At 37.4% G+C, this 72,089-nt stretch overlaps 3 protein-coding genes and 1 long non-coding RNA gene across 4 annotated transcripts; 3 read left to right on the top strand and 1 right to left on the bottom strand.

Moving 5' to 3' along the window:
• The first annotated feature begins 36,787 nt into the window (after nucleotides 1-36,787).
• On the top strand, nucleotides 36,788-41,633 carry LOC126582919 (proline-rich receptor-like protein kinase PERK1). Its single transcript, XM_050247146.1, has 8 exons — nucleotides 36,788-37,229; nucleotides 38,216-38,698; nucleotides 38,773-38,859; nucleotides 38,965-39,035; nucleotides 39,536-39,612; nucleotides 39,771-39,918; nucleotides 40,184-40,345; nucleotides 40,882-41,633. Exons 1-8 carry the CDS (start codon nucleotides 36,935-36,937, stop codon nucleotides 41,173-41,175), a joined length of 1,617 nt encoding a protein of 538 aa, XP_050103103.1. The 5' UTR covers nucleotides 36,788-36,934; the 3' UTR covers nucleotides 41,176-41,633.
• A 4,502-nt stretch (nucleotides 41,634-46,135) lies between these two features.
• LOC126583805 (ras-related protein Rab7-like) lies at nucleotides 46,136-49,827 on the top strand. The gene is made up of 7 exons (XM_050248328.1): nucleotides 46,136-46,327; nucleotides 46,604-46,630; nucleotides 46,755-46,854; nucleotides 47,698-47,844; nucleotides 47,930-48,010; nucleotides 48,125-48,270; nucleotides 49,496-49,827. Exons 1-7 carry the CDS (start codon nucleotides 46,275-46,277, stop codon nucleotides 49,563-49,565), a joined length of 624 nt encoding a protein of 207 aa, XP_050104285.1. The 5' UTR covers nucleotides 46,136-46,274; the 3' UTR covers nucleotides 49,566-49,827.
• A 2,178-nt stretch (nucleotides 49,828-52,005) lies between these two features.
• Nucleotides 52,006-53,148, bottom strand: LOC126634014 (uncharacterized). The gene is made up of 2 exons (XR_007627158.1): nucleotides 53,065-53,148; nucleotides 52,006-52,211 (listed from the first exon to the last, which is right to left on the bottom strand). It is a non-coding gene; the product is annotated as an uncharacterized LOC126634014 (long non-coding RNA).
• An 11,819-nt stretch (nucleotides 53,149-64,967) lies between these two features.
• On the top strand, nucleotides 64,968-65,694 carry LOC126634111 (uncharacterized). The gene has a single exon (XM_050304598.1). It carries the CDS (start codon nucleotides 65,094-65,096, stop codon nucleotides 65,544-65,546), a length of 453 nt encoding a protein of 150 aa, XP_050160555.1. The 5' UTR covers nucleotides 64,968-65,093; the 3' UTR covers nucleotides 65,547-65,694.
• Nucleotides 65,695-72,089: the final 6,395 nt, after the last annotated feature.

The raw sequence follows: 72,089 nt of genomic DNA, 5'->3' as shown, positions 1-72,089 counted from the left end.
GAATGAGCGACTTGTTTCTTTTTCGACTTGTGATAGCTACATATTCGAATGCCTTTATCGTTTGATTATGATTAAAATATCTTTGTTCAACCCCTACTTCTTGATTCAACAGATTAAAAAGACCAAATTAAAAAAAAAACTATAATCCTTAATTCAAACTAAGCATACGAGTATTCTTGTTTGATCTCTAATCCTTGTTTCCATTTGTTTTTACTTGATTTTTTGTACTTCTATTTATTCAGTACGATTGGTGGTTGTGATCTTTTAGGCATGGAATTAATACACAGAAGGCAAGTCCATTGAAATGCTCCAGACATCAGTAGGAGACTCCAGTAATCCACATGAAGTTTTGCGGTCAATCCATGTGGGTCTTTTATGCGTGTGCGTGCAGCGAAATCCGGCAGATAGGCCAAGCATGCCAGCTGCAGTTCTGATGTTGAGTGGTGAAAGTGGATTGCTTGAACCTGAAAAACCTGGTTTTTACAGTGAAAGGGATCTAGATGACAACAAAGTCGATCCTTGTGTAAACAAGGTTACAGCTTTTTCAGCTAATGAAAACACTTTTACCCTACTCGAGACTCGATAGTTGATATTTCATGTTGCTGTTTATTTCATCATAACTTAATCTGATGTCTACTGAAGTGAGTCAAGTCAATCAAATATTTCTTGAGTAACCTGCTTATACATTTTCTTGCTTTACATATACTTTGATATCAGCGGTGACTCGATTGAAGAGGAATTCAATTTGATTAGATGATACATTTGAATTTCTGTGATTTGGATTCAACAGATTGTTCACTGTATTTTCTAATATTTGCTGCAGTATGGGATGTACTAATGGCTTTTTTCTTTTCGGTACAACTTAATTAAACACGGTTCAAAAAAACACCAACATGAAAGGTAATAAGGCAAACGACAAAGCAAACAAAGTTGCAAAACACAACCAAAAAAAGTAAACAAAGCTTTAACTTTAATCTACAACTTTAAACGAAAGGTGAATAATTAAGAAAAGCATTCTGAACCCTATCAATTGTTGAGAGAATACTTTTTTAAATTGATGTTTGGAACAATGCTACTCTTGAATCATGTATATTTCTTTCGTTGGCAAAAAAATTTGGTTTTTGTATTTTTATTGAGTCTCACTCTCATCCAATATTATTAATTTAAATAATATCTTTAATAAAAAAAAGCAATTAAAATAGAACAATAATGTAGTCGTAGTCTGAGCAAACACCAAACTAGTGAACATTATTGTTTTCTTTATCTTGATTCTTAGTCCGACACTGCACCAAACGCTTCACTAAACTAGTCCAGCTTAGTCTAGTCTAAGCCAGTCCAGCTTAGTCCCTGCAGCTAGTCCAGTCCGAGACAGTCCGGTGCAACAAACGCACCCTTAATGCAGTCTGTGAGTTGTTATGTTTGTGAGGCTTGATACATGAATAGTTGTGTCCTTATGATTAAATTTTAAGCCCTTCTGATTAAATAATAGTTTAAGATGATTTTTAGTTAAATTAAAGTTAGTTGAACACCTTTTCAATCCCTTAAAAAAAGTATTTGTTAATCGTACTTTTAGTGAGATTACTCTTTCATAATGTAAGGTTAAATCTAAAATTTTATGTTTTGACCATTGGAGCAATAAGTATTGTATTGGTGACCTCAAATTATTGGTATTAGACTTTATGGAAGGAAAATAACTCAGGAATAATATTTTAAGAGTACAAATGCCATGACAACTTATCAATAATAATAAATAATTCAACAAATTAGTCTAAGGTTTGTTTAAATTAATTAAATTTACTTTTCAATCCCTAATCTTTTTTGTCTGGTTGTTAATCTCCTCTTCCAAGCTTTGATCAGTTTCCTTTGGTTTCATCACTCGTACAATATTTTATGGGATAAGGATTCTCCTTTTTCCTAATTTCTCTTTTTTTCTGTTATTTATTATTTAAACAGTTATGATTAAGCCACATCAAAATCTTATATTGAATTTCTTATAGAGACAAAAAGATAAAAAGCAAAGTATGAGAGTAAGATAGGGAAGGGAATGGGAATAGGAGGGGAGAAAATCCTACTCCTATTTCATGATATTCTCTTCAACTCTACGGAGGATTAAGCAATTATGCTTCCATATATATGCTTTGAAAGTTTTGGTTCCAAATTCCAATGAAAATATCAAGAGTTTTGGGTATTTAATTTACATAAGAGGAATGCTAAAGAGACTCTCAAAAGTGGGACTCTTCGTGGATTCTCTGTCATCTCATGTTTTGACGCAATATTTTATAATGTTGATATAGAAATTGATGTTAAACTATGAGGTGAAAAAGAATCCATGAAGAATCCCAGTTTGAGATAGTCTTTTTAGAATTTTCTTTACAAAAGTATTAGTAAGAATCACTTCCAAATCAGATAAATGGAGATTCTTCAATGATTAAAAATAGAAAAGAAATGAGAACGGCTACACAACATTTGCTTATTTTGCGATTCATAATATTTAAATTACCATAGTATATCAAAATACAAAACTTTTTGGTGTAGTTTCCGGGTAGTTCAGCTATCCGTTTGAAATAAATTTCCAATCTCCACCTTTTTGTTTTTGGTATAACAATTTCCAACATATTATACAAGGAAGAATTCTAGTTACCTTCTCCATTTAACTTCATTTTTGTGTCTTCCCAACCATCATTTGACATGTGACTTTCATTTGCACATTAAACTAAACAATGAACGTTCTCAAATACAAATTTGTTTTTTTTCCATCTTTACTCTCATGACGAATCTTCCATAACAGAGTTTTGATAGGAAAACGAAGATTACATAAAAGGTTTGCGGGACGAAAGGGGAGTTTCGCAGGATACCCCACGGGACATTGAGGATACAATTTAAAAATATTTCTAGAATATTTTTGGGTCGCAAGGTGAGCTTCCAAATGTCAGCCGTCATGTAACAGAGGCAACTAGTCTGAATGTGTTGAGGGATATGAATGCATATTTAATTACGTCAATCAAGGATGATGAAGTCAAAGGAGCAGTTTTCCAAATGCACTCCTCAAAAGCTCCAGGTCCCGACTGTTTATCACCTCTTTTCTGCTGAAGATATGCCCTGAAAGTCAATCTTTGGATGAAATCTTTCAGGACAATGTCTGTATGTATAGATAACTCTAATACAACAAAAGACAAAGTTACTCATTAGGATTATCTCAATAAACGATATACATAAAAAATAGTGAATCCATGGACAATGTATCGATGGAAAAAGTAATCTAATGATGTTAGACTGTAGAGACCTTCTTCACATAACCATAACGTCCAAAAAGGTTCCTGGTCATAGGATTGTCTTCAAATGGGAAGGATGGAAAGTCTCATGTCATTCGTGTAGTGACACTAAGACAAGTATGTAGGTGTTTATTAAGAGAATGAGTTCACTAAACACAATCAAACGAGAGTAATTGCATGGAGGTCAACTCAAATGTCAAGCAAGTAACTCTACTGGTTGGAATAATGTAAGTAATCCTTTTGACCTGAGACATCATAGTTGTCTTGGAGATACATTGATGATCATTTGATAATAAGATGTGACCACATCTCAACTTGGATGTGTTCTATGCATTGTTGGGGTCAGTGATTTATTTTCAGAGGCATGTGAATGATCAACAAGGGATCTCTAATCCTCGTTACGAGAGGAATAATCCTCTAAGATATGATTTAGGAATCTTCGGCCGAAGTATCGAGCGTAATGATAGAAGTCGTTCCTATACGACTCAATTGAATCATATAACTAAGTATAATCACATTAGGGGTTTTACATTAAGCATACATACCCTAGTAATGTGATTGTGAGTATTGTATTAGAGAATGATCGAATTACATTGTAATTCCAACTGAATAGGTTTTCCAACCAAATTCTACATTAGCTTGGGTAGCCACGATATATGGTTAGATGTCACTCATAGCTTGTGGGTTCTTCTAAATGATTAAATAAGTAGTCATCAAAGAAGAAGGAGAATTAAAAGTAAGTTTTAATTCACCATGTGATTGGATAAATACTAATTACGTGTAAGTTTGGACCGGCCCGCAAGTTCAAACGGGTTAACCTGATCTGGTACAAAAAAAAACCCCAAAACTCAAACTTAGAACCGACCCAACCTATAACCCTTCCGGATCTCAACTCGAGATTCGACCCAGCCCAAATTCTAAATGGATTCTAGAGTATTCTAAAATATTCCTGGTGTTGATTTTTTCGAAATTTCTCAAAAACCCTCCTAGGCTAATTTCGACGCTCCAAGTCTGTTTTTGCTATCCATTTAGTGAAATTTTAAAGTTTTAACGTAGTTGACCACCTGGGCGTCACGGTTGACTATTACTTTTTACAAAATTTGCCCAGGACCCCTCTTAGCGTATTTCGACACTCTGAGTCCAAATTCGCACTCCGATTTCTTAAATTTGGTCGTTTAAGTTGAGTTTTACTAATGGGTCCTAATATTATGCTTAGGTGCGATTACTATCAGAAACTTAGACTTTCTTAGCTCGAAAGGATGTGACATCGTAAGTACCTGTGAGTGGGTCTTTTTGTTTTTATGTGTATATATATATATATATGTGTGTGTGTGTGTGATTTTTCCAACAACTGCTTTTATATATTATGATGTGACATGTCATGTTTAGCTTTACAAATAAACTTTTCGTACACTTTATGTTTTTAATATTATTTGTGAGCGTAAACTTGTGGCATGACATCCTTGTGTTTTTATCTGCTCATTATTACATGTTTGCACAATGTCTCTTAGTTATTTGTATTGTCCTGGGTCAAGGACTAGCTTCACGTGTAGTTCACATGCACCGTTTACATTCGCTTTGGATCCAAAGTTAAGTGCCAGCCTGTCCTTTTATATGATGTTTTGGACTCGTATGTGATGCGACTAGCATAGCTCACGTGATGTTGTACCAAAATGTAAAACCTACCCAGCCTATTCCATTGTCTGATTATCTCTGCAATGGACTTGTGTACCTACATAAATGAATGAACATTGTTTTCTTGTGATATCGATTTGAGATTTAATGTTGAGATATCTTGATGGTGTACCCTACATCTTTTCACTCACCTTTGTTGCAGGGTACCGTATTACATACTAATATTATATTATTTTTGGGAAACCATATACTTGTTTTACAGCGACGGGTTACACTTTTCGAAAAGGTTTTACAAAACTTTATTTTCAGGCCCACTCACCATTGTTTTCGCCCCTCCAGGATTTTAGTGGCAGAGGTTTCGTGACGATGAGGATTGTTGGCAAAAGCTACTATGTAGGAAACTTCTCCTTTTAGTATAAATGTCATTACCCTTCTTTTACTGCAATTTATCTATGCTCTAACACTCATCTACGACTTACCAACCTTCTAGAAGAAGACTTTGGCGACCACCACTAAAGTTTACATGAAGAACCTCATTTCCAAAGAAAGACTCGAAATGGAGACGTTTTGTTGACCTTGAATCAGGGTAGATGTATCGATAATTGTGTGCCACTGGAAATTTACATACCAATCACAACTACAATCCAACTGTCGTTACCAACCCTTCTTTGTTAGGAAATCGCAGGTGCTTTCATCCTTGGCAGTCTTTATTTATTATGCCACTTCCTAGAATTTCCTCGAGGTTTTGCTTCACCTCGAAGTTTCAAAAATGTCTCAAATGACTATGTTAGTGTTAGAAGTGGTTGCACTTAATGGAAGAACATTCACATTTGGTCCCCGATAATGTCAATCTTTCAAACATTGTAGATATGATTTCGGATCTTCAGGAGGAAGATCGAATGTCATTAAACCTGTCCTGAAGTAGGTTATTAGCTAATTCATTTTTCTGACTTTAGAACACTCAAACCAATACTAGTTCCCATAATTTCTTTTGGTGCTGTACTCATCATTTCAATGAGTATAGGCACCGAAGTATGAGTTGTTTTAGTAGAAATCGTCGAAGTAGTAAGTTTTTTCCCTAGAATTATGAAACCACCCCATAAGACCAATTTCTAACTAATCGTCCGAAACCATCCACCCGAGCGGGCTTTAACCTATAATCAACCTACGATAGCGCCACTCATTGACGATGTTATCCAATACCCCAAAATTGTAAACCAGTATTTAGGTGGTATGATTTTTGATACCAGATAGATGTTAGTATCTGGGAGTGATACCTTTGTGCTAGAACGTCGGTTCACAGTTTTAGGGTAATGAATAATATCAAAATATCATAAATGCGTTAATTAGCAGATGACTGATAGATTGATTAACAGTGACTACCTAAGCCGAAGAAATTAAAATCGTGGAAACTTAGGAACAAGCCTTGTAGGAGAACAGTAAACCCATAGTCATGACAACGACATTAACCACCAATCAATCATTTTATCCTTATTTGTTCAAATACTTGAATCACATGGTACCTTAGTCGGGTACATCTCGACAATTCCTATGCCACAATGCAAGTTTGTTATGCCAATGCAAGTGTGGTGGTTGCACTGTTTCCATTATCAATGTGGTAATGCCAGTTAATCTTATTTTGTTGGATATCGTGGAATTCCACGTAATCCAAGAGATGGATCGACTGCATTATTATTATTATTCCTTTGGTGGGGCTTCAACTGAAAGTAGTCATTTTTCGACGACTTGTCATTTCTATGGTCAGCTCCACTAGCAAGCATCAGAAACTAAAGCACAAATTAATCCACACTGTAAAGACGAAACATTTATTGAGAAAAGTTCTGAAGGCTTGTTAACACGTGTTGTAGAGGAACAAGACAATATGGTACAACTGAAAATTGTGAACCCGGTCAAACTAAATTCCTGAGGTCATTCCTCAATATATGCACATGATACCACTAGATTGAGATGTGTGAGGCACCATTAATCTACATCCAGGTATAACACCTATTTTCCTTGAACATTCACCGTATAGACCTCTGTTTCCATTCATGAAGAACAAATACTGAACCTTAAAAATCTACATTGTTTACCAGCAATTCATTTGGGTGACGATTAAAAACCGTTGATCCATGTCTTGAATTGATCTCTTCTACTAACTCTATGGAACCCAAGCTTTCTTCGAGATTGATTTGAAGTTTGGTTGCTGTGGAGCCAAAAATAATCACAAGGTGACACGTGGATTATTGGGTAAAAGAGGACAAAAATACCCTTGAGGCATACTGAGATTCCTACGCGCGAGCAGAGGGCAATCATCCCTAAACCAAGTCAAAAGTGCCCAAAATAGGTATCAACTTAAAACCTATTTCATTTCATATATTTCTTACCTCTTTTTCCCTCTTTTAGCTAATCAATTAGCTATTTATTTTATTCTTTCCATAACTTTAAAACCTTCCTTCTAAAAATCATGATAAATGGCCAATTAAGGGGTTAATTGCCTATTTAATCCTTTAAATTGTCAATTAAGTGATCCCTTTAACCCATAAAACACCACATGGTTGGCCATCCTCCATGTTTTCTACCTTTTCTACCATATTTTCCCTTTTTAATTACCCTAATTAAACCTAAATTCAACCCAAAAACCCTAGCTCGGCTGGCCACCTCCTATCCCTATATATAGGCTCCCATTTCCACCAAAAAGAAATCCCAACACTTTGGCAAAAATCCCAAAATTCTCTAAACACTCTTTCTCTCTAAATTCTAACTTTGGCATCGGAGGTTCTTCGGCCAAAGCTCCCCCATTCCTCGTGGGCGCGTGAGGCTCTTGGCCTTAATCTAAGATGTTAATTGTTTTGTAGGTGCAAAATTGTCCAAGATCAAGGAGGAAGAAATTGGCATCCACAAATTGGTGCTTTCATTGAGAGTTGAAATCTATACTCGTAGAAGACTCTCACACAAAAATGTTTTTTCTTTATTTTCTAGTCCATTTGAATATTTTTCATACATTCTTATTATTAGAATTTTTTACTTGCAAAGGTTCTTTGATAAAACGTATAAGCAAAATATAATGGCTAGACATTTAGAAAATTCCACAAGTGAAAATTCTAATGTTCAAGAAATGGGATTGCGGAGATCCGTGAGGCTAAATGCACCAATAAGTGGAGCAGCACCACCACCACCACAGGAACCATCACGGTGGCTACCTCGGTAGCCATTTGTGGCGAGGTCCATGGTGCATTCACCACGGCCCGAGACGTGCCATCTAAGGCTCACGGCACCAAGGCCACAGCCCAAGCCGTGCCATCCAAGCTTGCACGCGTCCGAGCCCAAGCCTCGCATTCACATGCATCACGCGCTAAGCAGCCTGCTTCCGATGAGTAGCCCACTCCCGTGGTCCAGCTTGCTCCTGACGAGCAGCCCACTATCGCGGCCCAGCCTGCTATCATGGCCCAGCCTGCTCCCGATGAACAACCCGCTCCCGACGAGCAGCCTGCTCCCGTGGTCTAACCTGCTCCCGTCGAACAGCCCAGCCTACTCCCGTGGCTTTCCAAGCAGCCCAAGTCGGCCCAAGACTATCTCAACCATCCGGACCTACCATCGAGCCGGGGGCATTCTCACCATATTTTTTCACGAATTTGACATTTCCCAACTCAAATCTCGCGCACGGAGTCTACCACCATTCCACTGCCCAAGGAGGCGCATTCCTTCCAAGCTCTTCCAATCCAAATGGCGAACAACACTTGTCTCGACAAGTCATAGAGTTGACGAGCGCCCTTGCACAACAGACAACCTTGGTGAATCAACTTTTGCAACGTATCAGGATCCAATGTGCCTTGGACGAGGTATCCCGAAGTAGGACAAGGGCAGACGAACCTTTCCAGCAGCGTCCCGGTAAACAGCCACTCGACCAGCCACGAGGTGAGCGTTCGGGCAGTGTACATTCCCTATTAGACCCCCGAGATAGCGTATACTCCCGTCTTAGCATGCGGAGGAACGTGCATTCTCGACTAGGCCCACGGATGAGCATACATTCACGGTTGGGGTCGACAATTCGATAGTCAACATAAGCTGAAGGAGATTTAGTGAAAAACATGTTCATTTGAGCAACATCTATGACATGAAATTAACAATTAAAGGCGGAATCATGCTTGTATGCACTCAAAAATAAAACATTACCCATGAAATTCAAAGCCTACTAGAAAGGTCAACCAAGACTCAACTCAAGAACAAAGTGAGTTGAGAGATTTTATACCTTTGTTGATTCCTCTTTGCATAAGCAAAGGCTAATCACCCAAGGAGAGGGCCTTCATTCCTTGCTTCTTAGATCCATGGATTTCTTGGATGAGGATGGTTGAAAGGATTCTCCAAGTTCCCAAAATTGAGAACTTCTAATTTTTCCACACCAAGGAAGGACTTGAAGAAGAGATGAGTGACCTAGATGAAGTAAGATTGCTAGCTAAAATCCTCTAGGGTGGCCGGCCTCTTAGAGAGAAAAATGGAGCTTGTGTTCTCATCTTTTCTCTAAAAAAAACCCTAAAGATGAAATGGCTATAAAGTTACCTTTATACCACATCACAATTGAGTGGCAAACTTGCAATTAAGCCAAGTTCACTACCCCTCTCTATATGGCCGGTTTTCCCAAGCCTTTGGGCTGTTTTGGGCTTCTTGAATTTTGTTTGTTAAGTTGTCATACAACTTAAGCTAATGGGCTTGACGATTCGAAGCCCAATTTGAGCTTTAAGGCCCAAAACTAACTCAAGGTTTAAAACGAACTTATTCGTTTGATTAATTAACATATTAATTAATTCTTGCCATAAACAATTAAACCATTTAATTATCCTTACTCATCTCTGTTGTTTCTTCAATCTCTACCTTACACGGTGTACGATCCATTAGGTTCTTTTTAGCAAGGCAGTGGGCGATTAGAACTTTTTCAAATCGATTGTGAATTGAAACTTACTTTCAATTATCCCTTTAGTGATTATACACATTTAGGGCTCCACAAACCATGAGTAACACTTAGCAGTATGTCATGGTTACCCAAGCTAATCAGAAGAGGTGGAGAACCTATTCAGTTTAGGATTACAATGCAATACGGTCTTTCTCTAATACAATACTTTTGACCACATTGTTTGGTTTGATAGTTTATTCATGTCTACTATCCAATGTGATTCTCTTACTTATATGATTACCTTGAATGTGATTTGGAACGACTTCCTAAATCTTATTCATACTCTGGTCAGAGATTCTTAATCATATCATAGAGTATTCTTCCTCAAACAGTTTGAAGGTTAGAGATCCTTTGTTGCGCATTCACTTACCTCCATGGCTAAGTGGCTTAACCCCAACTATGCCGTGGACACCCTCTGACGGAGTGACTTTGACATAGTCAAAGATCAAGGACCTAACCACAAGACAACTATGATGCCTCAGGTCAAAGGACTACTTTGGATTATCCCAACCATGAGTTCTCATGTGACATGAGTATGAGAACTCCTCGTTGATCGTGTTTAATGGACTCATTCTCTATTGGGCATCTACATGCTTGTCTTGGTGTCAATCACACCAATGACTCGAGACCAGTCACTCTCCCTGAGAGAAGACACAGCACTTACTATTCTTAACGGACTGTTAATGCCCAATTGGCAATCCTATGATCAGGAACGTTTAGGATATCTATACGAAAGAGAATGGTCTCATGAATCTAACTTCTTTAAATTACATTCTCCTAATTACATATTCCTTGGACTTATCGTTTAAGCATATAACATTTATATGAGACGCTTAAAACAATAATCTTTGCCTTTGATATTAAACTAGATTAGTTTAACATGTGAAATGTCCGTAAAGTATCATCATATGATTGGTTTTAGGGCACATTTCCAACAATCTCCCACTTACACTAGAGCCAATCAGCTTGGTCATCAATAATGATACCTCTTCTGTAGTCATTTCAAAAATGGCTGAGTAGTAGGCCTAGACAATGGATATCTATATGTTATCCATAGAAGCAACCTTGAGAATAACGACGTCACCATTATACATGATTCTTAATCATGTGGTTTAGTCTCTGACTTGAGTTTGGATCATGATGAGACCTTGATTCCCTGGCTTGAGCTATCGCCCCATTAGTGTCGTAGTGTCAGTACACTAGAGACACTTTCTGGTTGGAACCGAATAGAGAGTTCATAAATGAACTTTCTCATCCAAACAACATTGTTGTAAGCTTCTTTATGGCAATATATTTTGCATGCATAATGGAACACACTAAAGTCATTACTTTTAATGTTTCCATCCAAATATCTCTTTAGTCATAATAAAGAGATATCTAATTATCTCTTCATTCATAATGAAGAAACATCCAATGATGGATTAGATTCATAATCTAATACAATTACGCTTCCATTACGTTACTCTAATTCTTCCTCATTCTTGAGGAATCCATCCTTTATTATTTCTCAAATACTTAAGGATTCACTTGACAGTTGCCATGGTTCTGATCCTGGGCTTGCATTGATATTGTCTTGTACCGATCTTGGTACAACTCGTATCAACGTTTTTCATACAATATGAAATACGTAAATCATCTTTCTGCGTATGCGTAAAGGATTCTATTTACGCATTATTTCTTTGGGAGTTAAAGGGTACATTCCCTTTGAGAAGAGCTACCTCTTAGTCTCACTAGAGTTGTTCTTCTGATTGAAGTTTATCATCATATGAGAAACTTCCTAGCATCTTTTGTCTATTATTAGGGATTGATATAATCCAATTATATCTTGAAATCTATCATTGTAGATTTCCATTCCATGTATATAGACTATGTCTCCCATATCCATTCTATCTTTATAGAATGTTTAAAGTCATAACTTTAACGAAGAAGTATTCTTTTCATTTCCAAAATTAATATATCATATATGTGTATATATATATATATTCAAATTTAGGAACATGATTAACCCCCACTAATCTTTTGTAAACCTAGTAAACAATAGATTCATTTACATCTTTATGAGAAATCCAACGATTTGATCTTTTCTCTCATAAGACGCTTATAGCTCCCACTAGCTTGCTAAGATTCATGATGGATGGATCTCTACAACTTACATGTCTTGTGATTCATAGTTTTAGACATATATTATCAAGAATATCTTAATAATGGTTTCAGAAACCCATATTATGTCCAAACATTGAATCACCATTTAGTTGTAGCTAGCAATTTTCGAATTAATTGAAACCAAGACTACGTTAAAGATGGTTTCTTCAAAGTCAACCAATCTCTTTGATTGTAGTCACCTTAAGCTACCAATTAGCTATAAAGGTTTCATTATTTCGGGTCAAATGGTACTTTACCATTTCCTTGAGTATAAGTCGTATATACACTCAATGTAGTCATAAGGATTTTCATTCTTATTTCTTTCGAATTAAGAGGTGTAACTCTATGACATAATCATAAAGTTCAAACCATTGAACTGAGATAGTTTATAAATCCTTCTCGACTACCTTGGAGCTTGTGGTATAGGAACTAAGTTGTTATATTTGTTGATCACTATCTTGTCTCTCAAAGAACCCATTCTTTGAGTTCTATCCCTCGTTCATTTGCTCTATCTTAGGCAAATCCTAGTGTAGGATTACAATGAACTACCCAACAAACAACATTTGTTAGTTGGTTTATAGAAGTGATATCCAAATGTTAATTTAAGGATACCCACAAGATAATTCTTTAAACAAATATTGCTTATTAGCACATAACCCCAAATCTTAACATGATTAAGATTTGTCTTTCTTTCAAACTACATCCTATGGAGTCATGAAAATTTTGGAAGATCTTCTAATTGACAATCATATTGTCTTAGAAGTGTATATCTTATATATGGGTAATTGATAACATCCAACGAACTAAATCTTATTTGAGTTCGTTCTTCTCTTAATGGAGAAATCCATTATCTTATGATGCTTCTTTCCTTGATATCTTTCAAGGAAACTATTCTAAAGTGTTACCTTTCATTGGATCAAATCTAAGGAGGTAAATACTTTAGACATCTTACTCATCAACTTACATTTCTTGAATTCTTTGAAACCTTTTGCAAAGTATTCGGACTTGTGTTTATTCAAAATAAATGATAGTCCAACCGAAAGCGATCTTCGGTGAATGTCATACAACATGAGTAGTATTATGTTGTGGACAAGTGCCACTAACATCTAAGTGAATTAACCTCAACAACTTTGTGATTCTTTCTTCCTTTCCAAAAGAATAAAGATTCAAACATTTTGCCTCTATACAATTTTAACAAGAAGGCATTGGATCTGGATCCAACGATCCAAAGCATCCATCTATGACCAACTCGTAATTTATGTTTTAGAGGTATCACAACTCAGTTGGGATTAGTCACTACCTTGCAACCTTTTTGGGTTTTAAGCATCGTTATATTCTAAATAGTTAACACTACCATATCATCTCTACTATAGAGATAATCAATTAGATTACAATAATCTAATCATTCATTAATAAAGAACAATGTTTTGTCAAACAAAACATTCATCCATCTCTCATAGTGACAGAATTAAGTTCCTTAAAATTGGAATGTAAAGACAATCTTTGGTTTTTCCAATTTCTTTGGTAGTTCATATGAGGAAGTAAGTACGATCTGCTTTCGCAGAGATCTACATTTGATTCATGTTCCGAATGTGAAGTACTTTCTCTTCTCTCATTAATCTTCTACTTCTTATTAGCCACACTTTTACAACGATTGTAAAACATAGTTACTAATACGGAATCAAGCATTCAAGTAGAAGAACCAACTGTTTTGAACTATTCAAGAACAATTTACAACACCTTCGAAATGTGTGTTCTTGACACTTGCAAGACATTTCTTGCAAATACCCCTTCCAATGTCCATCCTTTCATAAAGAAAGTTTGTTCCCTTGGAGTTATTTCGCATTTTTCATTTGACTTCTCCTTTGACTACAATAGCCATGGTCCCTAAACTCCCACTATCTCTCTTGAAACTTATTTCAATTGTGTTATACACATCAAACAATTTGGAGAGCATATGGTTATTGTTCACTATATAGTTTACAATAAACTTAGTGAACCATTTGGATAGGAACACAAAAGTGAAGTCCTTGCCTAGTTTTTGTCTCATGAAGTGGTTTTAACACTTCAACACTCAATGATTCAAAATCATCATAAGTCCATGTTGATGGACTATTTTTGTCAACCAACCATTATGTTCTAAACATAATTACAAACTTTCAAGAGTTGTTCAAGGCAACTCTCATTTCTTCATACAACAATTTGTAAGTGAAGAATCATGGCACAGAAAGTGTCCATGCCCTTGTGCTTACTTCTCAAGTTCTTTGTTCATGTAACAAAGAAACAAGCACTAATGTTTACGTTAGCTAAGGGTTGTTCAAAGCAACTCTTATTTCTTCATACAACAATTTGTAATTGAAGAATTATGACATTAAAAGTGTTGTCCTTTTTATGATAGACTTATCTAACATGTTCTTCCAATGATACATTATCAATAGGAAGATTGTGAGGATGAGACTACTTAGGTACATATACAAGCCATTATAGACAATCTATGGGATTGTAGTACCAAGTCCGGAAACTAAAGCTTTTGGCTTTTTCTTTGTCAAGTTTTGGATAGCGTTTGCAAATATATTGGTAAATAAATACATAACGAATATAAATTGATTGATTTTAAGCCATTTGATCCGGGTCTTTAAATCAAATAGCACCACCCACTATTTTTGGCAAATTCTATATCCCTCATCAGAATTCGAGAGTTTTGGAGGAAACTCTTAGTAGGGTATGGGAGACTCATCATTACCAAGCCCACCTCACAATGATATGATGTTGGCTAGCATCAATAATAATGAGAGAGTACACTTACTCATTTGCATCTCTTGCAAGTATCCATCTTATTTGGCCTCTAGAGAATGAAGCCTCACAATGATATGATGTTGGCTCCATTGCACTTAGTTAAGTCATTCCCACCATGCAAGTTCGAGTAAGGGTTCAAGAACAACCTCACAATGATATGATGTTGATCATTCTCGTTGCCTACCTTCACAACATCATGTATGCATATAGAACTCCTCTTGAGTGTAAGCACGCACTTTGTACTCCTCCATGATAGGGTGAAGTCGGTGTACGAGTTACAAACGATCGGAGCCTACCACGGTGAAAGGCCACGAAAGAGTGTTCAAAGCACTCTCACGCTTATCAACTTAATAATGGTTTGGTTGAGGGTTTTAGGTCTCATCACATATAAGCATGCATTTTAATCTTATTAAAACAATTTGGTCCTATTACAACTATTGGTCCATGTGATTGATTTAGTTGTACATGATACTCCCACTATGCTTGTAAAACGGTTTTTAAAGCAAGAGTATATGGTACTACTAACATAAGGTTTGCATTCATTGATGGACTATATAGTTACCTTAGGGCCTTAGGATGACTATGAACCTTTGATTCGATCCAACACGAGCCTAGTGTTGAATCTCGGTCTAGGGATGATGATTGATTTTAGTTACACGTTTAATCATATTAAGGCGTCTTTTTCCTATTGGGCGTTGGACCCAACTACTCCAATTTCATGCATATCAAATAAAACAAGAAAGGAGTACTTCAAAGTAAAGAAGAGCTTATGCTCTTTTACAACATTTGATCAAAACAAATTACTTTAAAGTAAAGAAGAGCTTATGCTCTTTTACAACATTTGATCATATCAAATTACAACCAAAATCTAATCTACACATTCCCATGGTTCAAACAAATTTGAGACGGCCTTTCACATAGCTCAATTATCGTAGGCTTAGGTTCATAATCACCCTTTCTTTAATTAATTAACGCTTTAACTAATTAAACTTGAATGCAACATTTTCATTTGGTTTTTGTTTCCATAAAATTGATTTAAATGGAGCTAAATGAAATGAAAATCCAATTCTCATTTAAAGATACAAAACTATTTTGTTCTCAACTAATTTGGGCCAAATGCAATAACCTCAACTTTTTGGGCTATGTTGCAAAACACAAACTTTTGAGGTCACTTTGTAAGAACACAAAAGTCCACTACTTCATGTAATTACAACTAGAACCCAAAAATTTCATCAAATACAAAAACTTCATTAAAGGAGCAAAACAATTTGTCCTTTAGTGATTTTGGGTCTTTACGTAAAAACGTAAACTTTCGGGTCAAAGTACAAATACACAAAAGTATCAAAACTTTATGTAATTGCATAAAAGCCCCAAAAGTACCCTATTTTAATAGGGTGGCCGGTTGGTGAGAGTGATGGTGTCATAAAAACTTTTGAATTTTTCAACAAAGTGAAAGGTGATGGGTTGAAAAGGTGATGGGTTGGTTTGAAAAAGTAGGTTTCCATAAAACATGATTCCATGAAACAAGGAAAAGGTGTAAGTGATTGGTATGGGTATTTATTGAAAATTCAAACCATCCATCACAAACAAAAACTTTATTCAACAACCAAAACTTTTGAATCAAAATACCCAACCTTTTTATTCTTGCCAAAAACATAACAAGAACAATGAAGAACATCCATGAAAACCCATAAGAGCTCCATGAACATTTTTCACCCAAAGACACCCCAAAAACTCTCAAACTTAAGGGAAATAAGATATTACCATACTAGGGTACTTAGGGGTTCCTAAAGTCACCTTAAAACACTTATAACAAGACAAACAAAAACCCAAAAATCCACCCTTTGGATTTGGCCGAATTTCCTCAAAAACATGACACCAAATTTTAGCTCCAAAATTCATGCTCATATGAACTACATCTACAACATTTCAGATGGCAAATTTTCTAACAAAATTTACATTCAAAGAAGCAAGAATAAAACTTGTAACAATTACAACATTCAAATCAAAGACTATGAACTACAAAACTCAAAAGGATTCACCAACTACTAGACCTAGGCTCTTGATACCACTTGAAGGAGATTTAGTGAAAAACATGTTCATTTGAGCAACATCTATGGCATGCAATTAACAATTAAAGGCAGAATCATGCTTGTATGCACTCAAAAACAAAACATTGCCCATGAAATTCAAAGTCTAGTAGAAAGGTGAATCAAGACTTAACTCAAGAACAAAGTGAGTTGACAGATTTTATACCTTTGTTGATTCCTCTTTGCATAAGCAAAGGCTAATCACCCAAGGAGAGGGCCTTCATTCCTTGCTTCTTAGATCCATGGATTTCTTGGATGAGGATGGTTGAAAGGATTCTCCAAGTTCCCAAAATTGAGAACCTCTAATTTTTCCACACCAAGGAAGAACTTGAAGAAGAGATGAGTGACCTAGAGGAAGTAAGATTGCTAGCTAAAATCCTCTAGGGTGGCCGGCCTCTTAGAGAGAAAAATGGAGCTTGTGTTCACATCTTTTCTCTAAAAGAAACCCTAAGGATGAAATGGCTATAAAGTTGCCTTTATACCACCTCACAATTGAGTGGCAAACTTGCAATTAAACCAAGTTCACTACCCCTCTCTATATGGCCGGTTTTCCCAAGCCTTTAGGCTGTTTTGGGCTTCTTGAATTTTGTTTGTTAAGTTGTCATACAACTTAAGCTAATGGGCTTGACGATTCAAAGCCCAATTTGAGCTTTAAGGCCCAAAACTAACTCAAGGTTTAAAACAAACTTATTCATTTGATTAATTAACATATTAATGAATTCTTGCCATAAACAATTAAACCATTTAATTATCCTTACTCATTTCCGTTGTTTCTTCAATCTCTACCTTACATGGTGTACGATCCATTAGGTTCTTTTTAACGAGGCAGTGGGCGATTAGAGCTCTTTCAAATCAATCTTTCAAATCAATTGTGAATTGAAACTTACTATCAATTGTGAATTGAAACTTACTTTCAATTATCCTTTTAGTGATTATACACGTTTAGGGCTCCACAAACCATGAGTGACACCTAGCAGTATCTCATGGTTACCCAAGCTAATCAGAAGAGGTGGATAACCTATTCAGTTTAGGATTACAATGCAATACGGTCTTTCTCTAATACAATACTTTTGACCACATTGTTTGGTTTGATAGTTTATTCATGTCTACTATCCAATCTGATTCTCTTACTTATATGATTACCTTGAATGTGATTTGGAACGACTTCCTAAATCTTATTCATACTCTGGCCAGAGATTCTTAATCATATCATAGAGTATTCTTCCTCAAACAGTTTGAAGGTTAGAGATCCCTTGTTGCGCATTCACTTGCCTCTATGGCTAAGTGGCTTAACCCCAACTATGCCGTGGACACTCTCTGACGGAGTGACTTTGACATAGTCAAAGATCAAGGACCTAACCACAAGACAACTATGATACCTCAGGTCAAAGGACTACTTTGTATTATCCCAACCATGAGTTCTCATGTGACATGAGTATGAGAACTCCTCGTTGATCGTGTTCAGTGGACTCATTCTCTATTGAGCACCTACATGCTTGTCTTGGTGTCAATCACACCAATGACTTGAGACCAGTCACTCTCCCTGAGAGAAGACACATCACTTACTGTTCTTAACGGACTGTCAATGCCCAATTGGCAATCCTATGATCAGGAACGTTTAGGATATGTATACGAAATAGAATGGTCTCATGAATCTAACTTCTTTATATTACATTCTCCTAATTACATATTCCTTCGACTTATCGTTTAAGCATATAACATTTATATGAGACGGCTTAAAACAATAATCTTTGCCATTGATATTAAACTAGATTAGTTTAACATGTGAAATGTCCGTAAAGTATCATCATATGATTGGTTTTAGGACACATTTCCAACATAAGCAACCTTCCAGGCAAAGTGTTCATTCGTGGCTAAGCCTGCAAGGAGCATCTTCCACCTCACATCGGAGTAAGCAGCACGACAGACGGAGAGAAGCAGTCACTCAATCCAGCTTAAGTTCAACCAGTAGCCTGCAAAGAACTCACTCGCCTGCTAGAAACGTACCACATGCACTGTATCCGTGGTATAGACGAGCCAAACACATGAAAGAGCAGCCTAGACCAGCAAGTCATAGCTGAGAATAGCCGAGAGCTTCGCTACCCCAACAAAGGCAAATTCAGGAAGAAGTAGAGAGACTCTTGACCAAGTGATTGCATGATTTCCAACACAACGAGGTCACCGACGAGGCACTACGACGGAACATAACCAACATAAACAGGTCATCGTTCACGAACGAGATCGAGCAGGCAGAGCCTCCACGCGAGTTCAGCATGCCACATTTCACATCTTTCAAAGGGGATGAAGACCCGAAGAGACACTTAAAGCGCTACCGAAGCGCAATGATCCTTTATCGAAACAACGATGATCTCATGTGCAAGATATTCGCCACCATTCTACAAGGTGAGGCTCAAGATTGGTTCTACACCCTACCGCCACAATCCATCCGGAGTTTCTACGAACTTTCTTTAGCTTTCACCAAAGAATATTCATCCTATCGCTCGATAAAAAAGAAGTCTGACCATTTGTTCGACGTCAAGAAGAACCTAAAGAAGTCGCTTCGCGACTATGTGAGGAGGTTCAAAGTAGAAAATGCAAGGATAGTCGGATGCAATGACTCGATAACTAGAGCAGCCTTCCAAAAAAAACTTCCAGCAGACCACCCGCTATTCAAAAATTTGATCATGAAAGAAGATCTAACTCTGGCAGACTCTTTCGCTCTAGCAGAGAAGCATGCACTTTGGGACGAGGCTTGCCAATGCACATTCAAATACTTGAATAAGTACTCGACGTCACATCCCTACTATCCAAACCGGAAGCAGCGGAGGACTTATTCACGTGTTTGATGGTATCTAGACCAGCAATAAGCTCTATCATCATGCGAGAAGAGCTAGGGGCCCGACTACCTATATTCCACAGTTTAAAAGCTCTCATTGATGTTATCAGAAATTCAAAAGCTAACTTTGGTGATAGTTGTTGTAACCTAAAAGCTCAAGTTTTACCTTCAAATACACGCAGTCATCATCATGATGCACCATTCCGCCGAATCTAGACATGCGACGATAAAAGAGTAGACCTTAATGGATGTAAAGTTTTCTGACGAACACAACAACTCAGCTCAAAAGACACACCAATGGCAGACGAACATTGGAAGGAACACTCAGAAGCAAGTTTTGTCCTCGTGCCGCGCATCACACTGCCCTAGCCGACCCTTGCTCCATTATTCAGCTCTAGAGTGGCCCAATATCGAAAGTTAAGCATTTCTTGCTACATGTAACATGGCCCCAGCTCCACAGCTCCCTGCCGTGCTTTCACGCCTAGCCTTGACAACGCAACAGAGCAGCCTAATGATGCCCCGAAGGCAGTCGAGCAGATTTTAGCCGCACCTTCTCCCTCAATGGAGATTTCTGGCATTTGCATGTCAACGGCGCATCTAACTACAAAGGCTCGCGAGCAGCCGTGGTTCTTATCACCCCAGACGGTTCAATACTCGAGCAGGCAATCACTTTAAGCTTCAAAACATCTAACAACTAAGCATAGTATGATGCCCTACTAGTAGGCCTCTGAATGGCAAAAGACTTGGTAGTGAAGAAGCTCGCAATTCATTCTGATTCCTAGCTAATCACCAGCTAGACTACTGGGGAGTACACGGCAAAACATCAGAGGATGGCGCAATACCTAGAGAAAGTACGTAAGCAGCTTGAGGCATTGGAGAAGTTATTCCAAGAATATGGCATCAAGCAACACATGTCCATGCCAAGATATCCTCAAAGTAATGGGCAAGTCGAAGTATCCAACAAAATGATCCTCGACTGCCTCAAGAAATCCTTCACTAACAAGAAGAAAATATGGCCAGACGAACTCCCTGAATGTCTATGGGTATATCGCACCACCAAAAAACGAGCAACCGGTGAGACTCATTTCTCTTTGGCATTTGGTTAGGAAGCAATCATTCATCCCAATGTCATCAAGCCAAGTATCACCGCTCTACTATCAAGCATTAAGCAAAACAGTAAGGAGATGGTCACAAGCTTAGATCTGGCAGAGGAGAAGCGCGAGCAGACCAGTACCTGCATTGCAGCTTACCAGCAGCAGTTCCTCTCCAATTACAACAAAATGGCTAAAATCTGGCAGTTCTAGTCCGGAGATCTAGTCCTAAGAAAAGCCTTCATCACTGCTCGAGGAGAAGGCTCCAAAAAGATGGATTCCATAAAGGAAGGTTCATACAAGATCAACAGAGTAGGCATCAAGAGTAATTACACCCTCGCCACCATGAAACGACAAAAAGATCGAAAAACAGTTGAGCGCCTACAATCTGAAGAGGTACCATGTGTGACCTCCCACTACATCAAAACCCGAAGACTCAAGAAGCTCAATGGGCACCACCACACAAGCTGAGGACTATCCAGTTGTTATGCAGTTCCTACCTTACAGTTAAGTTCTCATTCATTTCACTCATTTTTCAATGAGGAATTTAGAAGTAATCACAACTTAGCTCGGTTGCATGCTTACAACAACTAATCACTCCTGCACTTCAAAAGAAGACTGCGGCCTTCTTAGGGACTCATCGCAGGAATTGAGCCCCCCGAGGGACCAACCATGCTCTCTAGTGCGAGAGGGTAAACTAATTGCTCTCCAGTGCGAGAGGGTAAACCAATTCCCCGACACCCATATAGGTCAGCTCTCCAAGACAGGAAGATAAACTTTACACGCCGAATATCCAGACATGGATGAGCCTAGCTGCCCTAGTATAGCTAGATGCACAATGGCTTGCACCAGGATTCCTAGAAGTAGCCACAATGGTCTTTTTCAAGGCTTAGCTAACTGAAGGATTTTGGGTCTTTTGGCCTAATCCGTAGAGAACTGGGCCCTAGAGACGGAGGGGGCACATTATGCAGTACGCCCTACAGATAGCTGCCCTGGGACCCTAAAGCTGCTACTGAATGCACTAAGGTAGCCTACGGATTCTGGAAGACTGCCTACGGCTTGCCTTTCGAGCAGTAAAGCCGTGCTAGACTTATACAGCCGCACATTCTTGTGAAAGGTTAAACAAGCTAGCGTGCATATACGAAGTTTTATCCACTACCGACATGCTATGTAATCGATAAGCTTCACCTCTGCCAAGCGCGGAACAACCTACACCAAGTCCTAAAGTGTTGTGATACTTGCTACGCAACCTACGAAATTGGAGAAAGCCAAGGTTAACAACCTAGTGGTTACACGGACTTGTCTGCTTCTGTAAGTAAGGTATCCGGCTGCCAACCCTATGGCTAACAACTTTGCAAAGTTCTACACCAACACCTATAGCTGCATAGGCTACACGAGCTTGTCTACTTATAAAAAAGTAGCATGCTTGCCACTGGTCTATTAAGTCTAAAGGTTAGGGCATGAACAAAAGAAACGAAGATGAAGAAAAGCGAATAAAGCATGTTTATAAACAATTAGCAAAGGCCGAAGGAGTTCAAGCAAAACAAGAGCTACAAGGAAAAACAAATAAAATCCTAAAGGCTACCTAGAAAACTATAGAAGCTTGGACATCCCATGACTACTCGGTCGCCACACCTTCAGCAGCCACAACGCTCTTAGCAGCGATATCATCCGACACTTCACCCCCGGCTACCCCAGCCTGGGCATTAACTTCTCCAACTACTTCACCAATGGAAGCCTCAAAAGTAAAATCAAGCAAGTTTTCCGAAGAAATAGAGAAGGTCTCGAAACCCCGAGCCCAGCCTTTTCACCTTTCAGCTGCTCATCCTCCTCGAGCAGATCAACATGGATGCTCTGCAGCTCATCCACTTCCTTTTTTAGACTTTCGTTGATCTTCAGTACGCCTTGAAGTTTCAACACTTGGGGTTCAAGCCTATCGATGATTCTCTTGAAGTGGATCACTTGGTTATAAGCAGCAATCAATCTTCATCTTTGCAGCAGAATGAAGCTCATAAACGACATGCTTAAGATCTTGAATCTAAGGTATGTGACATCCGATCTCCTTCTCTGCACTTTCATGCTTAACTTGGATCGCGTCAAGCCTAGTCTTCAAGTCAATGATCTCTTGGCGAGTGGTCTCAAGCTGCAATGAAGTGGGGGCAGAAATATTAGACCCCTTCAAAGCAACGAGCTCTGAATCTGCCATAGTATTTGCCATCTCCTTAGCAGCCTTGCTATATCTGCATCATAGCAAACAGAGCAATCATTCTATATTGGGTCGTATGCTTCTCAAACGAGCTTGGGCAAACAACCTTTCTAACACCATCAATAAACTTGGCACAAGCGTCCATGTTTTCAAGCAGAGCTGGTTTCAAAAGCACATAGATCTCAACAGTCTCCCAGAAGCAAGCTTAGTGGATTTCTCACAGCTGCCTACGCGAGTAGTCTCCTCATTCCTAGCAGGCCAATCAGTCTCAGCAGCATAAGGAATGGGCCTTAGCGCCACTTTAGCAGCAGAGTCCACCTTATCGCTCTTCATAATAGCAAGTCTCTCTAAAGGTGAACCAGACTTAGCTCCCAACAGACGTCTGGGTACAAAATTCGGCACTAGGGGCATGACATGACCTTTATGCAGAACAATCCTATCAACAATCATACTAGCCATTCTTGACATGACAGGCGCCATATGCTCAAATCTAGCAGCCTCATTTTTCGTCCTCTTGGAAAAAGTCAAGTCAATCACAAGCTTGGAAACAGTCGACGAACCCGTGCGAGCAGTGAAAGAAGTTTTTGGTTTTTTCTCAGCCGACATCTCTTGAGCAAGCAGGGAATATCCCTTTTCACACCTTCACTTGCAGCAAGATCCACAATAGTGGTTGGACGAGCCAATGCATTCGCCTTAATCCTATTCACCTCATCTTTTGGGAGCAGCCCACGTTTCTCCTGATGAAAAGAGCTAAAGTCGCCAACACCATTCGTGGTACCTAGCAGGGGAGTTCAACCCAACATTCCAGCAGCTTATGAGGCCCGCAACCTCTTCATTTCTCTCAATCACCGGCCTAGCTTGTGTCATGTCCAAAAGCCTAAAAGGACATGAGCCATGTGACGCGCCTAGCATTACGCCCCAGCGCCATAATCCGCGGCCACAGCCACACAAGCTGCCCTTGGTTCTAGCCAAGTCGAGCAGCTTAAAGCAGTGGTCCCTACCACAATACCTCATCGGCCCATACCGAGCCGACTCCTGGCCCATGCTAGCCGACGTGCCGCACCACCCCGACGGCTGCCTCGCGGTAGCACCATCCAAGAACAAGACAAGGAAAATTAATTTTTTCTTACCTCGGTGTAGCACGAAGAAGATGAAGAAAGCAATGAAAGACGGTCCTTTGCACGGGCAAGATGTAGAAGATTGCTAGAGGATGGGGAACAAATATCCTCTAAGCTATCTCTCTCTTGTAGGGTAGAATAAATTGCTCTCCAAAGTTGATTTAATAACCCACTTAAGGAGGACTTAAATAGGCTTTGAGAGAAATTTATTTCCCTTTCCTAGAAGGATCTAATTTCATATTAAAGAGAGAATCAACATCAAAATAGGAAGCAGTCTTAAGTTTCCTAAAGCAAGAAGATCTCTACACCTGCTGCCCTTTCTTGCGAACATCCCAATAGGTGTGGGGGCATTTGTGGAGCCAAAAAAAATCACAAGGTGACACGTGGATTCTTGGGTAAAAGAGGACAAAAATACCCTTGAGGCATACTGGGATTCTTACGCGCGAGCATCGGGCAATCATCCCTAAACCAAGTCAAAAGTGCCCAAAATAGGTATCAACTTAAAACTTATTTCGTTCCATATATTTCTTACCTCTTTTTCCCTCTTTTAGCTAATCAATTAACTATTTATTTTATTCTTTCCATAACTTTAAAACCTTCCTTCTAAAAATCATGATAAATGGCCAATTAAAGGGTTAATTGCCTATTTAATCCCTTAAATTGTCAATTAAGTGATCCTTTTAACCCATAAAACACCACATGGCCGGCCATCCTCCATGTTTTCTACCTTTTCTACCATATTTTCCCTTTTTAATTACCCTAATTAAACCTAAATTCAACCCAAAAACCCTAGCTAGGCCGGCCACCTCCTATCCCTATATATAGGCTCCCATTTCCACCAAAAAGCAATCCCAACACTTTGGTAAAAATCCCAAAATTCTCTAAACTTTGGCATTGGAGGTTCTTCGGCCAAAGCCCCCCCATTCATCGTGGGCGCATGAGGCTCTTGGCCTTAACCTAAGATGTTAATTGTTTTATAGGTGCAAAATTGTCCAAGATCAAGGAGGAAGAAATTTGCATCCACAGTTGCGACCAGCTGAAGATCAGAAATAATGTTGTTCTTAAGACTACGTTCAGGACTTGACATGTTTATTATGAGTTCCTTGTGATGTTATGCGGGTTAATGAATGCTCCAATATTGTTCATGAACCTGACAGATCATGCATTTCGCCCATGTGTTGTGAGATTTGTGATAACCATATCGAGAACTTCCTTGTTTACTCCAATAATGAAGTCAAACTTTCTAAACACCAATGATTTGATCTAAGCAATTTCAAGGCGTATCAGCTTTAACTAAATTCCCCAAATGCCAGTTTTGTTTAGATCATGTTTCTTTTTGGGGGGCGTGAGCTCAGCAGACGACATTTTTGTTAATCCCCAAAAATGTTGTAGTTGTAGAAAAATTAGGACCCCTACAAGATGTTCTGAAATACGATGTATACTTGGTATTGTCGATTACCATTGATATTTTGTGCTAACTTTCTCCACCTTAGCCTTATTCCTTACAAGTTGACCAGCAAAGAAGTAAGTTTCATTTTAGTTGTGAACGTGATTAAGTTTCTGACAATTAAGATGTCTCTTTCCGACTATTATTCTTACATTTCTTGATGTCACCAGTAATTTCAAAATCTACCATGATACTTCACTGAATGATCTAGCTGTGTGCTGATGCAGCATGGTAAGGTAACTACTTATGCCTTCCAACAACTAGAACCACATGAAGTGAACTGTCTTCCTACGACTTTGAGTTGACAATTACTGCCTTTACAGTAGAAAACTTGATGGTTTCTGTATGGAGAAACACACCAAAATCTTCATTGACTCCCTTAAACCCCTCAAATACATTTCATTTGGAAGAAGCTTGATTGTAGACGACGACGATGGAAGAAATCAATCAACGTCTACGATTGCATCATCGTGTACTACCTCGATTGTGCAAACGTAGTTGCTGATGATCTTAACAAAAGAGCACGTGGATGACTCAACCGTTATATCCTATTTAAGTTACGACTCATGAGTATTAATATGACGTTACTTACAGATCATCAAGAAACCTTGTTAACTAATTTCCAAGTTCAGCCATTCCACTTTTGACTTGGGATGAAAAAGGAGATTGTTTAGTTATTAAGCAAATACCTAGTTTGTCGGCTAGTTATAGCAAGAAGAAAGAAATCAAATCTAGTTATAGCAAGAAGAAAGAAATCAATCTAATTGTTAGTCACTCCTTATATCCAAACGGATATGAGAGAGTATCACCATGGACTTCATGTACGAGCGACCCTGTACACGTGGAAACAATGATGATGTCTCGGTGATTGTTGATTGACTTACTAGGGTACCCATCTTCTGTCAGTCCACAAGGACACCCTCTAAACCGATTGGCAGAATCCAGTCCCATATTTATTTTGATTTTATTCCCTAACGCTGGAAAATTTCGAAATGCCCCTGACCAACTAAGTAGAAATCATATGTGGATTTCAGGCGTGGACATCTAAGTCCTTATTACTCATTGTTCCCTTTCACGGCTTTCTAGGTAGAACATGTTCTTACAAACACGCGTGCACGAATGAGGCGTAAATCGCACAATTTATGCATTTTTTCCAATAAGGGGTAAAATAATAATTTTGCACTCTCGTAGTTCCATTACTTGTTTATTGAGACAACAGTCGGTTGTCGGTACTGCAGGTTGCATACTGTGATACTTATGTCCTATTCGTTGGGTTCGTTATGCAAGTGGGCAAGTATGCCCGTTTCTGGTAGTATTTTATTAATTAGGCATCGTGCCTAAATAATTATTGTTTGGGCTTGACCCAAAGACACACGCACACACATCTACTCTCGTAGTGCTTATCACTATGATCGCATGGACGCAAGTGATACGGAATTCGAAGATACCACTATGTTGAAGAGGTTACACAGGAAACTGAGAAACGTGTGAGAGGCTTGTATCCATACTTCTTCCTTGTTTAAATTCTGTTGTTTTGAATTTCGAGGATGAAATTTGCTTAAAGGGGGTAAATTGTGACATCCCATCCTGAGATTTATTGTATTTTATTCTCAGTAGTAGTGAAATTATTAAAATACCCCTGAGGTGCCACATAGGCCTTCCATGTGGACCTCAATTTTTCTTTCACTTTTCCAGTCTTATTTTACTATTTTTGAATAATACCCATTTTTACGAACACGTGGCCGCAAATGGAACTCAATTTGGAGTTATAACAAACCAATCATGTTTGAAACTATGTAAAACTACCGGGACAATTTTAAAACTTGAATTGTGACTTTGTGTAGTGTGTATCACTACCCTATTGTGATGAGAGATGGATTTTGTGCAGTACACCCGTGTGAATCTTACCCTTAATATTTTTATAATATATTGTGGCAAATGGATAGTAAAATAATGATTTATTTGGGTTTTGAACACCCCATTTTTCCAACTCCATCTGCCACTATCATTCTCCCTCATTGTAGCCAACTCTCCCTATCCCACCATCTTTCTCTCTCTCCTTCTTTCTAACACTCACACACCACTCATCATTTCTCTTTTCCCTCTCACTCTCTTCCTTTCTCTCTCTATCTCATTCAGACATCATTTTTTTATATAAATATTTTCTTTCTCCCTCTCTCTCACACGTCATTCTCTCAACTCTTTCACATAACTCTCCCAATTCTCCCTCTCTCAAAATATCTCAGCTAACTCTCTTTGCAAATGTAGAGATGCCGAACCCCCCCCACACCTTTCGCCATCTTTCCGACGAGCTAGACGACCACCTCAACTCCCCACTTTCTTTCCTGTACTACCTCTTCTCCCTCAGCTCTCATCTTTTCCCTCTCAATTTTCCTTCACCTTTATACTTTCTGTCGTGTCCCACTTCTGCAATGCCACCACAAACTCATCACGCCGGTGAGTTTTCAAATTGTAGTACCATCGTGATCCTCAACCATAAACACTTAGGAGACCCAAGTCCCTCTCACGATGGTGGCTATTGCCATTGTTCCTCGTCCCTTCGATGATTATTTCAGTGAACCGCACATTCCTAACCTCGGTAAGGACTCGCACCACCCCGTTTCATTATAGATTTTGATTTCTAGCTTGATTTCAAACTCACACGCGAGTTTTGGGTAGGTTTTACACATAAATCATCTTGGGAAGCCTTTTTTCCAGATTCCGGTGAGAAATCCGGCCCTAGAATACCATTTTTTGGCCAAATGCGACCACGGAAGAGAACCCCAATGGTAAATTTTTGTTTCTTACCTCTTGAGCTTCATTTTGGTTTTTGAATCTTTGAATTTGGTTGAAAAATGAACTCGTTAGGACCTTTTAGAGTTTCCTGATCAATTTTTGGCGGTTGCAGCGACAACCGGTCGGAGAAGAAAAAGGACAAGGAGAAAAAAAAAAGCCCAAAACCTCTATCCCAAACTTTTAGGCTGGCTCGTGAGTTTAAACGGGTCGACCCGATCCAGTACAAAAAAAAACCCAAAACCCAAACTTAGAACTGGCCCAACCCATGACCCTTCAACCCAGATCCGGCCCATCTCAGATTCTAAATGGATTCTGGAATATTCCAGGTGTTGATTTTTTTTCGAAATTTCTCAGAAACCCTCCTAGGCTAATTTCGACGCCCCGAGTCCATTTTTGATATCCATTTAGTGAAATTTCAAAGTTTTAACGTATTTGACTTTTTAGGGTTGACCGTTGACTTTTTAAAAATTTGCCCAGGATGCCTCTTAGCGTATTTCGACACTCTGAGTCCAAATCCGCACTCTGTTTTCTTAAATTTGATCGTTTGAGTTGAGTTTTACTAGTAGGTCTCAATATTATGCTTAGTGCAATTACTATCAGAGACTTTCTTAGCTCGAAAGAATGTGTATATGTGATTTTCCCAACAATTGCTTTTATATATTATGATGTGACATGCCATGTTTAGCTTTACAAATAGACTTTCCGTACACTTTATGTTTTTAATATTATTTGTGAGCATAAACTTGTGCCATGACATCCTTGCATTTTTATCTAGTCATTATTACAAGTTTGCACTATGTCTCTTAGTTATTTGTACTGTCCTGGGCTAAGGACTTGCTTCACGCGTAGTTCACATGCACCGTTTACATTCGCTTTGGATCCAGAGTTAGGTGTTAGCCTATCATTTTGTGTGATGTAATGGACTTGTATGTGATGTGACTAGCACAGCTCAAGAGATGTAGTACAAGAATGTAAAACCTACACTCAGCTTCTTCTATTGTCTGATTATATCTGCAATGGACTTGTATGCCTACATAAATTAATGAGCATTGTTTTCTTGTGATATCGATATGAGATTTAATGTTAAGATATCTTAATGGTGTACCCTACATCTTATCACTCACCTTTGCTACAGGGTATTATATTACATACTAGTATTATATTATTTTTGGAAAACCATATACTTGTTTTACAGCGACGAGTTACATTTTTCGAAAAGGTTTTACAAAACTTTATTTTCAGGACCACTCACCCTTGTTTTTCGCCCCTCCAGGATTTTAGTGGCAGAGGTTTCGTGATGACGAGGATTGTTGGCAAAAGCTGCTATGGAGGAGACTTCTCCTTGAAGGAAAAATTTTTCCTAGCTAAGAACAAGTAAGAACATTTGAATACATATGCAAACTATTAACACATTATAGTAGGCATGCATTAAAAAACAATTCATAAAACCCATGACTTTCAAAGCCTAGTGAATGGTGAACCAAAAGACTCTTTAACAACATTAAAGAGAATGAAGAATTTAAAGATTCTTTACCCTTGAAGCTCATCCTTGTTTACACAAGGGATTCACCCAAGTGGAGGGCCTTCAAGTCACCTCCAAGCTCCTTGGATCTTGCTTGTGATTTCCTTCTCCTTTTGTGCTCCTTTGGTCCTTGAGGATGTGAGGAAAGGATCTCCAAAACACCAAAGGTTTGGTGTCTCTAAGTCTCCACACCAAGGGTGACGTGTGAAGATGAAATGGATGACTTAGAGAAGAAAAGATTGCTAGATAAATCTCCTCTAAGTGGCCGGCCTCCTTGTTTAAAAAGAGAGAATAGGTTTCACATCTTTTCTACAAGAAAAAACCCTAATGAGAAAAATAGCTATAAAGTTGCTTTTATAACACTTTTCTTAGGTGAGTGGCAAACTTGCAATTAAGCAAACCTTCACCCTCTCCTCACCATGGCCGGCCTATTTGTTGTGATTGGACTTATTGCCCATTTTGTTTTAGTTGTCATACAACTTAAACATAATGGGCCTTGTAGACCAAAACACTTTTAAGCCCCGAAACCCAAAACCAACTTAAAAGCCCAATACGAACCTTTCGTAAAATTAATTAACTAATTAATTAATCTTGACCATTCTTCAATTAAACCATTTAATTGCATATCCATTTCATTTAATTTCTTCACTTTCATCCTTACTCGGTGTACGATCCATTAGGTTCCATTTAGCGAGGTAGTAGGCGATTGTTACTCTTAACGATCGATTGTAAATTGAAACCACATTTCAATTCTCCCTTAAAATTAGTGTTTGCTAATCATCAGGGCTTTCACAAACCATGAGTGACACCTAGCAGCATGTCATGGTTACCCAAGCTAAGTAGAATTGGTTGGAGAACCTATCTAGTTACAACTACAATGCAATACGGTCCTTCTCTAATACAATACTCTTAATCACATTGTTTAAGTGATAGTTTGTTTCATGTCTACTATCCAATGTGATACATCTCCATATGATTCTTTTGAATAAGATTTGGAATAAACTTCCTAAGTCATATTCATATGCTTTGGCCAAAGACTCTCGAATCACATCTTAGAGTATTCTCCTTCCACCATGGAAGGTTAGAGATCCCTTGTGCATTCATATGCCTACATAACTAGATAGCTTGACCCCAACAATGCCGTGGACACTCTAATGGAATGCCTTTGACATGATCAAAGGTCAAGGACCTAACCATTAGACATCTATGATGCCTCAGGTCAAAGGACTACTTTGCATATTGCAACTATCGAGTTATTACATGACATGTATGTTCGAACTCTCTTTTGATCATGATTCAGTGTACTCGATTACTCTTTCGAGCACCTATGTGTTTGTCTTAGTGTCCAACACCAAATTACTTGAGACTAGTCATACTCACGCTTGAGTCGACATAACACATACTAACCTTAGCGGATTGTCAATGCCCAATTGGCAATCCTATGGCTAGGAACGTTTTAGGAATGAACATAAGAGAAAGGTCTCGATAATCTAACTTACTTAAATCACTTGTCTCTTAGATCAAATACATCCCTTGGATTCCCTTATTGCTTAAGCACATGATACAATAAATAGTGATTAACAATAAGCTTTGCCTTTCATTAAACATATAAAAGTTTAATACAATAAGTATTCCAAAAGCTATTACATCAAATGAGTGGCTTTGTGGGCATACTTCCAACACTCCTTTCGGTATAAATGTCATTACCCTTCTTTTACTGCAATTTATCTATGCTCTGATATCACTTGTGGGTTCAATCCCTACTCACATGCGCACTCTAAATTAGTCACTTTATGGCTTTGTCACCTTCCAGGTGTCAGCCATCACATCGCGATTCAGGTGTTCAGGTGGACATTCCGGGTCGGGGTGTGTCAAGTTACGTGTCACTTATAACTTGTGGAATTACATTAATTTATTAATTAATTCAGTAGCAGTTTTAGTTAGAAACTAAGAGGTCACTCACCTACTAACGGCCTTACTGGAGGATGATAAGATATAATTAATTGTTAATTATATCAGATTAGTTATTTGGGCATGTTGGACATGATTTTAATTAAAATAAAGTTTGAGCTTATTTAATTAAAAGGAGTCCAATCACAAGCCCAAGTAAGCAAGTAAAGTCGGCTTAACACAAGGCTTAAAGCACTAGGTGTCTAACCCTACAGTGGTGTGCAAGAGTGGTGTATAAATACACCTTGTGTTTTTCTCATTTGTCCCATGCAATAAATTTTGTCTCTCAAAGAAAAAGAGAGAAAAAGCTAGCTGAGGTACACCTTACACTATGTTTGGATGAGAGAAATAAACTTGGAATTTGGATTAAAGTCATAATTTATAAATGTGATACTTTGGATGCGATCCCTAATCCTTAACATTCTTTGACTAAAACCTTAATGGTATTCAAAGTTTGATCAAAGTCCCTTGACTTTGTACACCTCATTATATTACAATTAATATTTATATTTTTATAGTTTTGATATTAATTGTTTGATATTTTATGAGATTTATAATCCTATAAATTTAAAATCTCTCATTATAATACTATTAGAAACGGTTGCAATAAAAAAATTCAAACATTTTGATTGAATAAATGGATAAAAACTATGTAAAAATAAGAAATAATAAATGGCAAAAGAATGTATCCATAGTGTTAAAAAAATTGGTACATTTTACAAAACAAATTGGTACATTTCACATATAACAAAGTGGTACATTAATAAAGAAGAATGAGTACATTATAAATAAATTAGGGTACAGATAAAAGATTAAAAAATTATGAATACAAATGAATTTTTAAAAAATATAGGCGCTAAAAGAAATTAATACATGGGCACAAAATAAAACTAAAAAGAAAATACTACAAATTTTAAAAAAATGTTGCAAATTAAAAGTGGGTACAAACTAAAAATATAAATATATGATACAAAGTTTAGGCATAAAATATAAATATACCATATGTAATTTTTCTATCATTGATTAAATATACAATGTCACGTGACGGTATATGTCACATCCCCGCCTGGGCCCCCATCACATCCGGAGCTCGACTCCACCATAACACGATATTGTTCGCTTTGGGCCCCTACCACACCTTCACGGTTATGTTTCTAGGAACTCAGTCGAGAACTTCCCAGTGGATCACCCATCTTGGGAATGCTCTCGCGTGAACTCGCTTAACTTTGGAGTTCCGATGAAACTCAAAGCTAGTGAGCTCCCAAAAGGCCTCGTGCTATGTAGAGATGAGAATATACATATAAGGCTTACAGGATCCACTCCCCTGGGTGATGTGGGATGTTACAATCCACCCCCTTTAGGGGCCCAATGTCCTCGTTGGCACACTTTCGGCCAGGGATTGGCTCTGATACCAAATTGTCACATCCCAGCCCGGGCCCCCACCACATCCCGAGCTCGACTCCACCGTAGCACAATATTGTCCGCTTTAGGCCCCGACCACGTCCTCACGGTTTTGTTTCTGGGAACTCACACGAGAACTTCCCAGTGGGCCACCTATCCTGGGATTGCTCTTGCGCGAACTCGCTTAACTTCGGAGTTCCGATGGAACCCAAAGCCAGTGAGTTCCCAAAAGACCTCGTGCTAGGTAGAGATGCGAATATACATATAAGGCTTACAAGATCCATTCCCCTAGGCGATGTGGATGTTACAATCCATCCCTCTTAGGGGCCCGACATCCTCGTCGGCACACATCCAGCCAGGAATTGGCTCTGATACCAAATTGTCACATCCCAGCCCGGGCCCCCACCACATCCTGGGCTCGACTCCACTGTAGCACGATATTGTCCGCTTTGGGCCTTGACCACGCCCTCACGATTTTGTTTTTGAGAACTCACACGAGAACTTCCCAATGGATCACCCATCTTAGGATTGCTTTCACACAAACTCGCTTAACTTCGGAGTTCCGATGGAACTCGAAGCTAGTGAGTTTCCAAAAGGTCTCGTGCTTGGTAGAGATGTGAATATACATATAAGGCTTACAAGATTCATTCCCTTGGGCGATTTGGGATGTTACAGTATACACATGGGTACAAACACAAATAAAACTTTAAACAATATGGGCACAAAAAGAAACTAAATTATGCGTACAAATTAAAAATGAAAAAAAAAAATTGGTACAAATTAAAAATATGTACAAACTAAAAATAAAAATATATGATAAAAAATTTAGCCATAAATATAAATATACTAATTGTAACATTTTTAACACTAAAGGAATATATTTAAAAATAAATATATTTTATTATTCAAATAATTAATGATGTTATTAATACCCAAGGACGTTGATCAAAAATTGAAAATGAATAGGATTTTAATCAATGGAGTAGCAAAAATAAGGATGTGAACCTAATTTCTCCTTTATAAAATGATATGCACCAATTCTCTTGTTTGGATTTATAAATATAGAAATTTAGAATTTCCGTGTAAAAAAAACTTGGAATTTGGGATCTCCAATTCCCAAGTTTAAATTTCATGTAAATAGGTGTCATTTCCCAATTTCTATGATTGAGAGTTTAAAAATAACAAATTTCATATTCAATTCCATTAATTTTTTGGTTAACCAAACAAAAAAATTCACAAATTCTAGAAAATAAAATCCCGTTATTTTAAAATTTCTTAGTAATCTTAAATTTCTTTATCCAAACATAATGTTAGTATGCTGACCATTCATCTTTTATTTATGTTGCGTATTTAATTATTTGCATTAAATAGCTCCCAATCATATGCTCGGAAACCCAACATGTAAAATGAGGTTCACATTCTTGAGACCAAATGGCATGACTATGTAGTAAACATTTCGGAAAGATGTACGGAAGACTGCCATTTATTCATCTCTCATGGACACTTTCATTTTGATTATAACTCATCCATAAATGACATTAATCCCGCCCAGAAGTTGAATCAATCATGATATCCATGTTGGGAGCGAGAATTCATCTTTTGGGAATGCTCTGTTGAGGTCTCCATAGTTGTCACATCTTTATTTTAACAGTATCTTCTTCTTCTTCACAGGAACTATGTTGCCAACCAAAGGGGGTGCTTGATAAAAGTAATGAATCCCTTTAGCTAGAAGCTTTTCCACTTTTACTTTGATCTATGCTTCAATCTTCGGATGAAAGTTTCTTCTTTGTTGCACTACATGCTTGACTCCAGGTTGAACGTTCAATGTATGGCACACTAGGCTTGCGTCCAAGCCGGGCATTTCCTCCTAGCTCCAAGCGAAAACATCTTTAAATTCTTTCAACATGTTAACTCTTCTTGCATACACTCTGGCATTGACATGATATTCTGGAGAGATTCAAGACCAACAAGAGATATGGGCACAATTTCAATTCTTTTCATGTCATCACTTGTTTGCCTTGCGTCTCCTCCCTACTCGGGACTTTCCCACACAACGGTTGATGCGTCCATTTAGTGATGTAACCTTGGAGTACTATGGAGGGTGTAAGTGAGGTTATTGACTTCTGACTGGGTTCTCCTTTCTCGCTCTAAGGCTAGCATGAGTTTTGTGTTGCTAAGATCACACAACTTTTTATGGAGGCAAAGATGTGCCCAAAACCCTAGGGGTGCGTTTGTTGCACCTCCTTAAGTGGGATTGGCTTGGACTAACTTAAGTAGGACTATAATCCTGCGTTTGGAATGGCGCTGGACTACAATAAGTGAGACTCGCCTCGACTACGAGGCGCTCACTGCTTCACTAAACCTCGTTAACGAGTCCCAAGCTTTCGCTTGGTATTAAGCGGGACTAGGAAACAAGATCAGACCCGAGCTTTCATTTTCCCTGGGCTTCGCCTTCTTTCTTCTGTGGCGCCGTCAGCTACAGCCCACAGCCGACGCGGCCACACCACCGCGTAGATCTCAAAATCTAACCATCAAAATTCGAAAGAAAAAAAGAAGAAGCAAAAGATAACAACAACAATCCCCAATCGGATAATTTCACCTTTTTCTTATAAAATTCCGAGATGGTTATTTTGTTCTGGAATTTAAGATGGAGAATCAAAGCGCTGCAGGAGAGTTTAGGTTTCTTCGAAATCTGGGAGCTGTTCGCTTGAAGCCAACGCATGAATCACAATCTGTATCATCTCATTGCTTTGGGAAAGGAGAGAAATGGATAGAGAAGGGGAGAGAAAGTAGATTCGGGGAGCAAGAGTGATGCTCAGACGCAGAGGGAGAAGAGGGAGATAAGAAGATGAGGGGATTGGACGGAGCCAACGAGGGAGAGGAGATTCCAGAGAGTACAGGTTTTAAGAAAAAAAAAGGAAAAAAGTTGATGTAAAATATTATTAAATATGTATTAGATAATATAATATTATTAGTGTTAACTATTCAGCTTTTTAGTCCGACACTACACCAAACGCTTCACTATTTTAGTCTACCTTAATCTATTCTAAGCCAGTCCAGCTTAGTCCTTAATGCTAGTCCAGTCCGAGATAGTCCGGTGCAACAAACGCACCCTAGATGGATTAGTTGTGCCTCTTGAGAAATCATTGTAGAAAGAGAGAGGAAGAGTCATAAATTGCTAGAATGAAGAGAGAGCTGGAGGTCTGGTTGCATTGGTGAGGAACGTAGACTTCGTCTCACAATGAGTTAACAATAATATTTCAAATTCATTCTTGTCGAAAATCAAATTTAAAACATCTTATATACAAATAAAGAAGAATTTCACTAGACCTTAATACTAAGAGGCAGAATCGTCCGTTTAGTTAGCTTTGAGAAGAAACTTTTTTGGGTGCTTGAATGGCAGGGCGTTTTCAATTCAACCATGTTAAATAAACAAATATTACGCGAATTACAAACGGTCTATGTCAATTTCGTCTCTCTCACTCAAATGGGTCCCAGTAATTCTAGTCTTGTTCCACCAGCCACCACCACTCCATGTGACCCCTTTCTTTTGTCCTCTCTATCAGTCAGATTCTCTTCGCATTCGCAGCAGCACTCTGACCAAATTACGAGAAAACCGTTAAAAAAGAGGCGAATTGCAGCTCCAGCCCCTTGCGTCGCTGACTTTGAAACTAGGCGGCGATGTCGGCGCCGTCTCCGGCTACCAACCCCACGTCGCCTCCACCTTTGTCATCTGCGACTAACACCACTTCACCTCCTCCGACGACGACCAGCGGAACCACACCTTCGCCGCCTCCGCCTGCGTCTAAACCGCCGGGATTGCCGTCGAACCCGAACGTGGGGGTTATAGTAGGGGTTGCAATTGGAGGGTTTTGTACGCTACTTGTGGTGGGCATTTTTTTCCTTTTCTACAGAAGGCGGAAGAGGCGGCAGGAGAGAGCGCGGGAGTCCGGGAACTATCCAGAAGAACCCAAAAGTGAGCTCCTTTTCATTGTCTTAAAATTGAAACCAGAAACCAAGAATAAATAAATAAAAACTTGATTCTGTTGTGATCAATTCAGTAACAAATCGGTAAGGAATTAAAAATATTTTCGGGCGATTTGATAACCATTTCGATTTTAGTTTTTGGTTTATTTTGTGCTTAAGGTGAAGGTGGGAGGAAGAAGCGTGTTGTGGGAGTTAGGGAAGGCCTCTTTGTATACTCTGGCATCATTGATTTAGTTATGTCTCATCTCCGTTTTTGTCGAAAAATGGCCGCCCATGTTCTTGTGTTTGACCCAAGTATTAGTGCCGTTTGATAACCATTTCGTTTTCATGTTTTTGTTATGGTTTTGAATTTTCACTTTTTGAAAAAGTGAAAATTGAAATCTTGTTTGGTAACTCCTTTTAGTTTTCAGAAAAACGAAAACTAAAAATTAAAAGTGAAAACTCAATGCCAAATTTTAAAAACTCAAGAAGTAGTTTTCAGTTTTTGTTTTTCGTTTGAAAACTGGAAGTAGTTAATAAACAAGATTTTAGTTTTCAGTTTTCAAAAGAGTGAAAACAAAACTGAAAACGAAATGGTTATCAAACGGCCCCTTAATTTGTCATGATTGAGATTGGTGAATTGGTTATGCAAACTTAATGCATGAATGAATGCCACCTTAAAGTATCAGGAAGTGATTTTGAGTTTGTGTAGTCTTCTATAGAGACAACGACAGGTCCTCCGTGTTTAGAAAGGCTTAACTTTAAACAAAAAGTGGTTGTTTTATTCTGCTTGATTTCATTATTTATATGAAATAGCATTAACGAATTTAGTTTTAGCATGTCACATGGTTTATATTATTCAGTTTTAGTGATCATTTAACTCTATTTACCTCAGATTTCTGAAATCTCTATAATTTGTGAAATTCCGACTATTCCTGATATCTGATCGTTGCCTCTAATTAAATTTGTATCATTACTATTCTTTGATTTCTCCAGATGATTTTGGCGGTCCTCCTCAACATTTGCAGCATAATTATGATCCTCCACCGTCAGAAAAAGTAGAACTGTTGCCAAAGCCTACTCATCCCCCAGTACCATCTTCGGCTAGTAGCAGCTTGGGCTCTGAGAAACCACCCTCAGTTGCATCGTCTGGCTTTGCCTTTGGGTCGTCACAAATCACATTTACATATGAAGAATTAGCAATGGCAACAAATGGTTTCTCCAATGTCAATCTCCTTGGTCAAGGAGGATTTGGTTTTGTTCATAAAGGAGTCCTACCAAATGGGAAAGTGGTTGCAATTAAGCAGCTGAAAGCTGGGAGTGGGCAAGGGGAACGTGAATTTCAAGCAGAGATTGAAGTTATTAGTCGCGTCCATCACAGACATCTTGTTTCATTGGTTGGACACTGCATTAGTGGGGCCCAGAGGTTGCTTGTTTACGAGTTCGTTCCAAACGATACCTTGCAATTTCATCTGCATGGTAAGTATTTTTGTTGGTTAGTCTTCTGCATTTCATATCAGTGATTGGAATTTTATCAAAGAAAAACTTTATAGGAATGGGGAGACCAACTATGGATTGGCAAACTAGATTGAAAATCGCCCTAGGTTCTGCCAAAGGATTGGCGTATCTCCACGAGGACTGTAAGCCTTCTTTGCGTGCTAGCTTTATTGTTGAAAACCATAAGAAAATTTTCTGGTCTGTGTTGTATGCTTTGGAATTCACCCACTCTTGAGCTATATCTCCAGGTCAACCGAAGATCATACACCGTGACATCAAGGCAGCTAATATTCTTCTTGATCATCACTTTGAGGCAAAGGTAAACTTGTTACTTGTTAGTCCTTATTTACAAAGGTAGTATTGTGATAGTTGCATGACTCATTACCTCTTGACCACTAATTCCACTCCAATTGAAATTTGAAGATAGAATGAGTAGTATTATACTATTATTGGATAACTACTGTAGAAGAGTTTGTTTTGGTCAAAGCTACTTTGTTTTCTTAAAATGGAGAAACAAAGAGAAAAGAGAAGAGGATTACATGCTTATATAAGGGCTAGTACCAAAATGATCTCATCAAAATCTCAATCCTTGTCCTTGCTTTCCGATTCTCCATGCCAAAGTAAAGGAATCCATGTTGTTGAATTCACTGGCTATCTGGATAACTTTGACTTAAACATTACAACCAGCTCCGCTATTCATTTGACCAAGCAAATCCATCCTTAAGAAGGAGCTGTCGAATATATTTGTCAATTAGGTTTCAAATGCTCCTTAAAATTGACTCATATATTGTACTGTTTCTGTATATGATCTTTGTTCAGGTTGCAGATTTTGGACTTGCCAAGTTGGCTTTAGATACCGATACTCATGTTTCCACTAGGGTCATGGGAACTTTTGGGTAAGATTATTTGTCTGTAATAATTTTCCTTACAGCTTTACTGGTCCCATGCAGTCCAGTTTTGGAGTGAAATAAAAAACATCTATTGTTTGGGCTCTAATGGTTGATTTGCTAATATAGTTCGATTTCTTGCTTTCTCCCAAACCTACCAAATGCAGTTACTTAGCTCCTGAATACGCATCTAGTGGAAAGCTCACTGAGAAGTCAGATGTATTTTCATTTGGGGTTGTGCTGTTGGAGTTGATAACTGGACGCCAACCCATTGATAAAACTCAGACCTTCACTGATGATAGCATGGTTGAGTGGGTGTGTATAAAATACCATCACTACCAATTTAACACCTGTACTTTACCATCATATTTTTGTAGAGAACAAAACTATGAAGCACACTTTTGTTTTGAGCTGTTAACAAATTCTGTTGTTCTGCTGGATATTTCTTTGGTATATGGCAATGGTCAAGTCTTCTATGTTGGCTAACTGTTCTTGTCTTCACCTATTAGAATGGAATTTGTTTTCATTATAAAGCTTGAACGGCATGGAAAAACTGATAGATCATGCCATTGAATTTCAGGCGAGGCCTTTGCTTGCGCAAGCATTGGAAACAGGCAACTTTGATGCTCTTGTTGACGTAAGGTTGCAGAATGACTACAACACTAGTGAAATGGCCTGTATGCTTTCTTGCGCTGCTGCTTGCGTGCGTCATTCTGCCCGACGTCGGCCGCGAATGAGCCAGGTAATCCTACAAGGTTCTCAAGTTGATCTCTCAAAAGTAGTCTATCGCGCATTTCATATAAATTTTATTTCAGTATGGAACCATGGAAATTCAAATACCAATTTGGTCCCTATATTTCCTAGTTACTTTCCCAAGTTTACTAAGCACTGTAATGGGAAAGGTGCATTCTCATTTCTCATCATCCCCCTGGAACACATAAGATTTATTGTCATTTCCATTCCATGAACCAAAGGAACCGTAGACCTGGTGGGAGGTTTGAATCCCAACTCCAGCAATGTTTAGAGTATTGGTTTGGTAAACCCAAAAGGGCAGAGTTCAAAGGTTGAACCAACCTAGTCATGTAAGATTTTGTGGCCGGTTAACTTCCGTTTCATTGATCTTTCCTATTACCTTGTACATGTTCAGGTTGGTTGTTAGTACGCCTAAGAAACTTTACAGTTCCAGTTTGACTGTGTGCTGGTTATCCTTTTTTAACCGGTCCATGTAAACATTGTTCTGCATGTGCCATTTGATTCTTAATATTTGATTGAAATCAGGTGGTTCGAGCCTTGGAAGGAAATCTTTCTGCAGATGAGTTAAATGAGGGAATCATACCAGGTCAAAGTACAGTATTCAGTTACGGAAGCTCAGAGTACAACGCTAGTGAGTACAAGGAAGACTTGAATAAATTCAGAAAACTAGCACTAGCACTAGAAATCCAAGAGCAAGAGACCAGTGAGAACAGTGGACCTAGCAGTGACTTTGGTATGCTCTCAAGTGGTGAACGCCAACAAACCACCCAAGAGATCGAACTTGGGAAAACAAAGAAAAACACGCAAGATCTTGAGTGAAAGCCGTTGACAACTGATACCGAACACCTTGGAAACCCAACTTCTCCTGTTCTTATACTTACAAGTTTGCCAGACTCACACACCTGCTAACATGAAAAGGCACCATTTTCTATGGTACATTCGATAGATCAAAGGCACCATATTTGTGGAGCTGCATGCTTAATTGTTTGAAGAATTGGAGTGTTTGTATACCGCCCAGGAGTTTGATTGAAATCAGACGCCTGGATGTCCATATCAATACATTGTGTTCCAGATGGATTAAGCACTGGAACAAGGCTTGAAATTATTTACTGAAGTTAGGAAGAATTAGGAGGAATAATTCTGGAAGTATTTTGTTGGGATTTTTTATTGTGATTATAAATAGTTGGTTATATATTTACATTTCTTGAAGTCCTTAATACCATTTCTCTGTACAACTTGTGCATTGTATATTAAAATTAAACTCAAAATTCGATTGACCAGGTTGCAAATTCCCAACAACTTTATTTAATGAATTTTCTATGATATGTTTATTGTCTGTTTAATGAGTACTGAAATTCATAGTAAATTCGCTTACTACATACGTATGTATTTTTAAAAATATTTTTATGTTTTGTACATGTCTTAATGAATTACACATTTTATAAAAAAAATCCAACATATTATACACATATTTATATATTTTTCATGTTTCATACATAAAATTTACGTATATGTATTTTTAACATATTATTACAAAAACATAAATAAATAAATTTTAAAATTTTAAAAATGGTCTAATATTTTAAAGTATATTTTTAACAAATTTGCTGAATTAATGTACGTATTTAACACATACTATACTCGTTTCATATTTTACTATGTTACTATGCTGACATCATTCTGATATATACTTTTGTTAGCATTTTTTTTTAGGAAAACTAATAAAAATGGTTTGAAAACTTTGAGTTTTAACGATAAGGACAAAATAAAGGGTAAAGTGAATAGTACCAGGTTGAGACAAAACTTTTGTTAGCATTTAGTAAGTAAAAATTTGTGCAAGTTTCACATTAACATCTGTAATCTAATAAAAGGTGTTCCATACCGATTTATTTTTTTCATTTCACAAATTATGGCATCTTAATTTCAAACAAGTAACACATGCAATGGGTTCCTATCAAAAGTAAATAAGAAAAAAAAAGGAAAGTCTTATTATCTTCGACCAAGGTTTTAAAAGGCGCTAGGTGCTAGTCAACGGTGGGCATAGGCCTAGGCTAGGTGGTTTTTTTTAATTTTAATTAAATTTACTATATAACATAAAGGTTCTAAAAGATGTTAGGCGCTAGTCGAACGGTGGGCTGTGACCTAGCGCCTAAGCGGCTAGGCGGATTTAAGTATATATATTATCTTTCGTGTAAATAAGTGTCTGTTTATACTTAAAATATATATAATTTCATCATAAACTACAAAATAGAATGACATATATATTATGAAGTATTAGAATGTAAGGAAAAACATGGGGAACAAATGACCCACCCTGACCCGGAATGTCCACTAGGACTCCGACTCGAGCCGTGCTGGCCAACACCTGTAAGGTGACGAAGCCATAAAATGTGATGATGTGGAAGATGGTGAATAAATTTAAACCTAAGAGTGCCTAAATACCAGAGTGCATCGGTGAGCGGGAATGAACCTACTTCACACGTGACGTTAAAGTATAAGTAAGTACAGAAGAGTGAATTAAGAATCGTACCCTCGAAATAATCTCCAATACTAAGAATCGCCACGAATCTTCAACGATAAAGAAGCTCAGCTAATAAAACCTGGAGGGTGAAGACAAGACAAGGGTGAGTGGCCTTGTAAGAAAAATGTTAATAGAAACCATGTAAAACATTATAACCCCTCACTACAACGCCTATATAGTTTCTAGAAAATTCATAATATACCACAACACAGCATTTCATCAATAATATCAAATAATCATGCGATTAATAACTCATACTAGTATGCATGTCGGAGTCACCTAGGGTGACCTGTACAACTTACCCATATCTCATCACATATGCTAGCTCATCACATACTCATCACATATCCATCATATATGCTAGCTCATCTCTTATTCGTTACATATGCTAACTCATCACATACTCATCACATATGCTAACTCGTTTCTTTTTCGTTACATATGCTAGCTCATCACATACTCATCACATATGTTAGCTCATCTCTTATTCGTTACATATGCTAGCTCATCACATACTCATCACATATGCTAGCTCCTCTCTTATTCATTACATATACTAGCTCATCACATATGATATCAATAGTGACTAGCATATAAGTCGGAGTCACCTCTAATGACCTGTACGACTGTACTCATATTTCATTAATCATTGCTAGCACGTAAACCGGAGTCACCTCTAGTGACCTATACGGCACTACGCCTGCACACGAGTCGGAACCACAGTAGTGGTCTGCACGATAGGATTGGGTGTAAATGAGTACGCTCAAGTGCTACGATCACGTGAAGAGTCATCTACAAGTCGGAACCACCTATAGTGATCTATACGACAGGCTTGTGCACCTACCTTGAATTCAAGGTGAGCATATGGTGTGGGAGGTGAACATTACGTGAAGGACTGTGCCCTGGCCACGGGTGGGAGCACTAACATCGGGGTGCAGGTTTATGAGCTTTGAATGCATCTAATACAACATGTACGACAATGTCGGAGTTGCATTAAACATAAATGTAGTCATATCATAACCCCAACAATTCAACTAATATTGTATATTTACTTGAACTTACCTAAACTTACCTGAACTTACCTATGTGTCCTACGTTCACCTTTGCACTTTAGAGCATTCACAATAATTATGTGCAAGGAATATACGTATGGATATGCCATGATGAAATCTAAAATAAAAACATTTCATAGTATTTCCAATTATATAATATGGTGTACTAACTATTAATCACCAAAACATAAAGTTAAAACGCATATTTTTCACCAATATCCCTCACATTGCTCAATTCCTTAAACAAGTCTATTTTCTCGATTATATAATCTCATTTCTTATACGGATGCATCTAACATCTCATTAGACTGCCTACGTACCCTAAACAAGGATCAAGTTATAGCAATACGCATATGGATATATCACGATGAAATCTAAACTCAACCATCTCATAGTATTTTATAACATATATATATATATATATATATATATATATATATATGTCATGGCATAAGTTTCTCAGTTTTATGTAAAAGCATCTATAGAATTATCAATCATGAAAAATATGATAAGCAAGGAAATATTCACTCACTTGGAGTCCGCGCTACAACTTCCTAGCACAAACATCGAGGCGTCACAAATTATCGGCGCCTGTGATCAAAGCCAATTTGGCTTGGAAACACCTCAATTTCACCAAAATCCGTGCGGACCCTAGAATTTGGTGTGCTTCGATTCAACCTCCAAACTTGTTTCGACGCCTCCACCACTTCTTGGGCTTTGTTCTTGGGTTCAAGGGGAGTCTAATGGTGGTGGTTGATGGGATTTGCTTCAAAAATGGTGGATTGTCGCCACCCCACCTCCGGCGCACTCCCGTGAAAAACCTTTCAATTACTCTCAAATTCCTTCCAAATTTGGGTGATAATGGGAAAAGGAAGGGCTAAATGATGATTGGGAGTGGTGGCTTGGTCCAATTCGTGACAAATCCGGTGGAAAACCATTGGAAAATATGGAGAAATGGACTGAGTTTGCACGGGTCACGGGTTGGGTACCCGTTTCCCCCTTTTTCCCCATTCTTCACTCTCCCTCCTTTCCCTCCTTTCTTCTCCCTCTCATTGGTCCCTCACTTCTCTCTTCTTTCTGGTTGGGCAGTAGCCCATCTCTTTCTCTCCCTCTCCACTTCGTTGCCATTAGGCAGCTTTTCCATTTTCCTTTCTTCTTTTTATTTTCCCCTAATTTTTCTAACTCCTCAATTAGTAAAATAACAATAACCATAATAAATGAATAGAATAATGAATAATGACCTTTAAAAATTTATAAAATCGTAAAATTTAGGACGGGTTGTCACAACAAACATATAATGTGTGTTCATTTAAGTATTCTATACGTCTCTTACAATTTATCGAAAAATAAATAAAATACAAAATGAAAGTTATCTATTTTCTGTCTAAGTGAGTCGCAACCTAGGTAGGTGCCTAGGCGGGTCTGGGCGGGCTAGGCGGGTGCCTAGGTAGTCTAGGAGGGTGCCAGCAGGTTTGAGCGCCATTTCTTAATTTTCAAACGCCTAGGCATTACGGGGATTTTGAGAACAATGTTACATATAAATAAATCTATTTATACTTAAAAAAAATTACATAATTGTATTGGGTACTTAAATTGCAAAATAAAATTATATATATATATATATATTATAAAGTATTAAAACAGGTTGAAAACATAGAAAAGAAGCATATAATTCGTGTTCATCCAAATATTTAACAATTCTCTTACAATTTATTAAAAAAAATAAAATACAAAACGAAAGTTATCTCTAAGTAAGAGTCGCAATCTAGGCGGGTCTAGACGCCATTTCTTAATTTTTCAAATACCTAAGAATTAATCAAGATTGTGACTAGCCGCCTAGTGCCTAGGCAGGGCTTTTTGGGCTCTAAGCGAAAGGGGGTGGGTTTAACCTCAAAATAGGCTAGTAATGATGCATTTCAAATTTACTTTTAGTAAAAATCAAACCTAAGATTTTTTATTTATATGTAAAAAATAATACTACTAGATTATAATATTGAACGACGGCAGAAGGTTTTGGAGCACTTCCCAACCAACAAAGAAAGAAAGAGAGTTTCGCGAAATGATTCGAGTGACAAAAATGGGATATTCTCAAGTTTCCAATCCTTTTTATAGAATGTCCAAACCTTGCAAGGGCAAAAGTGTAAACTTAACTAAAAAGTATAGGGGGTACTTTAGGAATACTAAAGACTCTGGAGAACAGTGGGATAGTTGTCCAGCCAGTCCGAAACGCCAATACCAAGCTCCAGAAGGAATATCCCCTATATATATATCTCTCTCTCTCTCTGAAATTTTCAAACTCCAAATTCGAAGTTCGAAAAATTTCCCTATCTTGAATCCTGTGATCCATGGCTTCTCGTAGGCGCATGCTTCTAAAGGTCATTATCCTCGGCGACAGCGGGTAAGCTCGCTTTTAAGTATTAGAAAACTTGTTCGTTATTTTTCTAAAAGTTTCATAATTATTTGTTTGTTTTCTAAGAAAATGGAGGAATTTGATGAAAAGACCGGGAAAAGTTATAAATCTTGTTGCATGTTTTGATAAGATTGGATGTAAATTTTGTGATTTTTTTTTTAATTTTTCTTGTAATTAATTCCAGAATTGAGGCAATTATTTGGTAATGTTAACAGAGTGTTTCTATGCCGATATCTGTTTGCTGATTTGTTTGTTATTTGGCAGGGTGGGGAAGACTTCACTGATGAATCAGTACTCTCCACAACCTTAGATCATGGATTTTATTTTTTTTATAACTTTTTTCAGATTTGGATTGACAATTTTACATTTGGTGGTTTTGTAATTCATTGTTTGTATTTTGATTTTCGAATTGTAGGTATGTGAATCGTAAGTTTAGCAATCAGTACAAAGCGACAATTGGAGCCGATTTTCTGACCAAGGAGGTTCAATTTGAGGATAGATTGTTCACTCTGCAGGTTAGAGATATCTCAGCATTCGTATTCGTATTGAATGAAACTCAAATGCCATATGATGGAATGAATATTTGAACAATCATGCTTGGTACCTGTAACTCTGATGCCTAAATGGTTAACTGTCTGAACTCATTGTCACTTGGATTATGTTCTCTATGAGATATTTTGTTCTCTGATCCAAAAACCTATTTATTGCTTTTGTAATTATCAATATTGTTTTGTTAGGATTGTAATTCTCATTTAAAAGTTTGTTTTCATTTGGCTAATAGTGTCTGAAATTGATAAAAGCATAGATTTCACCTTCCATTCTCTTTTTCTCTTTTCTTTTTGAAACACTTTTATTTAATTACCTTCCATCCATCACTACATTTAAAAGTCAGTCTTCCCCTTTCAGCATCAATGCCAAGGCGGTAATTAGTCTAAACTTTCTCTTGACACCGAAACCCCATAATAATTTGCTGACTATATACAAGCATCTCTAAGCTGTGCAGTGTCCACTAAAGAAAAAAAGATGTTGATCTTGAGAATTAAAAAACATTAAAGTCTGAATCTTCAATTTGGAATTTGTTCTCCCCTTGGTACATTAAAGTAGATACTGACCACATCTTACAACAGCAACTATATACAACAAATTATTATAGAAAGAAACAGATTTGCTTCCTGTTTGAGATTATGATCTATCTAATTTGAAGTATTGACACGCCTATCTATCACACTCAGCATGTAATGGGAAGTGATATGAAGCAAGTGTTGATGCGAATGTCATGAAATCATTTGTACGAGAAAATGTTGATATACGTGCACTTTTATATTAGATGAGTTTACACCTCTTATTCATGTTTACAGATCTGGGATACCGCTGGTCAAGAAAGGTTTCAGAGTCTTGGTGTGGCGTTCTATCGTGGTGCAGATTGCTGTGTTCTCGTGTACGATGTGAATGTCATGAAATCATTTGATAATCTTAATAACTGGAGGGAAGAATTTCTGATTCAGGTAATTACTATTTGATTATCTTCCTAGACAGCCACATATATTGAGGTATTGACTGCTAGTTACGTTGTGTGGATTTGATGTATAGGCCAGTCCTTCTGACCCTGAGAACTTCCCATTTGTTGTATTGGGAAACAAGATTGACGTTGATGGCGGAAATAGTCGAGTGGTAAGTTATCTAGATTCTAGAATATGGAGGCTCTATGTTGTTGTTCTAGGACGTGTGACATCAGTTGTTCCTCTCTTATAGCATGTGCATATGGTTCTACTCTTTTGGCTGCAGGTGTCTGAAAAGAAAGCAAAGGCCTGGTGTGCTTCCAAGGGAAACATACCATACTTTGAGACTTCTGCAAAAGAGGGCTTCAATGTAGATGATGCCTTCCAGTGTATAGCCAAAAACGCACTGAAGAATGAACCTGAAGAAGAAATGTAAGTACTGTTTGCATAGCTGATTTATCATTTTGTTTTCCAGTCACTTTTTTCTTCTTTTTTAGCTTTGAATTTAGTCTCTCGCCAATTATTTTAGGAAATATTTTATACATCAGGGGCCATAATTTGAGATAATTATCTGAATAGGTGAAGACAATTCTATTGTTGATCAATTTAGAGTAATTGGACAACAAAATTTGTTTACCACTCAATTAATTTCCATCACATCGTGACGGTATGTATAGGTAGCAATTATCTTCCTATTTATTCCTGTCCCATAACAAGTTGATATGTATACCCACTTTTAAAATGGAGAAGTACCTCTTGCTTGTAGTTACTTTTTAGTAATTATAGTCAAGTGGGATTCCCTCGCCTTTTTAATAAAAGGGTTCTTGCATTCAACTCTTGGAGATATGAGATTTATGGAGATTGATTAACGCACTTTTGCCAGTTAAGGGAGCATTTTGCTCATCACCTTAACCCAAGGTGTATGATCACCACCTCTCTCAAATTTTAAGAGAGGTGGGGAGCATGCACCATGAGCTAAAGTGGTGAGAAAACAATGCTCCCATTAATTAAATTTATCATTTTAACAAGCATGATTAATGTACTTAGCATTGAGCAAGTTCTTTTTACAGATAATATATTTTTCATTGGTAAGGAGTCTATGGGAGTACATTTTTAACAGAGCGAAAATGAACCCAAGGAGTGTAAAACAGAACTTCTCTGTTAGAGTTTCATCATATAAAATTCTCTGTTTAAAAATCTTATGTGTGTGTAACGAAAAGGCAACTGGTCTTAAAAGCTGGTTCCCTTTATCTCTTATGGTTTCGGGACAAGAATCCTCTCCATTTTAACTTGAAATGGAGAAGAACAGTCTTTAATATTAGCTGTCCGGTCAATAGTGTGGTACTGCAAAAATCATGAAAGTCACGTTGCTTGAAAAATTATTGCAGAATGGTTCGGGATTTGATTGCACAGCTATTATAAAAGAACTGGATATCTGTCCAACCAGAGAAAAACTTGTGATTTCAGTTCCATTTTTCCGCATAATGTGAAACTCGGGATCTGATTCCAAAAGTCCTAAAACTCATGAACTTATTATATGCTCCCCTTGTCGCATTTTTCCTTTCCGCATAATGTGAATATAAATTAATAGGGATACTGAGTTTCTGAAGGGAGATGCTAATTGAATACTTGTGGATTTTGTTTGTGGATGATGAAGATACCTTCCGGACACAATCGATGTTGGTGGCGGAGGGAGGCAGCAAAGATCTACTGGCTGTGAATGTTGAAGGAGTTATTGAATGGGCTTTTTGCCTTGTGGATGGCAGAATGCAGTTCTTGTCAATGAAGACTCAGTTGATTATTTAGGGAAAGGTTACAAAGTTTTATTTGTATTATAAATGAATGGGAAGAGTCATATTTGTTTACTTTGTATTTTGTTTTTGTTTATATTAATGATTGAATTTTCCTTTTCATTTGTTTTATCATTTACTAGAGCTGTTTGAAATCCAACATCAACATATATTAAATGAGGTCACACTTTGCACTGAATTTTTCATTTTGGGTGAACCCAGACGGTCTCAAGTCTTACAAGTAAAGTTGGAGAGGGCATACAAACTAAAAGCTAACTACGTTTTATGCTCCCCATATTTGAGATGAATTTTTTTGGGTGGATGAGATGATTTTTAGAAAGGGATATGAGGTTCTAATTTTGTGAGACTACATTTTGTGGTTTTTAAATTGTACCAATTTACACATTTTCTCTTTGCACGTTTAATCTTCTATTAAAATTGATAATTTTCTTTTATTTCATCAATGTTGTTGAAATATGGCTAACACGTTAGCTCATGTAAGAGTCTTAAATTCACCACGTTATCAATTTATGAATTATCATACCATTAATCCAACAAAATTGCAAATAGATTGTAACGCCCCGAACCCAGGGTCGGCATAAGAATATGACCCCACACCCGGCCATGCGAGTAAAAATAAAATCGAAAAAAAAACTTCTTTTATACAAAATAATCTCCAAAATCCTTACAATTGTACAAAAATAAATAAAAACTCTTAAATATATCTTCTAATACAACATCAGCTCGTCTAGTACCTGTCATGCCAAATAACTCATCTGAAAAATATAAAGGTGAGGGGTGAGCAACAACCACCGTCGCTCAGTGATTAGAATATGTAATATGTCAGTCAAGCAATGCCGTTTTACACACACTAGAAAGTACGAGAATAATATCGAAGTTTTAGCCACATAATTCCATATCACATCATCCCTTTACGTGTTCATTACATCCTTCATAAATTGTAACTCACCACGTGACCGTGACCCCTAATGACCTTTCTGCCCTAATGTTCCCATGTGCAATTTACATTTATCCCTCGGATTAATGCTACACTAAAGTTCTCATGCTCCATGAACATTTTCAAATAATCCACATATCACCATAAATACTCATCAAAGCATTCACAAAGCATTTAAAATTCAAACATGCTTGACTTGAAATAGATAGATATTTGAAAATAGATCAAAACCCACAATAGCTTGTGATTTTCACATTTATCAGAAAATAATAATATTTTAAACACATTACATAAACCACTCACCTCGATAATTCGAGCCTTGGCAAGACAACCCTTGATATAATTATGGTATACATGTTCTCACATAGATACAATGTCAATTTTTTTTTTTTAAGACAAGCGATATTATTTACACCAAAGGGGTGAGGGAGTGGACTAAGCCTTACGATGGGTGAGCCATAATAATTTAGTTCAAATTCGCCTTTGGTGAGAATTTAACCTAAGACCTCTTGCTTACAAGTGAAACCTAAGACCTCTCGCTTACAAGTGAAGAGGAATATCACTAGACCGTAGTACTAAGTGGCCAATATTAATTCTTTAACGTGTAGTATGAGAAAACTACAACTTCGTGACCTATATTTGAATAATAGTGTTATTCTCACACTCATTGTTACTTCTCACATACCCGTCTTCATTCTTGACCATTGAATTCGATGAATTGAAGAAGATTAATGGCCAAAACAACACTATCATTTTTCAAATGAGAGACTTTAGATGTGGTCTCTAGCCATTAATACTCATTGATTAAAACCTTAGTGGTTTTTAATTTTTGATCAAAGTCCTTTGACTTTATACACCTCAGCATATTAGTGTTAATATATTTCTATGTCCGCAATAAAACTTGTGATTTTATGGTATTTAAAATCTCACATCTAATGAGCTATAATAAAAAACGGCCAACAAAAAATGCGAAAAAATTTTCAAAATTTTGGTTGAATAAAATCAATATAAAAATATAATTCCTTTTGAAATATATATATTGAGTACATCGATATTTTGACACTAAGAGGAGAGGGAGATAAACTAAGCTACATAATGAGTAATTTAATTAAGTACATGTACGCATATATATATATATATGTGTGTGTGTGTGTGTATCAATCAATTTGAAACAATGTAAAAAAAGAGCCAAAAGAATGTATCCAACATTGTTTTGAATTTGACCAAAAGAAAACATTGTGATGAATGACAATATAGTTGTCACATGTCAAAAGAATGTATCTGTACATTCGCCATATGTAAATATCTATAATATGTAATGACACGCCCCGATCCTAAAATCAAGGCGTGCTGGCCGTCACGTGAGCATGACGTAACCAAAAGTGCGATGCGGAAGCAAAAGATATGAGAAATACAAAGGAATAAAAACCAACTACTAGCAATAATATCCAACTAGCATGCTAGAGTGAGTTTAAGTGTGCAGTACACAATTTCAGAGCATAACTACTAGGTGCAGTCAAGTAGGACTATAATTAAATTACAACACCCGCACGTGAGTCCTACATGCAGGAAGTCTATTAGAACGCCGAAGAAAACCTCGTGAGCCACCAACTGCTAACTAGAACCTGGAGGGGCGCAAAACAAAATTGAGTGGGTCAGTAAAACCAAAGTTTTCCAAAACATTTCCTTTAAAACATTTCTAACCCCTCATTGTAAAACCTGTATACTTTCCCAGAAAATAACATATTAGCATAATATTTGTTCAAATCTCTCAAAACATTAATCTTTACCAAAATCCAGCAAGTATGCCATGCAATAATGTCAATGACAGAATATGGATGCATCAATATAACAGGTGACATAATGAATAAACCGGAGACCCTGCAGTTGGTCCTGTACGGTTAATTCTATAGCTCAATATCCAATCCAGTCGGAGTCACCACAGTGACCTGTACGGCGCTACTCTGCACGTAAGTCGGAACTACCTGAAGTAGTATGTACGACAAGAATGGTGAAATAATACGCTCTAGTGCTTCTCTCATCAATCATCTGCGCGCATAATCTAAGGTCACCTACCAGTCGGAACCACCTCTAGTGATCTGTATGACTAGCATGTTGGAACCCTCTCATGGTCTGTACGACATGCACCTACTTGGATCCAAGATGAGCGTGCGGTGCGGTGAATACTATAAGCACTAACACCAGGGGTGCAGGTTATGAGCTCTCAACACAATTCACATTATCAATGATTCACATGAATAACATAAACTCACCTGATACTCACTTGTGCGTCCACAGCACCAATTCACATATATATATATATATATATATATATATATATATATATATGCATCAATTATCAATTCATATAATTCACAATATGCATGCATGGCATTTTAAAACATACTTTCATATAAATTCAATTTCTGGGAAAATCAATAGTATATAGGTATAAATAGAAAACAACTGCCCACTTACTGGTAAGTCGATGGGTCGTAACCCCCGTGACGTCCCTGGATGCGCTCGTCCTCGGGATAGGTGTCACCTATATGCGAAACAACTATAAAAAAGTTAATTAAAGCATATAACCGACAATTCGAAATAACTTCTCATACGGTGCTCAATTTGGGTATATGAATATACCACAATGACCTACTCGACGTCACGAACGTCGACATATTTTTAGAAAAAAATTTGGGCTTGTCACGCACCCCCACGGGCTTGGACAGGCACGGGTCCATGCGCCCCCACGCGCGTCTCCTACCTTGGGCTCGCCGGACTGGTTTTTCCGGTGGCCAGAAAACTGGAGATTTTTCAATCTCCTTGTTCTCCGTCATTTCTCAACCAATTTCTTCGTATTTTATATCAATTTGAAGCCCTCAACATGTAGAATCACGTTAGACTAATTTAAGGCTCTAAAAATAACAAAATCTCACCGGAAAAATTCCAAGAAAACTGGCCAACTTTGAACTCAATGATCCCGACGTCCAAAACCTTCAAACTAAGCACTCCGAGCTTCCTTAGGACCTCACTAAGCTCACTATAAGCTTAGAATTTCCTGAAATCCAACAATTCACGTGTGCATGAACAGTGATCTCAAAATGGGTTTCGGATTTCACGTGATATCTAGGGTTCCAAGTTCTAAAAATTGCACCAATGAACTCACAAGCTTGCAAGGATTCACAAACTTACCTTTTTGACGTCGATCCGTGAAAGTTGGGGGGTTTTGGTGCCTCGTCCATACGAGTCGAGAGGGAGAGAGGAAGAACTGAGAAGGGGAGAGAGATAGAGGGCACGGGGAAAGGGACAGGGTGTCCCGTGTGTGTGTGTGGTCCAACCAAAACCATACATTCCAATTATTTAATCCCTAACCACACAAAACATATACCAAACTTTTAATCCAACTCCAATTATTTTCCAAGACTTAGGAGAGTATGTATTTATTCAAATAATGCCACACGTACCTTAGTAACCGGCAAGGGTAATTTCGTCAATTTCACAACCTCGATAATAAAATCTCGGGACGGGCTGTGACATGTTACCCATAAAAATGTTTAAAAAGAATGTGCGCGTAATTATAAATATAAAAAATGTGGGTACATTTTATAGAAAAAAATTGATACATTTTATACAAAGAATGGTACGTTTTACATTAAAAAAATGGAACATTTTATATAGAAAACAATGTCACATCCCGGCCCGAGCCCCCACCACATCCTAAGCTCGACACTGTCGTAGCATGATATTGTCCACTTTGGGCCCTGACCACGCCATCATGGTTTTGTTTCTGGGAACTCACACGAGAACTTCCTAGTGGGTCACCCATCATGAGATTGCTCTTGTGCAAACTCGCTTAACTTCGGAGTTCCGATGGAACCGGAAGCCAGTGAACTCCCAAAAGGCCTCGTGCTAGGTAGAGATGAGAATATACATATAAGGCTTACATGCTCCACTCCCATGGGCAATATGGGATGTTACAAAAAACAATGTGTACATTTTATATAAACAACAATGTATATGTTTTAGATTAAATCAATAAATAGATTTTTACATATAACAAGTGGTACATTTTTAAAGAAACATGGGTACAATATAAATAAATTATGGGTGCAAAAAAAATAGGTGAAAAAAAATTATGAGTACAAATAAAAATTTTAAAAATATGGGAACAAAAAAAAAAATTAATATAGGGTTACAAATTAAGGTGGGGTGTATTCAATTAGGAATTTGGAAGATTTTAATGGATTTATAAATCCATGAATTTTTATGGAGTTTAACTGATTTGTAGAGATTTCATGTAAAATTTTGATTCAATTCCCTCGAAATCTTACAGGAACATGTGAGATTTGTGGATGCTTAAAATACACTACAAAATCTCTCCAATTCCTTCTAATTCCTCAACTTTTCTAAATTCTTTAAATACTAATTCTAATTGAATACATTTAGAATGTTATATGACACACCCCGACCCAAAATGTCCACAAGGACTCCGAATCAAGCTGTGCTGGCCAACACCTGGAAGACGACAAAGCCATAAAGTGTGATGATGTGAAAAAATATGAATAAACTTGAACCTAAGAGTGCCTAAATACTAGAGTGCGCTGGTGAGCGGGAATGAACCCACTTCACACGTGACGTTAGAGCATAGGTAAAGTACAATAGAGTAAGATAAGAATTATACCATAGTCACTTATTTTGGAATATGCCAATCACCCTCATCGATACGAAAGCTCAGCTACTAAAACCTGGAGGGACGGAAAACAGAAAATGTGAGTGGCTTGAAAGCAAAGTTTTAATAAAGATCTTCTAAATGTTATAACCCATCGCCATAACACCTGTTTAATTTCCAGAAAATCATACTACATATAAGGATGAAATCAATTGTATACTATCGGTAAATCTAGAAGTATACCATGATACAACATACCATTAGCAATATAATAATCAGGTGCTTAATAATCCAAACTAGCACACAAGTCAAAGTCACCTAATGTGACCTGTATGACTGCACCCATATCTCATCAATCAATGCTAGCACGTAAGTCGAAGTCACCTATAGTGACTTGTACGACTCACCCATATCTCATTAATCAATGCTAACACATAAGTTGGAGTCACCTATAATGACCTGTACGACTCACCTAATGATCTCTAACTGCATCTATTATGACATGTACACCTGAACTTACCTGGGTCTCCTACATTCACCTTTGCACTTCAAAGCGTTCACAATAATGATGTGCAAGTAATATACATATAGATATACCATGATGCAATCTAATACTCAACCATGTCATAGCAATTTCAATTATATACATATATATATATATATATATATATATATATATACATATATATGGCTTAAAATGCATAAGCTGTAACGCCCTACTCCTGAAATATTTATTTTCGGGAATAATTATCGGTGATAAGCCCAATTAGACACTAGTTTAATTAACTATCATTACTTACGTTTCCTTACTTCAATTTCTTGGTTCTTCACACATTGATTTATGAACAACATTTAATCACCAAATCATAAGGTTAAATTTCACATTTTCCACCAATCTCCTTCACATTGCTCAATTCCCCAAACAAGGCTATTGTCTCAATTATTTAGTCTCATTTATTGTATGGCTGCATCTAACGTCTCGTTAGACTGCCTACGTACCCTAAACAGGGATTAAGCCATTCGTAGTTCACACTAGTACTTCAAAGCATTCACAGTAATTATATGTAGGTAATATGCTTAAATCGATTTAAACAAAAAAACGTTTGTGGAATGATAAATCATATATATATATATATATATAATATACACGACAGAAAGGAAAAGACTCACTCACCTGAGGTTTGCGCTACGACTCCCTAGCACGAATATCGAGATGTCACGAACCAATGTCACCAAGAACAATTATCAAATCACGTCTCAGAGTTCTTACCGATAGAATACATAAGAAAAAACACATCCTACGTAATTCACTTCGGAGGATCTGCATCATGGATTTCTGATCCGTTACTTCCAAAGATTCACATTATGTTCCTAGAACCACGTCCTAATATTTCATTATGATCCAACGGTTGGATCTTCGCCAATTGCCAAAACCAAGTGGCGGTCAACATTATATTTTATGAACTTACAAATCCAATTGGGGAAGATCCGTACATCGGATTCCCGATCCGTAAGTTTCTATGGTACTAAAATATTACGTACTATAAGGTATTAAAGTTTGGTGACAATCCAACGGTCGGATCATTGATTCACACTTTTACCCAATAACGTGACGTAGAGAATTTAGGTTCCAACCATCAACCTAAGTCATACAGTTACCAAGACTGAACTCAAGGCATCTAATTTAGCCTAAGAATGACATCGACGGCCCCCTGGCCACACGCCTCCGTGGGTGGCGGTCGGCCGTCCCGACTGGCCGGAAAATCCAACTATTTCTAAAAATTACCAAATTTTACAGAAATGAAGATCTCAATTAGTAAAACAAGTTTTATACATGTGGCTAAGTCCAATTTAGCTGGGAAAGGCTCCAATTTCACTTAAACCTGCCTAAAACCCTAAGATGGGTGTTCTTCGATTCGACTTCCTCGATGTTCCAACACCCCTACAAGGAGTGTTTTGGTGGTGGTAATTGAAAGAGATCGTTTCACAACCGATGAATCCCGAGCAAGATTTCCCGTGGCACCCATTGTGGTTTTTGCACCAAACTTCAAAAAAATTCCTTCTAATTTTGGGTGGAAATGGAAGAGGGGAGGTTGTGAAAGAGGTTGCAGATAATGGATGGGTGAATTTTTCCTGAAAATATGATGGAAGAGGCCGGAATTTCACACTGGTTCGAAACTGGGTTTTGTCGTGGGTGTCCTCCACGGGAAGAGAATGTTGGGAGCTTCTCATTTATTGGTCCATTGCCCATTGCCTAATTGGCCCACCAACAACAAAAATCTAATTGGTCTTTTACTCTCTCACTAATTTCTGATTTGCCACTTCAACTTTGATTGGTTACAATTCCCACATGGTGGGAGCTTTAATTAATTTAAAATCTATAATTTAGTAAAACGACTTCAAATGTCCGTAACTATATCGTTACAATTCGGACTCGCAAACGGTTTTCGCCTATGTGTTCGGACCAACGAGTACTACACAAATGCGCTAAAGGAATAAGTCATGCATTTCTCTAGACGATACTCAACATAAGTCAAAGCCTGTGCCTCTAGAGATATTTTCGTCAATTCCCTCGATTAAATAAAAAAGTAAATTTAGGGACGGGTTGTCACAATCTACTCACCTTAAAAATTTCATCCCCGAAATTTAAAATCATTTGTTATACAAAAGTAGAGAAAAGATAGCAGAGAAATAGATATGTAAGGAAGATATCAAGTTAGAGTGGTTGCATCAAAGATATTGTCATTCCGTCGCGATCGGTTTGCAATGATTCTTCTTTCATGCCTCCAAACTCAAACTTTCCTTCTCCTTTAGCATAATACTAAAATATCCAGTTCTTTATAAACATAAAGTAGAACAATAGTTGTATAACAACGTAATGTTGAAGTACGTATATAATAAAGTGAAGTTAAAATAGTTGTACTGAAGACAACTCCGGAAATAGAAAACTTCACCTACACACCCATATACGTCACGTGCCTCGAAGATGAGTGTGTGCTATCTTTGGGTCAAGCCCAAATAATAATTAAATAACTAAATGTAGACGGACCTAGATGTCTACTTGTTCAACAAATTCAACACTTAAGTTTTCAATATTACGATCAGCATCCCGTAATACTAACAACTCACCATTGTCCCGATAAGTAAGTAACAGATTCCCGAGGGTGCAGTATTACCATCATGCCCCCTAATGAGAAAATACGCATAAATCATCTGATCCAAGTCTTGATCGTGTTCACGCACTACCCTTACAGGTAACATCAACAAATATCATAATTTTCTATATCATAATCTCGATCATTTAACTATGGATAAAATTTTCGGTCATGTGCTATGGATAAAATTTTCATAGCACACCTTAACCATGCCATACTCGAAACCAAAAATTGTAACCGTAGTTACAACCAACTAAAAAAAATATAACTATTTATTACAACATACACACCACATAACTCAACAATGCAATTCATAACACCATAATGAGCAAATTCCTATTCAATTTCTCTCGAATTTAGTGAAAATTATGTCAAGAAGGCTAACATAATACTCGAGAATTTGAGGGTCAAATAAGTCCATCAAATTTTATATACAAGGTAATTGAATTAATGTATAACATCTCGTTACCACGGTAGCTTCTGGAACATTCAATCACCAGCGGTTAAGATTCGTTTAGTAGAGTATTTGTTGGGTGATTGAGAATTTAATGTTCACAACTAACTAAATGTCAATATCCTAGCAACTCCTCTAGACAATTTGCTCGTTTAAAACTAATACAAAGTGTAGTAGGGTAGGCATGAACCTAAAATTGACTAGAATACCTTCCAGCACAAAGAGATGAATATGGAATCCTCCTAAGAATAGACGCTAGTCTAAATGCCAGAGAAATCTGAAAATTTCAGGAATGAGGAATTTTACCAAGCGGTCAAAAAGTAGTCCCTCTGGACCAATAAAAAAATGGGTTGACTTGTCAAGTTGATCTATAAACATCGAAACATCATCATCATCATCATCATCATCATCATCATCATCATCATCATCACCACATGTACAAGATACCTCGAACCGAAAGTGTATGATGATATTTATCAACTCCCTTCATATACAAGAAGTGATTATGACCATTCAAACCCTTTCTTGATATTTCGCAAGTAACGTCAAAACAATACCTATGAATTCCAACTGAGGCGGAATAGGACAGGCTGAAAGTGTTCAAGTATACATAAATCTTTTGATGCATTAAATAGTAATACATTTGCACAATCGTGATAATCATAAAAGTTGATTTAGTTATTCCACTACCACTATCAAAATTTAACCTATTTCAAATGAGAATATATTTGAAAAGTCCAAGATTAATAAAGGACTCTAACACGTTTCTCCACCAGGAAGTATCATTCGGTTTTTCAAATAAAGATAATAACACTTTACTCTAGTCATGAATAAGATGGTTCATTTTTGAATGATTTTAACCGTTGGAAAGTCTAAGCAATTCTTCGTTATGTTGCCTCCACACAGTTGAAATATCCAAAGAACACGTCATCATGGATTTCCAAATGATTAATGTCATCGAAAGGTGTAAAGAAAAGGTAAGGTGAGACAACAATTCATTTGTCAAAAACTTTATTCATAAATAACATCCCAAACAAAACTAATGTTCCTTGGTCAACAAGTGAAGAAAAACACTATAGTAAAAAAATCGATAATAATTTGTCAATAAGTTCGACAAGACCAAAACTTTCTTCTGCTACTACCTTTTTGGAGAAAAGAAAAGAAAAGAATATCATTTATGAAATCACATCTCCTAGGAGAAGTACCAATTTACACAAAGGTAATATTTGAGGAATTTGATGTGAAGCTCTTTCACCTTCGCAGATAGGTTTGAGATTTCCAAAATAAAGTGTTTAATAACTAAGTTCTTTCAATTAAGTAGGACTTATTTGAAAAGTCAAAAGGAAAATTGATATAGGAGTTGTTCGATAAGAAATAGGGAAAAATAAATATGATGTCAACAAGGTGGAAAACCAAGTAAAAAAAAATTGAGAATTGATGCCAAAGGTAAACATTTTCAAAACGTACTATACTATTAACCTCAGATATAACAATTTTTACTTCCATGCCAATGCTCATCAAAATGACGAGAATAGCACCAACAATAATGTAGGAAATTAGTATTGATTGGAGATTCTCCACTTGAGATACACAACTATCAATATAGCAGCTCTGCTTTAGGGCCATCAACTTATCCCAAATCTATGTCTTTCCATGGCAGGGAAATTCGTCCCTTATAATTTAGAGGCGTTTGCCAAAATAATCTTCTAAAACGTCGACAAGTCGACAAAACTGCCCAAAACTTAGGAAAACTAATATATTTTTCTTATTTGACGAGGTGGCAATATTCGGAAATTAAGTTCAAGAATCAAGAATGCTCACATCACATGTGTGATGAACATAATACTACCCAACTTATGCTCTGATACCAAACTGACACACCCCGACGCGAAATGTCCACAAAGACTCCGAATCGAGCTGTGCTGGCTGACACCTGGAAGGTGACGAAGCCATAAAGTGTGATGTGTGGAAAAATATGAATAAATTTGAACCTAAGAGTGCCTAAATACTAGAGTGCGCTAGTGAGCAGGAATGAACCCACTTCACACGTAATGTTAGAGCACAGGTAAAGTACAGTAGAGTAAGATAAGAATTATACCATCAAAGGTAGTCACTTATTTTGGAATATGACAATCATCCTCGTCGATACAGAAACTCAACTACTAAAACCTGGAGGGGCGGAAAATAGAAAATGTGAGTGGCTTGAAAGCAAAGTTTTAATAAAGATCTTCTAAACGTTATAACCCCTTGCTGTAACACTTGTTTAGTTTCAAAAAATCATACTACGTATAAGGATGAAATCAATTGTATACTATCAGTAAATCCAGAAGTATACCACAATACAACATCCCATCAGCAATATTAATAATCAGGTGCTTAATAATCTATACTAGCACGCAAGTCGGAGTCACCTATAGTGACCTGTACGACTCACCCATATCTCATCAATCAATGCTAGCATGTAAGTCAGAGTCACCTATATAGCTCATGAACCAATTCCTGCACATGAGTCGAAACCACCTAAAGTGATCTGTACGACAGGCTCGGTGTAAATAAATACGCTCAAGAGCTACGATTACGTGAAGGCTGTGCAAAGTATCGCAAGTCACCTATGAGTCGGAACCACCTAATGTGGTCTGTACGACAGGCTGACACCTAAGTTGTATCCAAGGTGAGCGTGTGGTGTAGGAGGTGAACGATCACGTGAAGGTTAGGCCCTGGCCACATGCGGAGCACTAACACTGGGGTGCAGGATAATGAGCTCTAACTACATCTATTATAACATGTACGACTCATGGACAACTTGTACGACAGTGTTGGAGTTGCCTATCATTGCAACCTGTACGACAAGCTCGGAGTTGCCTAAAACATACATGTAGTCATGCCATAACTTCATCATTTCAACTAATACCATAAACTCACCTGAACTTATCTGGGTTTCCTGCGTTCACCTTTGCACTTCAAAGCGTTCATAATAATTATGTGCAAGTAATATACATATGGATATACCATGAATCAATCTAATACTCAACCATGTCATAGCATTTTCAATTATATATATATATATATCGCGTAAAATGCATAAGCTGTAACGCCCTACTCCTAAACTATTTATTTTCGGGAATAATTATCGGTGATAAGCCCAATTAGACACTAGTTTAATTAACTATCATTACTTACGTTTCCTTACTTCAATTTCTTGGTTCTTCACACATTGATTTATGAACAACATTTAACCACCACATCATAAGGTTAAATCTCACATTTTCCACCAATCTCCTTCACATTGCTCAATTCCCCAAACAAGGCTATTGTCTCAATTATTTAGTCTCATTTATTGTATGGCTACATCTAACGTCTTGTTAGACTGCTTATGTACCCTACACAGGGATTAAGCCATTCGTAGTTCACATTAGTACTTCAAAGCATTCACAGTAATTATATGTAGGTAATATGCATAAATCGATTTTAAAAAACGTTTGTGGAATTATCAATCATATATATATATATATATATATATATATATAATATACACGATAGAAAGGAAAAGGCCCACTCACCTGAGGTCCGCACTACGACTTCCTAGCACGAATATCGAGACATCATGAACCAATGTTGCCTAGAACAATTATCAAATCACGTCTCAGAGTTTTTACCGATAGAATACATAATTTACAGAAAAAACACATCCCTATGTAATTCACTCCGGAGGATCTACATCACGGATTTCCAATCCGTTACTTCTAAAGATTCACATTATGTTCCTAGAACCATGTCCTAATATTTCATTATGATCCAATGGTCAGATTCCAGATCCGTAAGTTTCTATGGTCCTCAAATATTATGTACTATAATGTATTAAAGTTTGGTGACGATCCAACGGTCGGATCATCGATTCACACTTTTACCCAATAATGTGACGTAGAGAATTTAGGTTCCAACCATCAACCTAAGTCATACAGTTACCAATACTGAACTCAAGGCATCTAATTTAGCCTAAGAATGACATCGACGGCCCCCTGGCCATCCGCCGCCGTGGGTGGCTGTCGGCCGCCCCGACTGGCCGAAAAATCCAACTATTTCTAAAAATTACCAAATTTTACAAAAATGAAGATCTCAATGAGTAGAACAAGTTTTATACCTGTGGCTAAGTCCAATTTAGCCGGGAAAGACTCCAATTTCACTCAAACCCGCTGGAAACCCTAAGATGGGTGTTCTTCGATTCGACTTCCTCGATGTTCCAACACCCCTACAATTGCTTGGATCTTGTTCCTGGGTCCAAGAGGAGTGTTTTGGTGGTGGTAATTGAAAAAGATCGTTTCACAACCGATGAATCCCGAGCAAGATTTCTCGCGGCACCCACTGTGGTTTTTGCACCAAACTTCGAACAAATTCCTTCTAATTTTGGGTGGAAATGGAAGAGGGGAGGTTATGAAAGAGGTTGCATATAATGGATGGGTGAATTTGGCCTGAAAATATGGTGGAAGTGGCCGGAATTTCACACCGGTTTGAAACCGGGTTTTGTCATGGGTGTCCTCCACAGGAAGAGAATGCTGGGAGCTTCTCTTTTATTGGTCCATCATTGCCCATTGCCTAATTGGCCCACCGACAACAAAAATCTGATTGGTCTTTTACTCTCTCACTAATTTCTGATTGGCCATTTCAACTTTGATTGGTTACCATTCCCACATGGTGGGAGCTTTAATTAATTTAAAATCTATAATTTAGTAAAACGACTTCAAATGTCCATAACTATACCGTTACAATCCGAACTCGCAAACGGCTTTCGCCTATGCTTTCGTACCAACGAGTACTACACAAATGCACTAAAGGAATAAGTCATGTGTTTCTCTAGACGATGCTCAACATAAGTCAAAGCCCGTGCCTCTAGAGATATTTTCGTCAATTCCCTTGATTAAATAAAAACGTAAATTTAGGGACGGGTTGTCACATTATAAACTTATTTAAAATTCTAATTGAATACACATGGATTTCTAAGAATTTTAATAAATTATCTTAAAATCCTGATTGAATACATATTGAATTTCAGAGAATCACTTAAAATCATAATTGAATGCCCATGGATTCATTAAAATAATTAAAATTCAAATTGAATACACCCCCCCTAAAACTATAAAGAAAATTAGTATAAATTAAAAAAACGGTTGCAAATTAAAAATGGGTACAAAATAAAAAATAGAACTATATGATACAAAATTTAGCTATAAATATAAATATATTAAATGTAATGTTTTTAACACTAAAACCTAAAGACCTTGAACAAAGTTCAACAAAAATAAAACTTTAAGAAATGAAGTAAAGACAAAAGAGTAAATAGTAGCAATCCATTGAAATTAGGGAACTTTAACGAAAAGCACCCGGTACTGTTCACTTTAACGAAAAACCACATTTTTACACTAAAAAGTCAAGCTTGGTACTATTCACTTTACCATTTATTTTGTCCTTATCATTAAAACTCAAAGTTTTCAAGCCTTTTTTATTAGTTTTCTTTTGAAATTAACTCAATTAGAGCAATAGTTCCTTAACTAAAAATCTATTACCATTAGTCCATTAACTCATCAAAACGTGTAGCTATGGTTCTTCAATTAAATATTCATTACCATTGGTCCATCAGCTTTAATCAAACTAGAGAAATAGTCATTCAACTTTAACCCAATTGAAGCAATGATCTATATACTTTTATCCAATTATAGCAATGGTCCTTCAACATAATTCATTTTGACAAAATTCTAACGATGTTAACGAAAAATATCATAGCTACACGTTTTGATGAATTGATGGACTCCAATTGTAGCAATAGACCTTCCAAAATAACTTATTTTGACAAAATTGACGAAAAATACCATAACTACATATTTTGATGGGTTAAGAGACCAATGATAACAAATTTTTAGTAGAGAGATCATTGCTTCAATTTAATTAAAGTTGAGAAACTATTGTTACAATTTACTCAAGAAAAAAAGATTGAAACTAACTGAGTTGAACTTCCCTCGAAAGGATTTTACATTATAGGCTGACACGTGTAGACACAAATACCCCTTCGATGCTTGACAGGTGTTGAGCTGAGAGTATATGTGAGAGCTTAAAAGAAGCGAGCGGACGGACCCAATATTTCAACATTCATCCATCGATCGCGGCATTTCTTCTGATCCTGCAATTAGCAACGGATTTCTGAACTCGAAGCTTTTCTTCCTCTCAAATTTCAACGATGGAGGCCACCGAGGAACAAGGAGCTGAGATACTGCACCGCATCCTCCCGCCGCGTCTCGAAGACGCCGGCCTCGAAGACTGCGCGCTCCCGCCGGATTCCATCAAGGAAGCCTTCCTCAAAGCCGCCACGGCCGTCAAGTCCTCGATCTTCACTTCCGACGAAGACGAAGAATCCTTCGAAGATTGCGTCAATGACCCCTGGCCGGACCTGAAGGATCGGACCGGCGAGCTGGTCGGAGCCGAGCCGGAGACTCGGTCGGCGGGACCGTGCGGCGAGGAGGAGAAAGGGGATAAGGTGATCGTTGGAGGTGAAGATGTGAGAGATGGCGGCGGAGATAGGGATTGTGTGGATGGATTGGCGGGATTAGAGATCGGAGAGAAGGTGAAGAAGGGTGAGGAGGAAGAGAAAGATGGCGCAGGAGGACCAATTTTGGTAGGAGGTTATGTTTGAAACCCCAATTTTAGATTTTAGATTTTAGTAATTGTGTTTGATCTTTTGGGAATTTGTTTACTTGGTGTTTCTTGTCGACTGTATTTTGGTAGCTGTGTGATAAAAATGTTTAGTTAGCTTGTGATATGAGAGTTGCAACCTTGATTGACATTTGCCCCTGGAACTAAATTCGAGTCCGAAATTGCCCCCTAAAACTAAAAACTCCGTCACTTTACCTCGTCACGCATTGTCCTTTATCTATCTGTTCTGTTCGATGTCTCCTGAAATTGAAAAATCAGTTTCACTTTGCCTTGTATCTATCTATTCCGTTGGATGTCCGATAAAGATTAAGGGGGGCAAAGGGAAGGAGGTAACCCCTACCAAAATTCTTTATTAAGGATGCGGTGGAAAAGGGAGAGAACAAACTTGCATGCAATCGGGATCGATTTATAATGCCCCTGATTGTAGGGGTTACGTCCCTGAAGAATTTATTTTGTAAAACATGTTCATTTGAGCAACATCATATAGCATGCAATTAACAATTAAAGGCGGAATCATGCTTGCATGCACTCAAAAACAAAACATTACCATGAAATTCAAAGCCTAGTAGATTGGTGAACCAATAATCAACTCAAAACAAAGTGAGTTGAAATTATTACCTTTGTAGATTCCTCTTTGCATAAGCAAAGGCTAATCACCCAAAGAGATAGGGCCTTCATTCCTTGCTTCTTAGATCCATGGATTTGGATGGAAAAATAGGTTTCTCCAAGTTCCCAAAATAGGGAACCTCTAAGTCTCTTCACCAAGGTTTGATTGTAGAAGAAATGAGTGACCTTGGAGTAGTAGGATTGCTAGATGTACCCTCCAAGGTGTTGGCCTCTTTAGAGAGAAAATGGAGAGACAATTCTCACCAATTTTCCCCCAAAATAAACCCTTAATCACTTAATGAATATTTAGTTATAAAGTCATTTATATAGTCACTTCTTTAAGTGACCTAAATAACCAAAACCCTAATTCATCACACTATGGCTTGCCATTTAGGGGATTTTGGGCTTTTGGGCTTTAATGAATCTTCATTCATTAAATTGTCATACAACTTAAGTTAATGGGCTTGACCTTCGAAGCCCATTGGGCCTTAAGGTCCAAAACTATCCCGAAGTCTTTAACGAACTTATTCGTTTGATTAATTAACATATTAATTAATCCTTGCCATAAATAAATGATTAAACCATTTAATCATTCTTACTCATTTCCGTTTAATCTTCAATCTCCACCTTTTATGGTGTGCGATCCATTAGGTTCCTTTTAGCGAGGTAGTGGGCGATTAAAACCATTTTACATCGATTGTGAATTGAAACTATTTTCAATTCTCCCTTTAGTGATTACACACGTTTAGGGCTTCCACAAACCATGAGTGACACCTAGCAGCATATCATGGTTACCCAAGCTAATCAGAAGAGGATAGAGAACCTATTCAGTTCGGGATTACAAATGCAATACGGTCCTTCTCTAATCTAATACTCTTGACCACATTGTTTGGTATGATAGTTTATTTATTCATGTCTACTATCCAATGTGATTCGTGTGCTTATATGATTTCCTTGAATGTGATTTGGAACGCATTCCCTAATCTCATTCATACTCTGGCCAGAGATTCCAAATCATATCATAGAGTATTCTCCCTCAACTGTTTGAAGGTTAGAGATCCCTTGTTGCGCATTCACTTGTCTCCATAGCTAAGTGGCTTAACCCCAACGATGCCGTGGACACCCCGAGGGGGTGACTTTGACATAATCAAAGATCAAGGACTTAACCACAAGACAACTGTGATGCCTCAGGTCAAAGGACTACTTTGCATTATCCCAACCATGAGTTCTTATGTGACATGGAATATGAGAACTCTTCGTTGATCACGTTCAGTGTACTCATTCTCTATTGAGCACCTACGTACTTGTCTTGATGTCACACACACCAATGACTCGAGACTAATCACTCTCCCTGAGAGAAGACATAGTACGTACCGATCTTTACGGACTGTCAATGCCCAATTGACAATCCTATGATCAGGAACATTTAGGATGTGTCTACGAAAGAATGGTCTCATGAATCTAACTTCATTAGATTACATTCTCCCAATCACATATTCCTTGGACTTTATCGTTTAAGCATATAACATTTATATGAGACCGCTCAAACAATAATGTATGCCCTTTATATGTAAAACTAGATTAGTTTAACATGTGAAATGTCCGTAAAGTATCATCACATGATTGGCTTTAGGGCACATTTCCAACAGTCCCATGATGAGTTTGATGAGAATAGGATTTATAATGCTCGTCCAATTTAGGTTGCGTGATGAGAGTTGTATAGGAACATGTATGTATCTCCTCTCGCAGGAGAGAGTAGATACTTGGTGGTGAGTAGGTTTCCATGGAAATGGTAGAGTAGCATAGTCGCATGGAAAGGTCAAAGGTGCATATACGCACAAGCTTAAGATTGCTGAACCCATAACAAATAAATAAATAAATAAAATGAATGCAGCAGCTATAACCAGAGAGATATCGGTATTTTAATTGGATTTTTTAGATGATGCTAGATAGATTAAATCTATAGATTAAATATGCAAGTTAAATAATGTATTACCAATAAAAATAAATACGTCAATTAATGTTTAAGTAATAATTTAATCATCAACTTTTATATCATATTGTTTACAAGAATTATTTTATAAATTTAGTCTCTTTAGCATTATTTTTATTTTTTTTCATTTTCCTGTGGAGAGATCAGTCAGATGGGATTAGGATTCTTGTTTGATTCTCTTTGTGAGGATTCGGAAGATTAATCAATTGTGTCCGTTTACCGTATATCGTACGAACAAAAATTTAAAATTAAATATAAATAGTGCCTAACCAAAATTGATCATACATGTAAGATAAAACATAATTAATTAATTCTTTAGATCCCTACAAAAAAATCCAAAGATGATCCTCATCCATTCAGATGTTTTCCCCTTTAGGCCATCTCCAACCAAAGGGTCCAGAGGGTTAGAAGGCTAGAGGGCCGAAAATAGCCCGAAAATCGTCTTTAATTGAGGGTTAGGCCAGAGGGCTGTGGAATCTGAGATGGCCCCACGGAATCGGAAAGGGCCAAAGGGCTAGAGGGCAGGCCAGTTCCAGCCAACCAGCCAGCCCCGGGTTGGCCATAATTTTTTTAAATGTGTCGGATTTCCTGTCGGTTATAACCGACATGAATTCTTAAGAAAAAAAAATTCAAATGCAACGGCTAGCTGACTAGCCATTGCATTTGAATTTTTTTTTTCAGTTTTATTATTATTTTTTATTTACAAATTTTTTCATATAAGTTCTATTTTTTCCTATAACTTTTATTTTACAAAATTTGTTTCATATTTTTTTAACATTCCATTTTTTCCTATAACTTCTATTTCACAAAATTTGTTTCATATATTTTTTTAAATTATATATATTTTTTCTATAACTTCCTAAGCCATTATACAACATTAAATTAAATTAAGTAACATGAAACAACATTAAACAATATGAAACAACATTAAATAACATTAACCAACATACAAATTATACAACATAAAAAAACATTTAACAACATAAAACTTAAACGCCTACTTCATGCTTCTTTTGGGCCAAAGATGTGCAACAAGATCCTGTTGTAGGTACTTATTTGTGACACGAGAATGTATCATTCTATAGCGCCTCATGTACTCATTTATAAAGATAATACCAGTTCTTAGATTGAAGGGCAAATTAGGCCCATCATATATCTTTGCACGAGCCCTTCTTGACCTATTTGGATCTTCTTGGTCATCATCGGACTCTCCATCAATATACGCATCTCGCTCATCCTCCATTATCATATTGTGTAATATGATGCAAGACATCATGATGGAGTCCAAATTTTCTCGACTCCACCCTCTTGTTGGTTCACTGATGATCTTCCACCGTGCTTGTAGAATACCGAAAGCTCTCTCAACATCTTTCCGGTATGCCCCTTGGCGTAAGGTAAACAACTTTTCTGCGTCATTCCTAGTGTTTGGAATTGCTTGGACAAGTGTCGCCCACTTTTGGTAGATGTCATTTGCCAAGTAATACCCCATATTATATTGACGGCTGTTGATGTAGTAGTCAAGTTGAGGTGTTTTACCTTCCGTCAAGTTATTGAATAGGGGTGAACGCCCAAGAACTGTAATGTCATTTTGAGATCCAGGGACTCCAAAGAAAGCATGCCAAATCCATGTGTCTTATAAGGCAACTGCCTTTAACACAATAGTTGGCTTTCTCGACCTTCCGCTAAAGCCTATTTGCCATCCAGTGGGACAAATCTTCCAATCCCAATGCATGCAGTCTAATGACCCTATCATGCCCGGAAGCCCACGGTCTTCAGCTTTGTGAAAGAGCCGATTTAGATCTTCTTGATTTGGCTCGCGGAGATACTCGTCTTTGTAAACCTGAACAATTATGTCACAAAATTGTTCAAGAGTATCAAGGCATGTAGACTCAGACATACCATGGGTTTCATCCATCGAATTAGCTGGGGAGCTATAGGCCATCATTCGGAGTGCAACAGTAACCTTCTGATGAGGTGAGAAACTGGGGCAGCTTGCTCTGTCTTGCTTTTGTCCAAAGTACGGATTGACCTGTTGGACATCATGAAGTAAACGCTCGAAGACATGACACCTCATGCGGAAGCGACGTCTGAAATCCTCTTCTGTGTACACCGAGTTGAGGTTGAAGTAGTTGTTCATCATATTGGCATGTGTCATCGCTCTGTTTCGTGGTTTGTATGAGCGACCAGCAATAGAGCCACCCCATTGAGGTTGTTCCTTAGTTGGCTGACATACCATGGCTACTGCTCTGTTTTGTTTGTTGCGCCTTACTTGAACTTTTTCTTCAGACTCCTCATCTTCTCGTCTCATTTACGCCCATTTTGCTTCTGTTTTGGAATTGGATGAGGGCCCCCATTTGGAATCTAAAGAGGATCCAAAGTTGAAATTCATTGCAAACTTGAATTGAAATAGATTGAATTCAAAGTTGTGTGAATTATATCCCAATATCCACCCTATTTATAGAAAAAAAATTCAAATCCAATGGCTAGCTGACGTCACTTAGCTGTTGGATTTGAATTTAAGTTGTAGTTTTTAAATAATAAATTATTTTTGGCCTTATGACCATTTGGCCCTCAGTTGGAGGCGGTTTTTTGTGACAGGGCTAAGACGAGCCCTCTGGCCCTCGGTTGGAGATGGAGGCAAATATGGTCCTGTACTATTCATTAAAATATTAATATCTTGGAGGGCCAGATTGTTAAAACGAGCCATCTGGCCAGCTATCAGTTGGAGATGGCCTTAGAAACTCTTTCTGAGATTTATCTTCCAATCTAGAAATTAGTGTCGGCCTTGATATATGTAAAATTGTAAATATATAGAGTGGTTCAGAAACCTCTTTCTGAGATTTACTTTGACCTTGAAAAATATAGAATTACAAATAGGAATTTTTAACAAAAAACTTTTGGGTACTATTTATTTTAACGAAAAATTATATTTTTACATTAAAAAATTAATCCTTGTACTATTCATTTTACATTTTATTTTGTCCTTATTGTTAAAACTCAAAGTTTTAAAACTATTTTCATTAGTTTTCCTTTAAGCCATCTCCAACTGATGGCTGGCTAGAGGGCTCATTTTCGCCCTCTAGCCTTCTAAGATCCTCCAAGATATTAATATTTTAATGAATAGTACATGACCATATTTGTCTCTGTCTCCAACCAAGGGCCAAAGGGCCAGATGGCTCATTTTGGCTATATCACAAAAAATCGTCTCCAACCGAGGACCAAAGGGTCATAGGGCCAAACATAATTCATTATTTAAAAACTACAACTTAAATGTTGTTTAAGTTTCATGTTGTTAAATGTTTTTTTATGTTGGTTAATGTTATTTAATGTTGTTTCATGTTACTTAATTTAATTTAATGTTGTATAATGGCTTAGTAAGTTATAGGAAAAAAATAGAATTAAAAAAAAATACGAAACAAATTTTGTGAAATAGAAGTTATAGGAAAAAAAAAATAGAATTTAAAATTAAATGAAACAAATTTTGTGAAATAGAAGTTATAGGAAAAAATGGAATTTAAAAAAAAATATGAAACAAATTTTGTAAAATAAAAGTTATAGGAAAAAAATAGAATTTAAAAAAAAAATGAAAAATAGAAGTTATAGGAAAAATTTTGTAAATAAAAAATAATAATAAAACTGTAAAAAAAAAAGAAAATTCAAAGCATTCATGTTGGTGATAACCGACAGTAATACATTCATTACTGTCGGTTATAACCGACGGGAAATCTCACACATTTAAAAAAAAATCTGACCAACCTGGGGTTGGCTGGCTGGCTAGAAGTGGCCAGCCCTCTGGCCCTCTCCGATTCCGTGGGACCCTCTCAGATTCCACAGCCCTCTGGCCTGGCCCTCGGTTGGAGACGGTTTTCGGACTATTTTCGGCCCTTTGATCCTCTAGACTCTTCGGTTGGAGATGACTTTATA

The sequence above is a fragment of the Malus sylvestris genome, chromosome 9, assembly GCF_916048215.2.
Source record: "Malus sylvestris chromosome 9, drMalSylv7.2, whole genome shotgun sequence".
NCBI classification, from domain to species: domain Eukaryota; kingdom Viridiplantae; phylum Streptophyta; class Magnoliopsida; order Rosales; family Rosaceae; genus Malus; species Malus sylvestris.
This window is presented reverse-complemented; position numbering and strand designations above follow the sequence as displayed.

Bases quoted from the DNA above. Each gene is read 5' to 3' on its own strand.
- LOC126582919 (XM_050247146.1), top strand. From the start codon at position 36,935: ATGTCGGCGCCGTCTCCGGCTACCAACCCCACGTCGCCTCCACCTTTG. The intron at 39,036-39,535 runs GTAAACTTGTTA...ATCTTTGTTCAG, and splicing joins ATCATCACTTTGAGGCAAAG to GTTGCAGATTTTGGACTTGC. The intron at 39,919-40,183 runs GTGTGTATAAAA...ATTGAATTTCAG, and splicing joins ATGATAGCATGGTTGAGTGG to GCGAGGCCTTTGCTTGCGCA.
- LOC126583805 (XM_050248328.1), top strand. From the start codon at position 46,275: ATGGCTTCTCGTAGGCGCATGCTTCTAAAGGTCATTATCCTCGGCGAC. The intron at 46,855-47,697 runs GTTAGAGATATC...TCATGTTTACAG, and splicing joins ATAGATTGTTCACTCTGCAG to ATCTGGGATACCGCTGGTCA. The intron at 48,011-48,124 runs GTAAGTTATCTA...TTTTGGCTGCAG, and splicing joins ATGGCGGAAATAGTCGAGTG to GTGTCTGAAAAGAAAGCAAA.
- LOC126634111 (XM_050304598.1), top strand. From the start codon at position 65,094: ATGGAGGCCACCGAGGAACAAGGAGCTGAGATACTGCACCGCATCCTC.